General features: G+C 46.8%; 2 protein-coding genes, 2 long non-coding RNA genes and 1 pseudogene across 4 annotated transcripts; 4 read left to right on the forward strand and 1 right to left on the reverse strand.

Moving 5' to 3' along the window:
* Positions 1–1,390: 1,390 nt before the first annotated feature.
* LOC120679639 lies at positions 1,391–6,966 on the forward strand (annotated as a pseudogene).
* Positions 6,967–9,899: 2,933 nt separating this feature from the next.
* LOC120679557 (transcription factor MYB10-like) lies at positions 9,900–12,536 on the reverse strand. Its single transcript, XM_039961165.1, has 3 exons — positions 12,068–12,536; positions 11,806–11,935; positions 9,900–11,043 (listed from the first exon to the last, which is right to left on the reverse strand). The coding sequence occupies exons 1-3, from the start codon at positions 12,198–12,200 to the stop codon at positions 10,296–10,298; spliced, it is 1,011 nt and encodes a 336-aa protein (XP_039817099.1). The 5' UTR covers positions 12,201–12,536; the 3' UTR covers positions 9,900–10,295.
* Positions 12,537–26,910: 14,374 nt separating this feature from the next.
* On the forward strand, positions 26,911–27,419 carry LOC120677514. Its single transcript, XR_005676349.1, has 3 exons — positions 26,911–26,966; positions 27,040–27,213; positions 27,364–27,419. It is a non-coding gene; the product is annotated as an uncharacterized LOC120677514 (long non-coding RNA).
* Positions 27,420–38,247: 10,828 nt separating this feature from the next.
* LOC120680183 lies at positions 38,248–38,905 on the forward strand. The gene is made up of 3 exons (XR_005677503.1): positions 38,248–38,411; positions 38,515–38,560; positions 38,654–38,905. It is a non-coding gene; the product is annotated as an uncharacterized LOC120680183 (long non-coding RNA).
* A 4,815-nt stretch (positions 38,906–43,720) lies between these two features.
* Positions 43,721–47,661, forward strand: LOC120679517 (small nuclear ribonucleoprotein E-like). Its single transcript, XM_039961128.1, has 6 exons — positions 43,721–43,945; positions 44,079–44,105; positions 44,201–44,263; positions 47,075–47,153; positions 47,257–47,302; positions 47,396–47,661. Exons 1-6 carry the CDS (start codon positions 43,904–43,906, stop codon positions 47,403–47,405), a joined length of 267 nt encoding a protein of 88 aa, XP_039817062.1. The 5' UTR covers positions 43,721–43,903; the 3' UTR covers positions 47,406–47,661.
* The last annotated feature ends 24,117 nt before the right edge of the window (positions 47,662–71,778 follow it).

Genomic DNA, 71,778 nt, shown 5'->3' on the forward strand with positions numbered 1-71,778 from the left:
GGACAAGGCAGTAAATTATTGCTAGAATTGCACTTTTCTCTAGGACCTTTTTGAATCATGTAATTGCACTTTTCATGGGTCTATCAAGAACATTCTTTAGAAAACAAACGGTAAAAGCTAAGCTATATTGTATATATACATTAAAAATCATGCTTATGTTTTGTTGCAAAGTGTCTATTTTCATTTGTAGTGAAAAGATAATCAAGCACATTAACTCATCTTAACAACTCTAAATAAAATCATGCTAGTCTATGTTCTTCATTGTTCTAACTTCTAATTAACTACTAATAACATATGATGAAGAAAAACCCACGTGGATTTTTCGAAGTGCTTAAATTTTAGGTAAACTGAGATACTCAACCAAATTAGTCTCTTTACAATATGTAATTCTTAACCAAAGTTAGAGTGATGCCTTGTATAGAGTGTAATGCGTAAAAGAATGCACAAGTAAGGATTTCTTTGCAGAAGTCCATTGTAAAAAATAAAATAAAATAATGTGTCAAGATTTGTCAAGTTTTATGATTACTAAGACCATCAAGAACATTCTTTAGACAATAGACCGTAAAACACTAAGCTACATTGTCTATTCATTAAAGATCATATTTTTATTTAAAGTGAAAAGACAACCAAGCACATTAATCTGTTGTAACGGCTCTAAATTAAATTCATGCTAACCTATATCCTTGTTGATTCCAGTGGACTGATAACGTATCCTGAGAAAAATTTGCATCAATTCTTAGTAGCACGTAATTTTTAGATGATGAGATACTCATACCAAATTAGACTCATTGCGGTATGTAATTGTTAAAACAAAGTTAGAATAATGCCTTACTCCGAATGTGATGCCTAAAACGAATACAAAGTAAGGATTTCCTTGCATAAGTCCATTCTAGTTATAAAAAAAAATACACTGCCAAGATGTGTCAAAATGTTGTTATCTTCTTAAGACCGTCCAGGCAACAAAAGTTGTATATTCTCTAAGAAAGGTATTCATTTGAACTTAAATGTTAAATCATCTTGTATCCGTCTGATGTACTGCTCGAAAATTAAATTGGTAAATCTTGATTCTCCTAGTTCTCGTATACATCCGATGTAAGACTCAAAAATTAAACTTGTGGTAATCTTGTTCCTTACTATTTTGGGTAGAGTGGCAACATATTTCAAGGCACATATTTGCAAAATAAATTTACGAAATAAACATGTAGAGATTGAAATTTTGGAACTGGAAATGAAAACCTGATAAGTGAAGGGCTATTATGCTAAAATTAAGGAGGAGAGAGAGAGAGGACAGACAGAAGAAAAACCGTGTCCGATAAATAACCAGAGCTGTCTCTATTCACCCTCTCCGTCGCCTCCCAATAAAACCCACGCCACCGCCCACTCACCGGAGCCCGGCCGCCGGGATGCCTCAAGATTCGCGCCCAGCGGGGATGCGCCTCTTCGGCGTCACCATCGCGCCGGGTACCACCGCCGGCGCCCGAGGCGGATCCGCCGGACCGGGATCCGAGCCCCAACCCGCCCGTGGCGGTCAGGAGGACGTGATGCGCAAGTGCAAGAGCATGGGCAACCTCGCCGCCCTTGGCGCTGCCGCGACGGCGGAGGAGCTGGCGCTGACGGTGGAGGTGCCGGCGACGGGTACCTCTCCGATGGCGGGCTGATGCAGTCGTCCGGGAAGCGGCGGAGGGCGCAGGAGAGGAAGAAAGGTGCCGCCTTTTGCTCTTTTCTTCTGTCTATACAAAATCTTCCTTTTGATGCTGAAATGTGTACAAATACGCAAAGATCTGATGAGGCAATAGTCCCATTTCCGCGGTAGGAATGTTTATTTTGGTCCTAGAGTGTTTGGAAGTAGGGAGGTGCCGCACTTGTGAGTTTTTTATACGCAGAAATGCTATCCTATGCATTGCTTTAGAGGTAGTATTTTCGAGTATTGGTTTATTTTTCTTGTACAAGTGATTGGTTTATCTGGATGGAGCTCTAGATTTATTAAAAGCATGAATCTTTTTTCCTTTCCTAGTATTGTACCCTAGCCTGTATGTTGCATCCATTTATTGCGATTGGCGTATGGATTCATTTAATGTGCAAAACATCCTTTATTTGTGTTAAATTATGAGTATATCTTGATGTACTTTCCATGTCACAGTTATTTGTGTAGCTGTTCATGCATATCTGATCCAAATGATGTAGACTAGCGAGTTTGTTTTGTTCATATTCACTCTGGTGGACGATTGGGAAATACAGAAGTGACCAGGAGATATAAGTTTGTAATTTGTCCTTCTAGACTAGGAAACGGATACGTGTCAATGTCGGACACCCAATGTCGGACACCGAGACACAACCTCAGGGACATGTCCATGCATCATAGCTTCTAGTGACATTGGGTGATGTAGACTAATTTAATAACATAAGGATCAGTTATGAGTTTGTACTTTTGTCGGTCACCAGACATGTTCCTTATTTGGTGGCATGATGGGTGGCCAGTGTTCTAAAAAACGTTTTTAAACGTCGTTTAATCTTGATTAAATGCTGAACGGTGGCCAAGCGTTGCATTTAATCACAGTGTCGTTTAATCACAACACACGTTTAATCATGTTCAATCTACGTTTAATCACAAAAAACTCTAAACCATAGGCAAGCGTTCGCCTAGCGTCTAGCGTTTTTTAGAACCTTGTGGGTGGCTATGCTGGACTGTATGGTGCTTATACATTTCTTTTTGCATCATCACAGGCATAAGAAAGAAAATTTTGATTCTTATATTCTGGTGATTTGTGGAATTGGAGATTGGATTTATTCAAGCTATATTGTGGTTAGAAAATTAAGCTTTGTCTTCTATGGGGAAGTACCGACATGTGATGCTGAATGCTGCTATTTACAGTGCCTAGTTGGCTTATATACTGTCAGCTAACTGAATGATTGTATTAATTGAAAACTCTTTTCGTGCGTTACCCTGATGTATGCAGCCCTGTTTGATGCCATCATCTGTCCTTTCCGATAATGCATGACTTATGCAGTTGTAGTCTTGTAGGTGACTTTAGGAATCCATTTCTCTAGTGACTGATGCTGTATGGTGAAATTCAAGCTGAAAGTTGTTGACTGGCTGCAGTTATTATTGTATTTGATTTTGATGAGTTACTGTGTTAGTTTGTTAGTATGATTTCTCTTATTTTATTAGATATATATGGGGCTATCATTTTGCAATCATGCCCCAAGCTTCCAGTGAGTTGTTGTTGGTTATAAAATTGAAAATGTACCCAGTGGCGGAGCTTGACCTTGAATTTCAAACAAATGAGGGGGGGCCGCTCTTTTGCTACAGTAATGAACAGTAGCCATTTTACTATTCACGTAGTGGGAATTTCATTGGCCAGGGGGGGCCAAGGCCCCCCTTGGCCCCAATAAAGCTCCACCAGTGAATGTACCAGTTCTTGTTTAGGCCTTTGTTGTTGTTGGTTATCACCAGTTTAGACTCTAGAAGTGTATCCAGTTGTTTTGCTGGCAAAGCAGTGGCCATGCTTGGGGCTCTGGAGTGATGATGAAGTATCATATGGACTTACACTAAATACACTTGAATAAATGATGAATAATATATATTTTTTTACTCTATATTACATTTTAAATTGCTCTGGAGGTTTTATCAGAGCTATTAAATATGACAGTTGTTTTGACGATCCCTATGTAGAATGAGTAGATAATGCACATTTGAGAACTGAGGCTTATCCCTGCAGTGAAACCAATTTCATAAACTGATGGTGATGGTAAACTTTTGAAAACTGAAATATTTTGAGGCTTATCCAGTTGTTTTTTATTTGCAAAATTATTTACTGCATTTTTAGGCTTTTTGGCCTGTTGTGCAAATTATCCTCTTATTTAGACAAACACCAACTTATATCAAATGCAGCAGAATTAGATTTTTCTTAGATGATGGAGGTGTCTCCCACCTACGCATCAACCTGAATCAGATAACATTTTATAAATCTTTTTGACAATTCTATTAGGGAGAGCCAATTCAAGAAGTTTTACATTATCGAGTTAAAGATGAGATATGTATTCATCTCCATTTTTCAGCTAGAATTTGCAAATGCATAACATCTTTCTATATCTAGTTCAATTCATTAACAATATTATTGCCACGTTGCAGCTGTTCCTTGGACTGAAGAAGAGCATAGGACATTTCTTGCTGGTCTTGAAAAGCTAGGGAAGGGAGACTGGAGGGGTATAGCGAAAAATTTCGTTACCAGCAGAACACCAACTCAAGTAGCAAGTCATGCTCAGAAATATTTTTCTTAGACAGACTAATCCAAACAAGAAGAAGCGCAGATCAAGTCTTTTTGACATGATGCCAGGCGAGCTGGTACTTCCTACCAACCTATGGAGTACTACACTGACATCCCAAACATATTCTAACCCATGCTTAAAACTTGTGAACTGCAGTCACCAGCACCCAATTGCCCCATCTTACCACCATCAATGGCAAAAGTACATGATGTGGTAGCTATGACGAGACAACTCCAAAATAGCAACTTGGTATGCTCCTGATCCTCACAGTTTAATATTGATACCATTCTTTCATAACTGAACTGGAATTACCAATCTCACTTTCAGGAAGGAGGCTCATCTTCAAACACAGCCAATATAGCACCTCAAGTTGGAAGAGATCTTCCCCCAGTTCCATCTTTTTGGGCAACAAATATGGACTCAAGCTTCAGCAAACTGAACCGCATGGTAAAGCTGATATGATACCACTTCTGTCACTGATGTATTTTGTTTTAATCCACTCACAACAAAGTTCCTAAAAGATTTCTAGGATAGATTATATTATCTGTTTCCTTTGATTGCTTATGGTTAGCAACTTTTTTTTTTCATCTTTCATCTATAGCATGGGGCATAATTAGCTCACCACAGTGCCACAGGCCACAGGCCACAGTATCAGTTATGAGATGAACCTTTGGATGTGGTACAGAAGAACAGTAGTACACTATGTTTCTGTTAAAGTAGCAAAAAGGGAAACCAAAAGCCTGTGTATATTTACCGAGAAGATAGGTTACGGGGAAAGTGAAGCTGCCTTAGTTATTTACTAGGTGCGCACAGTTTCTCCCCATTTGAGGACCATCCAAATGGTCACTAAAAAATTGAACTGGAAATGCAGATACAAAAATGGCGATCATCATTCAAAATTCATGTTCGGTAATAGATAAGAAAAAAGGCATTCAGTTGCAAAAAAAATAGTAAAGAAAAGCTATACTGTTTAGTGAACTTTGTCTTTGTTTCTCATGTGTAAACCGACCTGGAATTCTTCCATCAAATTGAGTACCGCCCTTTTGGCATGTACCTTTGTCGGACTGTAGACCACCCTAACCCTTAATTTTAAACCTTTTAGATCTCATTGTGATTTGTATGGTTGCTTGTCAGATATTGTTGAGCATGGAATAGGTCGGCTGCACAATGGATATCTTCCATGGTGTTGCATACCGATTGGCCATTGCATTTTAGTGTGCATTATTAGCCTTATGTATCAATCCAACAACTAGCAACGTTTCCCCCTTTTCCTAAGATATTTTTAGTTAACAGTTGTTGCTTTTCATATTGAAATACGCAACTTGCGAAATATGAAAAATCTTTAAACATGTACCTTTTAAACCAAGGTTATTTGGCACCTTAGCGTCTACAGGGGGACTACATGGTTTCAGAAACTTTTCCTATTAAAAAGCATGTAGCATTTCTTCTTTACTATTATGCAGTGTTCAATGTTGATCTTTTATGAGCTAGATTTAAAATTTTCATTGCTTATTGATCAACTCATGATTTTATCCTTTGTTAGGAGCCCTTATGGAGAACACCCTATCCATTCAGACCAATTCCAAGGTCCCCTGACGGGACATCTCCATCACTCCTGTTGTTGCCAATATAGCTTCTCGGGTTTCCAAAGCTAACCCAACTGCATGTACTAGCACATCCTTGAGCCCGCGAAGTGATACATCATCATTGCCTCCGAAGGCAGATCCTCCAGCAGAGATGAAGGATTTGGAACTGACTGTTGCCCCACCCTCCCAACAAAACATGACCAATATGTCTTCCCAGAATGCGGTAGGCGTGATTCAAGTCATCTAAACTAATATTTTTTTTTGGAAGTTACATGTTTATTGACTGTTGATCAAATAATCATTAACATTCTATTAGCAATACATCAATTAAAAGCATGGGTTATAAGATAACCATTGTCTGTAATTTTTCTATGCTCCGATCATTTCATACCTGCTGCCTCTGTTTACCCACTGAAGTTGTGTGCATTGGTGCCGTGTGGATGCTGGACCTGTTTTTTATTCCCCCTTTTTACTCATGTTACTTCTATATATGTTTTAGGAATTGGCGCAAGCTTAACTGATCATTTTCGCTGCGTATGTATGCTGGTTGGAATCGAATGCAGTTCATGTGCATGCATGGTTCTCCACATTAGGCCCAGACAGAAGGTATATTATATTATTCAATGGAGAAAGTGACTGAAAAAAGTTAGGAAAACAGAATGCTGTCTGGTACTAGCATCATTATTGGCTTTACACCTGACCCTAATGTTTGGTACTTGGTGCTATGGTACAAGAAAAGCTTGGTGTATGTCTGTTACTCTAGTGTATCTGAAAGTGTTGGTTTAGGCACCTGCATGCATGTCTCCCTAAGTTTCTGGAGAAGTAATACTTGGTGCAGATTGCAGAACTGAAAGCTATGAAGAAGGGAAAATCTTTGAACAAATTATATGTAAGTCTGAGCATCACAGGTTTATAGGAAAGTCTAAGGCCTGGATGGATGCTAGTAATTCAGCATAGGAAGTTAGAAACTAGTCTCTAGTGTAGTGCAATACTCTGACGCTCTGCAATCTCACATGTACCCTAACACTCCAGTCTCCCCTTGGAACATTGGAATTGAAGTTACTAATACCTGCAGGAATTGAATTTACCCTATTATACTCTTGGTGCACAATTTTTCAGAAAGTTGACATTGTTCCATGTACTGCTGATCCTTATTCTGTTTCATATTTGGTGTTCACAACTTCTGAAAATCATATGAAAATTTAATGCTTGCAGCGATCACAAGACTTCCTTTTCTCCACAAATTGACAACTCATCCAAATTAAACTTGCACACAAAAGTAAATTAATCAAAAGTGAAACAAAACCGAGGAGTGTCACTCACACCTCTGGGCATGCATCAAGCTGTCGGTTGTCGCCAAGGCCTAGAACAAAAAACAGAGAGGAATAATCTGGACAGTTAAGTTAGAGGAAAACTAAATTAAGAAAAGCCAAAGGGAGTAGGATAACAGTAAATTGTCGGCCTGCAATGCCATGGCCACTACTGCATTTCAAACCCTAACAAACTCTGATGTTGGAAGGATCCAAAACGAAGTATCGAGCGACGATCGGTCGATCTTTCATACATGTCAAAGTGAGCAAGGTGATGGAGGAGCGGGAGTGATGCCTCATCCAATTTTGTGCTTAGCTGCATTCTTACGGAAACCACACACCACAGTCCACATAGACGACAGAATCATGACCCTACTACTTCATGCTCTAGGATAGGAAGATCACAATGCAAGGCTCATCTGACCACCGCACTGCAAAAATTTTATTCATGCTATTTTTTTAAAAAAAACACACGCCCTTTCATGGAAGAAATTGAATTAATAATACACATGTGAAGAGGAAACTAACATATAAAATCAGCGAGAAAAGTGTGATTTAATCCGTCGGTCCACAGTGACATGCGATGGATCGTATCGATCATCTGCCTGTGACGTTCCAGCTAATTCCTTGCTTTGCAGAAGTCCAACCCCACCTAATGACCCCATACAAGGGATGCAAAAAGTTCCCGTTTCACCGACGGAATTCAGTTATGTTTATTCACTCATGGACGCATAAATTAAATTTTGGGTTGTCGGACTAATGAAACATTGCTCATTTGTGTATTTTCTTCGGCGAAATTAAGCAGACAGCAGTCCACATTCAGGGACTTGTTAGGTGCATTTTTGATAATAAGTTATGAAAAAGTGATGAAAGAACACTTTATTATGAATTACTTTATTTACAGCAGTAGTACACCAACACTAGTTGCTTGGAATCTTAAATGATTTTTTTTCCTCATTCAACAACTGTGACAAGAATACAATAGTATGTACCACGGCTGACACAAATAATTATGTACTGTCTGATTATTTTTAGGCTACCAAAAAAAAAGTCATATGTACGTACGGAGCATGTAATTAAATTAATCCTGAATGCGACATAGAAAGAGAAGATGCATATATGTGTATATAACTATAAGCACCACTGCATGGGTTTCTTTCATGTCGTTATCTCTCTTGGACGAACATAGCTGTCAACATGGGCCTATGCCTGCTGCCTAAGCTTTGTTTCAGCAAGAAGCTGCTGCTGTCCATTATTCTTATTCAAACTTGTTGCTCTCAGTGTTCAGCTAGGATTTGCACTGATCGAGCTAGCAACTAGCTAGCAATATTGTAGATAGAATTAGACCTCATTGTGCCCTGCTGGCTAACGTTGCACCTAACAATAATACTGATTCATCGAAGAATGCAGAATAATGTGTTGGCAAATTAATAATATATAGTGTTATTATTGTTCATGGAGAACAATGCCATCCATCTCTTGCGCGCGCGCACACTGGTCATCAGTGTGTGGGTGTGTGTTGGCGATGATGTGACATGCAGGGCACACTCTTGGGTGGCCATTATGCAACAAGTCTCGCCACTTGATCTCCAGGTCCAGGATCCATTGACAAATTAATTTCATGCTTGGGTTCTAAGGAACCAATGCAATGCATGGACAGATGCTTATATGCATGTTGTACTAGCTCGTGTAACGGCTGGAGGTTCAGTTCTGGGGGCACCAGGCATCAAATTGCATTGATTAATATTGTAGTACTCTTGATTAGAGTTTAAGCAAGAGTTAACGGCACTAAGCAAGCTATATTCAACTACTATATGTGTTGCCTTTTTGTTAAGCCATCTCCCTTAGTGTTAATCAAAGTGTATATTATATAGCTTCGATTCTCTAATAAGTTGTCAACAATGCATGCACCATACTATGTATTGGAGGGTTGTGTGATAATAGATGCTTTAATTTGTGAAGTTATACCATGAGTGTTTATTGTGCGACTGTTAATTCTTTTTCAAGTAATGAATCCATTTTCTAAAATCACATGAATGTAATACCGCGGCTAATTAACGTGGGGCGGATTAGTTTTTTTTTGGGTGGGGGGGGGGGGGGAGGGGGGGGTAGGGGAGGAAAGGTGGAAAAGAGAGAGTTGGACGACGAGGAAGAATTGAAGGAGCTCAGTGCCTCAGCCCTTTCTCCAATCGTGTGCTGTATCTACCACTATGGCTGACTGACAATGAGATCAAAGACTCTAATTTCGCATTATCACTTTTCTCTCCCCTATGTTTTTAGATGATTATTGTCGTCTAGCTATGTTTATATATGTGATGACAAGGCACACACACGTGCACCTCATTGATCTCAACTCTTACGCAAGTATGCGCAAGCTCTTTTATAGCTCACTTTACGAAGCAGTCACTATAAGTATGGAACTTCAGATTTTAATTTAGACAATACAATACAATACATCCATGCTTGACACCATTTACTATTTAAGTTTTCAGTTTTATATGCAAAATCAAAGTCATGCTAAACATTCAATATATAGCATATATAAATAATGTCAAGTATCACCAGAGTTTAATTATTATCTGTTCTTACATGAAGAAAACAAAAACTAACAAATTACGATCGAGCAACAGAAACTAACAAAAAAGCAGTTGATAACTAGATGTCTAGATACATCCATCCACATCAACATCATCCACATGCTGCAATCTATAGCGCAAACAAACACAAGAATCCAAAGGGGGAAAGAGCATGGCTCCTTTTTGCTTCTCTTTTGTCATCTTGCTTATTATTTTAAATTCATTTAGATACATCAATCAAATTACACTCCAAGCGCAATGCCATGCATGAACATATGCATGCATGCATCCATGCAATTTATCTTTACAAAAAAAACCAATTAACACACACACACACTCTCTCTTAGTATGCACTCCAAACAAAAAAAAACATGTTAAATCAAAATGTAAAAGAAAAAAATCCAACAAAATAAATTATGCGCCTTGGAAAACCTCATTATTTCACGTATAGACAGATCAGATCAGGTGAGAGCTAGAAATGGATCAGAGGTAGATCATCAGATCAAGAAAGATATCAAGGAGAGAGATGCATATGCACACACACCAGCTTAATATCATGCATGGTCATTTGGTCCCATAAAAAGTAGGGAGTGAGCACCGCTTTCCATGGCTTCCAGGTTGGACGGTGTTAGTTCTTGGTCATCGTCCCACATCAGCAGGTGCTGCGCCGACTCATCGTCCCATTGATCCTGCCCTAGCTGCTCCTCCTCCTGCTGCTTCTGCTGCTGCCCGTAGAAGCAGCCGCCGCCGTTCGCCATGCCAGCCGCTTGGCCATTGTTGCCTCCCTCATGATCATCATGGCCTCTTTCCTCACCTAAGCCGCAGTCCATGGTTGCCATGCCCATGTCGATGCCGTCGACCAGGGGAGGCAGCTGAAAGCCCGGCGCGTCCATCGCCGCCGCCGTGAAGGTGAGGAACGGGAGCTGCAGCTGTGCCGCCGGCGACGTCAGCGACGGCGGCGGGCTGACGCTCACGCTGGTGTCGAACATGAAGAAGGGGCAGTGCGGAGGCAGCAGCGCCGGCGGGGAGTCTGCTTGGCCGGCGCCCAGCTTCGGCGGCAGCGCTAGGCTCTGGCTGATGATGGCGTCGAGCTGGTGCTCCGCCGCGCCGAACGGCGTCTGCAGGTGGCCAAGCGCCGCTGCATCCGATGCCGCTGTGCTGCGTGGAGGGCTCGACGTCGTCACCGACGAGCTCGTCGTGCTCACTGCTGGCTTTCGGATCTTCTTCTTGATCCATGAATTCCAGTAGTTCTTGATCTCGTTGTCCGTCCGGCCAGGCAAGTGGCTGGCAATGTGGGCCCACCTGCACAATGGGGTTAATTCCTTCGGATTAGGCCTTCGTTTTCAAGTAATGCAATCTTAATATCTTTATCATCATATATATACACCTCGATTTGTTCTAGTCGTGTTCAAGTTAAACTAGTCGAAAACGACTTGTGAAAAAAATGGCACGAGTACTGCTATACATGTATGATGATGTCAAGCTGATGTATGTACAGATCATAAATAATATTAATTTGTTTGGAAGGACAAATGAAAACCTTGGAAAAATGTGTGATAGCTAGATAATAAAGACAAACAGCATCCTAAGACACTTCAAATCACAATTGATGTTGTAGAAATTTCATATCAGCTTTTGTTGTCTGATGCTGCCTACAAGACTGCCAAGTCAATGTCGGAAGAGACGCGAATGAACCAAGGAGAAAATTCTGTCGAAGGCGATGAAGCATCTAGTAGCAACTTGCAGCCAAGTCAGCATTGCCAAACTAAGAACACAATAATTGAGCATGGAAACTCATAGAGTCTTTTTTTTTTTCTCGAACGCGTAGGAGAACTGCGCATCAATATAAAGAAGATGGAAACTCATCGAGTCACAACGAAAAAATACCAATGTGGGGGGTGGCCAAATAGCAGTTGACAGAAAAATCATTTTGCTAGCAATTGGCGTGCAAGTACTTAATTTGCAGGACTGAGTGATTGAGTGGTTTGGGGAGAACTTTCTTAAGAAGCAAAGAAGAAAGCTCCATTTTGTACTAACAGAAAGCATAGCACACTTGCGGCATACCTGTTGCCAACAATGGCGTGGAGGCTGATGATCAGCTTCTCCTCCTCCGCGGTGAACCGCCCTCGCCTGATGTCCGGTCTGAGGTAGTTGATCCATCGCAACCGGCAGCTCTTCCCGCACCGCTGCAGACCTACAGAGCCATCACATTGCAGAAACTTAATCGACCAAAAATCACCCAACTCTCAACTATCCAAGAACAAGGACCCAAATGTTCACCATCGTCAATCAAGTGATGGGGAGTAGTAGTCAAGAGAGGACCTACCGGCTTTCTCCGGGACCTCGCTCCAGCACCCGTAGCCATGCGTGGTGATGTATCTGATGAGCTTCTCATCCTCCTCAGGAGACCAGAGCCCCCTCTTCACCTTCTGCTGGTTGCAGCAGGAATGATGCCCCATGCACACACAACACAAACTTGAAAATTCACTAGTTATAGCTATATCTAGCTTAACAATACTATAGCTGCTGGCTATGCACACGAACACAAAAGTTAAATGCTGATGCAAGTTGTGTTATAACTATCAAGCTAGCAGTATATGCATATGACATCTCATGGGTGCAAATGGTTGGTTGGTGTTTAGCAGCCCTTTTAACATGAGCTCTCTTGGCTTGGCCCCTTCCTCTTCTAGCTCTAGCTTCTGCCTCCATCACTCTTCTTTGCCGATTATTATTTAATCGAATCATAGATTATATTTTTCTCTGATTGCTTCCTGAGGGATCCTCCTGATTAAGCAAGCATGCAAGGCCTCACCATGACTCTTCCCTTTCATATTGCGCGTTTCCATGGTGAGGGCCCTACCCTGGTTCCACTTTAATTGGTGCTTTCTATCTAACACTACAGCGACATGGCATCAAACGTATATATAGCTAGGAGAAGAATGGTTGCTTCACTTTTATTCGTAACAACCTTCACAACTAGCTACACATACACTTGCATGGGCACTTGTGCAGGGATGAAAACGGTCGGAAACGGTAATTATTCGGTAATTAGTTTTTTTGTCGTTTTTCTTTGATTGTGAATAAATAGGATATAGAATCTTGTATACAAATTTGTATTCTTGTTTTGAGCATTGAGCTTGTAAAGATTCATAAAAGGTAAACCTTAAATTCATCCTATATTTTCTCAAATGATAGATATAAAATTCGGTATGGATTCGGAAACAAATTCGGTATTTTTTTTCACTTTTTTTGTTGTAGGGAGCAAATAATGCATAAAATAATTTATGCAAAATTTTATTTTTATTTGTAATAATATGCTTGATAATATAAGAAATGATCACCATTAAATTTTATACATATCTATTTTAAAATATTAAATTTATTCTAACAGTTCAGATTACCACTTTCATCTTGTGCTATACATGGCATCAGTATGAAGCATGATGGAACCATAACTAACCAGAAGATATCTACATGACAGATACTGTTGTGGGGTATTATATGTGTATTATACAGCATGTGTGGCATGAAAGCCGTTGTTGTTGTCAAGAGAAAAGTGCACAGCTCTATGTGCCTTTGGGTGCTCCTGTTGGTAGTTAGTAAGCAAATGTGGAGTTTGGTATGTAATCGACGCAATATTGTGCGTGATCTTGATGTCAACCTACCTTTTCATGTCCTCAGAAATGAACCTTGATGAGGTACATCTTGACTGGGATTCGAATTTGTACGTATGTTCGCATGATCTCAGTAGCCATCATTGCTAATAATTTTGCTTGGTTATTCCTCAATTTAAGTGGGATATGCACCTTCGTCCATTCTAACCAAATGAAGTAATATAGAAAACTACTGAGTTTACCTGCAAAAAAAATCACATAGTTTTAATTAACTGGAACTATCTCCATTAGGGAAACAAAAAAACCTTAAAACACAATAGATCACAAAAAAATTAATTTATTGTGATCCATTTTTAACGGTACATAAATACCATATGAACACGTTATCTCACTGATACAATCATTTATTATTATATAACAAAGGAAAAAGTCTAGTTTACAACCTCAAACTATCACAAAAGTTTAATTTTCGACCTTCAACTGTGAAACCGGATAATAGAGGCTATCAAACTGTTGAAACCAGGAAAATTTGGCCTCTTAGGTGGTTTCGAAGGTTGTTTTCCATTTTGTGAGAATTAAAATATTCAAATTTAAAAAAAATCATAAGTAATTCATTTTAAATAAAAAAATGAAATGGGTATCAAAAGTTTTTAAAAAATGTAACTTGTCTATTGATCCATTTTTTATGTTTATAAAATTTGGTTGCATGTAGTTATGCCTATTATTTTTTAATAATTATGATTCAAATAGAGCAATAATAGGTTACTTTTTAAGAAAAATTTTGGTACTAGTTTCATATTGATTTTTTAGATGTAACTAGAATTTTTTTTAAAAAGTATAAAACCAGCTTCGAAACCACCCTAAGGGCCAAATTTGCCCAGATTCGATAGTTGGATGGCCTCTATTATCCTGTTTTGTAGTTGGAGATTGAAAATCGGACTTTTGCGATAGTTTGGGGGTGTAAATTGTAATTTTCTCTACAACAAAATATCCAATTATGTGAGCTTAAAACTAATTTAGTAAAAAAAGATAATATAAATACAATGTGCTATAGTTCCTGCAAGAAGGAAAAGCATCCAGCCTGAATAATTTGAACTAATAACACTGTAAATGAATTTAAACAACGATATATGAGAAATAGTCTATGAGAAACAACATCCTCGTCATAGTACATACCCTAACTCAGATTTGAGATTTCTATTTGAGCCCAAGGATCATGTATATTCTAGGCACTGTTCGTCTATATGGCCGTTTAGCCTATTTACACGCCATGTAAACGCTGCACAATGGCTAGCTATGTACATTTAATTATATATTTACCTTGTTTAACTTGTTTAAATGGCTGTTTAGTCCGAATAAAGAGCTAAATGGTAGGCAACTGACTGTTTAGCATTTTACCGTTTAGGCTAACACTGATTCTAGGTTGTTTCTGCAACTTCGAAATAAAGAGCTTTTGTTTGTTACAGACAATTGCAGAAAATGCTAGTTCATGAGGGTCATTTTATTAGATTTGTTGAGAATATGATGTCGATGAGAAAAGCTGAGTTATAGATTGTGCTATGATTAGCTATATATAGTCATTTTACAGTATGTTCTAGAATCATGATTCATTAAGTGATTTCTTTGTTATGGATTTATTTTCATTGGACCAATCAATTCCAAACATACAGGATAACAATTGGATTTTCAAAAAAAATATTTTGCATTGCAGTAGAATGTATACACAACATTTATTTGGAGAAGTCATACATATATTGGCAGCCTTGCAAGGTATGGCCAGTTTCTCTGAATAAATATATTGTTCATACATATAAAAGATGAACTATTATTTTCTTTTCCAAGGTACTAGGCGTATAGCCCGTGAATTTGCGCGGCTAGTATTGAAAATTCAAAGATTTGTATGTCTTTGTATCCTTACTTAAATATCATACTATATTTTATCATATATCACCCTATTCATTATCATAAATTATGTCTTATTGTTGGTTAAAACAATTCAAATATGATCTACCTATAATAACAATTTAATTTGTTGAGCTTTAATAATATTATGCATATAATTATTCTTATTTTTATTTTATTTTTATTGATTGTTGTTAGCTTTAGTTTTTATTAATAGTATATGTTTGTAATTGATACATAGGTAAATGATATTTTATATTTAATTTTTCATAATGGCATTGGTGGATGATTTTTAATTAGGTACAAGGATATTTTAGGCTAATTTTTATTATAATGGCAGTGGTGGGTGATTTTTATTTTTCTATTTTTTTCGATTAACGTGGGAATTTCTAAGTCTTGAGAGCGAATGTGGAGGCTCCGTTTGTTGGCCAAATAATAAGATAATAGATATTTCCAAGACTTATAATATTTTCATCATTTAAAATAGTATTATTTTTTTTGTAAAAACTGAAGTCAAAGTACCATATTGGAGGCTATGTCGTCGTCCCAAACGACTACTTCTGTTTGGAATCAGATGTACTGTTCGATTTCTTCTTGTTTTTGATCTTGGTATATGCTTGTAAATTTGAGGCAAAGGTTTAGGTGAAGGCACACAGTAAGTTTGATCTTTTTTTTTTCAAATACGCAAATTAACCTTTGCATTTTGAACTAGCATTCAGCCTTTACTAGTATCGAAGTCGATTCTTAATTACAATGGAATCGAGTCGACCTACCAGGCAGAGATTCATAGAATATATGTCGATGTTATCCTCTATGACTTTTTTGTTTTTCATCTACACTGAACCCACCAGATAGAGATTGACATGTGCGCAGCAGTGTCGTATATATATTCTTTCTAGATGACAATAATGATCAATACAGGCCATGTATGACCTAGCTAGATTATATTCTAGCTAGGGTCCATGGCGGCTGAATCAATGTAGAAGCCTAGAAGGTCCCCTGTTTTGCAAGTAAGGCCCCGTTTAGTTGCGCGATGTAAAAATTTTGAAAAGACATCTTTCTACATTTGAAGTACTAAATATAGACTAATTACAAAAATAATTACAGAATTCGTCTGTAAATCGCGAGACGAATCTAATGAGCCTAATTAATCCGTCATTAGAGGTTATTTACTGTAGCATTACTGTAGCAATTTAGCATCTAATTACAGCCTAATTAGGTTCATTAGATTCGTCTCGCTATTTACAGACAGCAGTCGCAATGTGTTTTTTATTTTGTCTAGATTTAAGTCTCCATGCAGGTGCCGGAAATTTTTTTGGAATTTTGGTTTTTGCATCTAAACACGGGCTAAGAATGTTGGGTATTATCAGTAGACCTGGGCAAACGTCGGGTCGGGTCAAGGCCGGGTCACGGGTCGCATAGGACGGCCCGCGCCCGACCCGTACCTATCACCGGGTCGGGTCGGGTTGGCCCGTGCACCCTGCGCGGGCGTGTCGGGTCGGGTTTTTTTCGGGTTGGGTCGGGTTTTTTGGCCTTTGGGTCGGGTTTTTCGGGTTGGGTCGGGTTTTGGGTCAAAAATCACGGCCCGTGCCCGGCCCGTTGATTGTTGCGGGTCAAAAAAATACGGCCCGCGCCCACCCGCCATGTAGGTCGGGTCGGGTCGGGTCGGGTTTTTTTCAGGCGGGTTGGGTCGGGTTGTTCGGGTCGGGTGACCCATGCCCAGGTCTAATTATCAGCAAGCTGTTCCTCTACACACTGTTGGAGAAACGCACATTGGTACCAGCACGTTAGTGCCGGTCAAAACGGAGCCGGCACTAACGTGCATGAACCGTACAAAGCGGGTACGTTAGTGCCGGCTAGAAACTCCAGCCGGCACTAACGTGCCATCCCCCAACGGTCAGCCCGTCTGCCACAACGGTCAAAAGACACGTTAGTGCCGGCTGGTGATTCTAGCCGGCACTAACTTGGTCAATTGCATGTTAGTGCCGGCTGGTAAATCTAGCCGGCACTAAACGTCCACACTTAGTGCCGGCTAAATCCACTAGCCGGCACTAACTTGCCCCGTATAAGCCAGGCACTCCTTCTTCCCCAGCCCGACCATTTCATTTGGCCGAGCTCCTCCTCTCTCTCATGGCGTGTTAGAGGGGAGGTGCTGCCCATTTTCCCCCAAATTTGTGAGGATTTCACCCATCCAAGTGCACCAAAGGTTAGTAGCTTCTTCCACTCTTCTTTCACGGTATTTATTCTTTGTTTCATGCTTTCTAGATAAAGAAAATAGTGATATTAAGGTTGAGGAAAAATGAGCATAATTTTCCAATTTATTCATTAATTTGAGTAAAATAGAATCGATTTGTTACTTTTTAGAGAAGGTTTTCTAGATAGTTTGACTATGACACATTTAGAGTAATTTTTTTGAATTATTTCACGGGGACATGTGTATATGTTATTATGCAAAATTTTAAGGATTTTAAGGATGAGGAAAAATGAGCATGATTTATTAATTTGTTCATTAATTTGAGCAAGGTAGAATTGATTTGTTGCTTTTTAGAGAATGATTACTATATAGTTTGACTATCACACATTTAGAATGAGTTTTTTTGAATTATTTCATGGTGACATGTCTATATGTTATTGTGCCAAGTTATTTTGTTATTTAGTTTAAATTTACTAGATAGGTGGTCTATGACACATTTACATTTTTTTTAATTACTTCATAGTAACCTGTTTTTAGGGATAATGAGCATGATTTTTTTTAATTTGTACAGATGGACCGGCAATGGATGCACGGAAGCCGGAGCACCTCGGCGTGGATTCAGGGTTTAGATTCTTTTCTCAAAGCGGCAATGGCAAATAGGTCGCCAAAGGGTTTAATGTGTTGTCCATGCAGTGTTTGCGAAAATAAAAAGGAATTCCGAAAAAGAGATACTCTATGGAATCACCTGGCCTTGAATGGTTTCATGAGTAACTATAGTCTTTGGACTAAGCACGGCGAAGTTGGAGTTATGATGGAAGATAATGAAGAAGATGACGATGGTGATAACAATCTTCCAGATTGGGCATGGGTTCATGAAGCAGGTGGCTTTCAAGATGAACCAATGGACGAGGGTGAAGCAAATGTTGCACAAGAGGAGCCACCTGACGAGCTAGGTCAGGCGTTACTTGATGCACAGAAAGACAGTGAGACTGTGAAGGAGGCATTAAAGTTCGAGAAGATGTTGGAGGATCACAAAAGGCCGTTGTTCCCTAATTGCAAACCGGAGCAAAAGAAGTTGGGTACCACGCTGGAGATGCTGAAATGGAAGGCAACTGATGGTGTAACCGATAAGGGATTTGGTGAGCTATTAAAGATTGTAAAGAACATACTTCCTGAGAGTAATGAACTGCCGTCAACAACATACGAAGCTAAAAAGATGGTTTGCCCTCTTGGATTGGACGTGCAGAAGATTCACGCATGTCCTAACGACTGCATCCTGTATCGCGGTGAATACGAGAACTTGGAAGCTTGTCCTGTTTGCAACGCATTGCTGTATAAGATTAGGCGAGATGATCCAGGTGATGTTGATGGGCAGCCGGTAAAGAAGAGAGTTCCCGCAAAGTTGGTGTGGTACTTCCCTATAATACCACGTCTGAAGCGCTTTTTCAAAAACAAGGATAACGCTAAGTTGATGCGGTGGCACAAAGAAGACCGTAAGGAGGATCACATGATCAGACACCCAGCAGATGGGTCCCAGTGGAGAAATCTTAACCGAGAGTATCCTCAATTTGACAACGACCCAAGAAATATAAGATTTGCTCTAAGTACTGATGGAATGAATCCGTACGGTGAGTTTGGCAGCGCTCATAGTACATGGCCTGTGACCCTATGTATGTTCAACCTTCCTCCTTGGTTGTGCCTGAAGCGTAAGTTCATCATGATGCCGGTGCTTATAGAAGGGCCAAAAGAACCTGGCAACGACATTGATGTGTTCCTACAACCCTTGATGGATGATCTATTACTACTCTGGAAAGAAGAAGGTGTACGTGTGTGGGATGAGTATAAACAGGAGTCCTTCAACCTCCGAGCTTTGCTTTTTGTATGCATCAATGATTGGCCTGCACTTGCAAAACTTTCGGGACAGTCGAACATGGGATACATGGCCTGCACCCACTGTTATGATGAGACCGATAGCATTTATTTGAAACACTGTAAGAAGTGCGTATACATGGGCCATCGTCGATTTCTTCCAACCGATCACCCCCTAAGAACCGAAGGGAAGCATTTCAAAGGAGAGCCCGAAACTCGTCCTAAGCCTCTATTTCGTAATGGAAAGCGTGTGTTCTCGATGATCAAGGATGTGAAGGTAGTATTTGGAAAGGGTCCCGGTAGGCAACCTGTTCCCAAGGATGACCAGGGACATGTTCCAATGTGGAAGAAGAAGTCTATATTGTGGAACCTACCTTATTGGCAAGTCTTACAGGTTCGCAACGCAATTGATGTGATGCATCTGTCGAAGAATCTTTGCGTAAACCTACTAGGATTCCTGGGAGTGTATGGTAAGTCAAAAGACACATTGGAAGCAAGGCGCGACATGCAACAGCTAGCTGGACGAAAAGGCTTGCAACCCGAAAAGAGAGACAAAGGATGCCACTATTTAAAACCTGCCAGCTATAATCTGAGCAAAGAGGAGAAGGAAAGTATGTTCGATTGCTTGAACAGTATCAAGGTCCCGTCTGGGTACTCCTCAAATATACAGGGCATAATAAATGTGAAAGAGAAGAAAATCCAAAACTTGAAGTCACATGACTGCCACGTCCTGATGACACAACTACTTCCGGTTATACTGAGGGGTGTTCTACCGGAAAATGTGAGATTGGCAGTTGTAAAGCTTTGTGCGTTCATGAATGAAATTTCGCAAAAAGCAATTAATCCAAATAATCTAATAAAGCTGCAGAAAGACATTGTCGAATGTCTTGTCAGCTTCGAGATGGTCTTCCCACCTTCCTTCTTCAATATTATGACACACCTTCTAGTTCATATTGTGACAGAAATAACAATCCTGGGTCCTGTTTTTCTACACAATATGTTCCCTTTCGAGAGGTTCATGGCCGTATTGAAGAAGTACGTGCGCAAACGTTCTCGCCCAGAAGGATGCATTGCTAAGGGCTATGGAACAGAGGAGGTCATTGAGTTTTGCGTTGACTATCTTCCTGATCTCAATCCGATTGGGCTCCCCGTGTCACACCATGAGGGGCGACTAAAGGGAAAAGGCACACTAGGAAAGAAATGTAATATGAACATCTCTTGTAGTGAATTCAGCCAAGCAAACTTCACGGTTCTTCAGAATTCATCCAAGGTGGCTCCCTATATTGATGAGCACATGAATATTATACGGTCCGAAAATCCACAGAAGAATTTTGCTTGGATTACACGCCAACATATAAAAATTTTTGACGGCTGGTTCAGACGAAAATTATTGGGCAACAACACAGTTGATCAAGAACTTCAATGGCTGGCCAGGGGACCATCAATAACCGTCCAGCAATACCAAGGGTACGAAATCAATGGGTATACATTTTACACGAGAGCTCAAGATAAAAAAAGCACCAACCAAAACAGTGGTGTCCGTATGTGTATAGTAAACAGTAATGGAGAAAAAAACAACTACTATGGTGTCATAGAGGAGATATGGGAACTTGAATATGGACCCATAGTTGTCCCTCTGTTTCGTTGCGAATGGGTGGCTGGAGGAGGCGTAACGAAGGACCAGTATGAGATGACCATAGTCGATTTTAAAAAGATTGGATATAAAGATGAGCCATTCGTTCTAGCCAAGGATGTGACACAAGTGTTCTATGTGAAGGACATGTCGAGCAAACCGAAGAAAAAGTCGGATAAGACGTCTCAAGCAGACAAGGCTGGAAATGAGCCGAAACGGCACATAGTTCTTCCAGGTAAAAGAAAAGTTGTTGGAGTCGAGAATATTTCGGACAATTCGGAAGATTATGACCAGATTGATGACCTTCCTCCATTCTCAGTTGACGTTGACCCCAGCATCCTCTTATCCAAAGAGGACACGCCTTACTTACGCCGTGATCACGTCCAAGGCACTTTCATCAAAAGGAAGATTATCAATGTTCCAGTAGATAATGATGATGAGTAGTACTTTTATATAAATTATATATTATATTTTCTCATTTAGTGATGTAATGTAACGCACCGCGCCGTATTTGTCTCAATTCTCGATACTATTCATCCAATTAGGACACAATATCATCTTCAAATAATATTATATTTTTGCATGGTATAACTATTATTTACTTTCACTAATTTTGCATTACTAGGAGTGTTGAAACATTAAATTACAAACAAATAATCAAGTAATTTGCGAATTGATTACATCATTGTATTGGCTATTACTGAAAAGACTTTTGAATATTTTTGCATGGATCAATCTGAAATTTTTTCGATTTATTACAAATAATAGAAGTATACTAACATATAAACCCTATAAGCTACACATAATTGATAATAGTAGCATATTTGTTAATTTACTTCAATTGCTATTGTTATTTTGTAGATATAATTACTATAATTATTGTGTAGCTAAAAAACTTAAGATATAAATTTTTGTTTTATTATTTTAATTATTAAGCCTATTATGAATAAATTTATGAATATTAAAAATTTATTGTAAATGGTAACCGGCGTGGCGAATTTACAATTCCCGCCAGATGGGACACGTTAGTGCCGGCTAGTAGTTCTAGCTGGCACTAATGTGAGAACGTTAGTGCCGGCTAGACCTACCAGCCGGCACTAATGTGTCCCATCTGACGTCACGGGGGCACGTTAGTGCCGGCTGGTAATACCAGCCGGCACTAACAGAGCCACGTTAGTGCCGGCTGGTAATACCAGCCGGCACTAACCGAGCCCCCGTGACGTCACTAACCTACCAGCCGGCACTAATGTGTCCCATCTGACGTCACGGGGGCACGTTAGTGCCGGCTGGTAATACCAGCCGGCACTAACCGAGCCACCCCCAACAAATTACTCCCTTCGCCGCCCAATTCCGATCGACGTTGCCCGCCGCCCCGACTTCTTCTTGCCGCCCCTGGCTCGCTCGCCCGCGTGCGCCGCCGCGTTCTTCCCCGGCCGTGTGTGGGTCCCCGGCCGGCGCTCGACCGTGGCCGCCCTCGAGGTCCTCCCCAGCCCGCCGTCCCTCCTCATCGTCCCTAGGCCGGCCGCCCCCACGCCTCGTCGTCTCGTCCTCGCCGGCCCGGCCCGCGCCGCCGCGTACCTCGGCGTCCTCGCCCGGCCCGCGCCGCCGCGCACCTCGGCGTCCTCGCCCGGTCCGTGGAGCCGCCCGTCGACTCATCAGCGCCATCGCGGCCGCCCGGCTGCCCCCACGCCGCCCCGGCCCCGACCACGCCGCCCCTACTTCCACCGAGGTAATGTGTTCTATCTCCTTTTCTGTGAAAGATCATTATAAGCAATTTCTTGCATGAGGTCGCTAGCTGGGGCAAATACATTATGCACAAGTATGATCAGAAGCTAGAAAAGCACCATGTCTTTCTTCAGGGCAAGGCATATAAGCAATTTCTTGCATGAGGTCGCTAGCTGGATTCCTATGTTAATATTTTGGCTAACACATCTGAGATAAACTAGGCTATTAAAGTTTTCTAGCTACCATAGTACTGCTATATGACGTTTCGGCTTAACGAGCGGCCTGTCTATTGCTATTAGCTGCATCGACAATTCGAAGTCCTACAATATTGGCAAAGTTCATACACGCTGTTGGACAAGTTGAACTGATTGACTAAGTATCCTACTGGTGATCCATGTCAATAACTTACACAAGTAATTGTTTACTTGCTCTTTAACCGGCTAGTCATGTTGTAATCTCCCTTCTTTATAAATGAAATAGGTCCAATCTCATGCCCCTTCGTGAAAAAAAAACTTACACAAGGAGAAATCCCCTAAGGTCCTGTTTTTTTTTTGACATTTTGGATACTTTTTAAGCAATAGCTTCGTGATGTTCAAAAGTTAAATGCCTCGAGTGTGCAAATTGTGCAACTGCAAAGTATATTGCGAATTGCATATATGAATGCTGACTGAATCTTTGAATGAATTACCCCTTACCTTGATTATTAGATCATACAAGCCTTATATTTGATAGTACCAATACAATGGTTTTCTATTCTATGTTTCTTCTGTAAAAATATCAGATGGTTTTGTAGTCGTTAAGTATGAGTACTTAAGTACGAGTACTGTGCCAAGTCTCTGGAGCATAATTTTGAAGCAGGAACAGGTTATGCTAGCATAAGTGTATATCTATGACCTTCATAATGAAACATGATTGCTACTATATATGACAGTCTCAAATAATTAGATTTTGCCACTTATGATGATGTTCCTTTTTTCTAGAAAGATCTTGTTATACTTAACAGTCGCTAAATCCAAATGAATTTTTCAGTATTTTTAAAAAAATATGCTGCTATATTTCAATCACATTGTAGATTTAAGAAATGTGAAGTTACTGATAACTGGATTCAGTGCTTTAGTTTTTTAACCTGATAGAGAATGTTGTGAGGCAAACAGGGGAACCACCCCTAATGTTTCTTCAGTTCGATGTACAGATCAGAAGAACATATGCATTTTGTCTCTCGGAATAATTTATTAGCAAGAAGAACATATGCATTTTGTCTCTCGGAATAGAAATAGCAATGTTAGGATACCCATGCTATGCAACCTATCTACTGCCAATTTCTCCCATGCTGCTTGGTCATGCACTCCAATGGAGCTTTTCTTTATCTTGCGGCATTATCACAGTATATATGCTTATCTCATTTAGTATTTCACAATCTGGATGTTGCTATTGCATACAAAATAATCTAAAGGCCTTAGCAACTGGGCTCATGCACTCTCTTTGTTTTTTATTGTTTCAGGTAGTGGAAATGGATCCTACGGACAACCAAGACGAGTTAATGCACGAGCTCATTCGTGGTAGTTCTGGGCACATAGCTCCAGAGTTTGATGAGGACGAGAACGATGGCAGCCAATTTTTAAACTTGCATTATCATGGCGACGAGGAGCAAGATATTAGTGGGGAGGAAGAAGGAAATGTCGAGGAAGCCGAGGTATAAAAGTTTAGTGATTCTTTCAGGCATCAGGATAAATGTTTTGTCAATATATATGTTAGGAGCAAGATATTGTTTGTGACACATGCGGCCCAGCTGCGAACTATTTGTGTTATGTTGCTAGCTTTGTTGATGATTTCAGTCCTTGTGTAAGGAGTCGTGCTCCAGCTAAAAATTCTTATGAATGTTTCAGTCAATAAGTTACCTAATATCATGATAATTTTCGATCTGGAACCCTTGCTTGCGGGTTATGAAGGTTACGCATACCTGCCGCGACGTCCACTAGTTGCTAGCAACCCGCTTGATAAATTTGCGATTCTTTCAGGCATCAGGATCGACGAAGCCTAAACGGAAACGTGGCTCCAAGAGGAAGATGGTAGGATGTACAACCATCACGGAGATCAACGAAGCAACCGGCGAGCCACTAGCTCCTGGTCAAATTAAGACAACATTTGTAAATCAATTGGGATATCTTGTTAGGGAATCCGTCCCCATAAAGTATAAGCTTTGGAAGAGAAATAAAGTCTCTGATCGACCTGAAGATATCGTGCCAGATTCAGAGAAAGATTTGTTATGGAAAGAGGTGTCGTTGCACTTCAACTTTCCCCCAGGCAAAGCTGACAAAATAAAGGGATGGGCATTTAAGAAGATGGCAATTCAGTTCGCCTCATTCAAGAAAAAATTGGTGGCAAACTTTGTCAACAAGGGCCTCACTCCAGATTTTGATAAAGTCTGGAAGAAGCAACGAGAGTGGTGGAATGAATTCGTGAATTACAAGCACAGTGCTGACAGCATGGCAGCCTCGATTCAAGGCAAAATGAATGCTAGCAAAAAGAAAAACTTCCATAGACTTGGGCCCGGAGGTTATAAGGTTGCCATTCCGAAATGGGAAAAGATGGAAAATAATTTAATTGTAAAAGGAATCGTACCACAAACCTTGAGTTGGCCCAAACGAGCAAGGTATTACTTCTATGCTCATGGAGGCACACTAGACCCCGACACTGGAATATTTGTGACTAGCGACGTACTAAGAGAGGCTGCCCAAAGACTCGAGGACGCAATGAGGCGTACCGAAGAAGGAACCTTCCAGCCCAACAGAGAGAATGACGAGCTGACTTACGCTCTTGGGAATGCGGAACACACTGGACGGACCCGAGGTGTGGGCGTAGTTCCATGGAAATATGGCTTTTCCGGAGATCTCGAAACCTACCGAAGCCGATGCAGAAGCAAGGCAGTAGTGGCTGAGAAGATTCATAGCCTAGAAAACCGGATAATGTCACTTGAGGCAGCAGTTGGGCAACGCTCGGACCAACCAGCTGCCAATGTGGAGATCAGCCCCTCTTCTCAGCATCGTAGCAGTGTTGCTTCCACGGAGCACCCTAATTTGGGTGCCGACAGGCCGAGGGACCCCATTGACGACATCACCGTTAGGACCCAATGTGAGCTTCTGGTTCTTTATGGGAAAAAGCTTAAAGTTTGTGCTGAGGGTTATGCGGAAGTCCAAGAACAGGGCGGGACAATACATTGCCAGCCGATTCCTGAAGGATTCGCCAGAGTCTTTGTTGACCGAATTACTGAAGAACGCTGGGAAGACATGGACCTCCCGATCCCTATAAGTCCTGAAGAAACAGAACTACAACATGCCGTACACACATGGATCGCGTGGCCAAAGCGCGACATAAGATTGGTGCAAGCAGACACAGATTCCGCTCGGTGCTCAAGGCAAAGATCACCAACGCCAGCTGATAGGAATCCTAGTGTTGGCCCACCTTCTCCACCGCCTGCACGGGACCCCAGCATGGATCCGCCATCACCAGCCGCACAAAGCGAGCCAATTCTGGCATCATCACCAGCCGCACAACAGAATCAGAGTCAGCGACAGAAGTCATACACGTCCCCTTCGGTCCAGCCATCTCATAAGCAGCAAAGAAAGAAGAAAAAGAAGGTGCCAGAAGAGGAAGAGGCAGAAGAATCGTTTCAAACCTTCTTGCTGAAGCGCAAGCTACTGAGGGAGGCTGCGAACAAGAAGCCAGAAATAGATCCGGTTGCAAAGGCACACTTTGTGAAACACTTCATTAAAGATCCCACCAAGGAGAAAGAAAGAGAGTCGGATTATGATCGGCAGATCAGAAAGTGCTACAGCAACCCCAAGAATCGCCTGATTAATGCAAAGACCGTTCCCCAGCTCGGAGAGCAGTCCAAACAATCGATCCCTCCGTTGATAGTGTCGCATGAAGACTGTCCCGATGAATCAAGAGATCCGTTGACCATGGCTGGGATGATATTGCAAACTGATCTAACAAGGGCTCAATTGCTTGGGGAGGCCCTACAGAATGCCCGCGGCAGGAAAAAGTTTGTACTTGGTGAACCTTTGATATGGCCAGAGTTGCTACCATTCCTACCAACGAGAATGGCCGAGTTACACAAATGGTATGCCGTGCAATCTAAAGCTAGTAAATTAGAGATGTTCCCAGCTCGGATTAAAGATGAGCATTTCTGGCGGGGGGCAGATGATGTATATATCGAGTTTGCATCACTCTACGATTTATACCATCAAGATGCCCTTCACAAGTCACTCGTCAGTGTATGGTGCATGTAAGTATTGTCTCTCATTTCATTATTTTAGCCTTGAGTGTTGATTGATCCCCGTTTTTCTTGTGTCCCGTAGGTCAAAAATTCAAATTTGCCGAAAGAAGAACTTTCATAACGTCGGGTTCTTCGACCCCGATATTATACACGAGAAATCGCTAGCGCTAAATCCTGGAGACATAGTCAATGTTATATACAGGGGGTTGCGTAAAAATAGCATGTGTCCCTTCATTCTCTTGCCATACAACCATCAGTGAGTCGTTCTTTGTTAGACTTTTTTTTCAATCCCTTCGTATTAATAATACCATTTAATAACTATTATAATCAACATTAATTGGTTATGCGTATGTATATGCACAGCTTTCATTGGATATTGCTTTGTATTCGGATTGAGGAGCACAAGGTCTTGGTGTACGACTCGTTAAGGCAAGATAAATCAAAGTACCAAGATATCATCGAGGTGGTAAATACTGCATGGAGTCGCTACCTCCACAAACACATAGGCTTGCCCATAGGTGAAATCGAGCCTCTTCATTGGGTGACTGATTTTCCGGTATGAATATACTCTCGCTACTAATGTCATTCGCAATAAACATCAAAAAAATTCTATATCGTAACCCACATTTGTCCATAGTGTTGGAGACAGGGCCAAGGAAACAACTTATGTGGATACTACGTATGCGAGTGGATCAACTCTTTTGCAAGTGAAAAAGGGCAAATGACAGTGGATGCATTCAATGTACGTGAGCACAATCACATCTGCTCATTATTTTATTTCATTATTTTTTATTCTCATGTTTTTATCGAAAAATGTGACAGCGTTGGCGGATGAAAGAAGAACTCATTGAAATCGCTCGGATCAGGGCAATTCAAGAAGCTATATGCGGATTTCTACTCGATGAAGTCATAAATCCTAAGGGCGAATTTCATGGCGATCTCCGTCTAAGCGTCGCCCAAGAAGATCCGACGACGAGGAAGCTGATACGTTATTATAGTTGATGTAATATCTCATGTACTTTTGAACTCCTAAGTGTTCCATACATGACATATAATATATATATATAAATATATAATGTTAGTGTAATATGCTGTTCTAATAATACTGTGCAATGCAAAGAGTACGACTATGTAGTCACATACGCTAGAAATACGCATAGCCATACGTATAAAAACGAAAAGAAAAGAAACATAAAGAAGAAAAAACATTTAGTGCCGGCTAGTTATATCAGCCGGCACTAACCTTGCTGTCAGAACTCGGGCGGGGGCGGGCACGTTAGTGCCGGCTGGTATTACGGACCGGCACTAACATACGCACGTTAGTGCCGGTCAGAATAGCCGGCACTAACGTCTGTCACGTTAGTGCCGGCCATTTAGTGCCGGCCACAGGGACCGGCACTAAGCCGTCCTGTGACCGGCACTAATGTGCCTTTCTCCAACAGTGACACTACAGGGCTCCCTTGTACGAGTGCCCTGATCACTCGCGCTCATCAGTTTGTCCCCGGCCCGGCCATAGCAGCAACAGTGCAGCGTGGGGCATCATATCCATGCAAGCGCAGGATCACCAGCGAATTAATAATGCATCGCCCCTCATCAGACACGAGCTAGAATTGGACCGGAGGAGCACAGGTTGGTCCATAGATCGATGGAGCAGTAGCACCATGGCTACCTGCTTGTTCATTGAATTTAACAATGTCATCGTCAACAAGAAAAAAAAACTATACAATGATGAACTGAAACTGAGTTACTCGAGGCATCTGGTTCTGGACCTAGCTAATAATAAGGGACACCATGCATTGGCCTAACTCCTAAGGGGATTTTCCCGGTCGTTGCTACTCTATAATACACTTTCTTTAAAAGCTGGGTTAATCCTGTTTCGAAAAAAAACTCTAAGGGGATGCTCATAGGACAGCCCTTACATCCCCCCCCCCACACACACACAGAGAGAGAGGATCAGCAAGCTAATTTGAGGACTGCATGCACTACAAGAAAGGGCGACGTCTTAACCATCTCGGACTGGCTTAGCTTAACCAACTTGATCGATCGATCTAGAGATCTAGAGAGAGAGAGATAGTCAGAAAGAGAGTGAGGGTAAGCATGTGTTTCACTCAAATTCAGGAACACAAAGGCTCTACATAAATTGATTCGCTACAGTGTTAGGGTGACCAGTGTAGGGCCTTGTGCTGCCTCTGCTGCCTGACGAGATGCTGATCCTTCCTCAAGCTGCCCATCTCTCTCTCTCTGAGCTAGCTCATCATGCAGGTCGCCATCCCTGCTTTGACAAAAAGGCCCCTCCCTGATTGCTACAGTGGCCCCCTAGCTAGCTAGCTCAAACAATTAAGCTACTCCCGGTAAAGGAAGTCGTTTTGGACAAAATTTTAGTCAAACATTGGAAATATAAATCATCAATAACTTTTAAGTTATTGAGTTTACAAATGTGAAAATTATATGAATATATTTGTCTTGAAAAATACTTTCATAAAAATTTATGTATATTATTTTTCTATAAATATTTTAAAAAAAATAAGAGGTCAAAGTTGTATTTTGGAAACCGTGTCACTGTCCTAAACATCTTTCTTCTACCAATACGGAGGGAGTACTGCTGATGGGCCTCATTAAATTTAGATTTACACTGCATGCGCGCGTTGCTTGATCGATTTGTTTTTCCCTTTGAGGTCAAGGCAGCTTCAGCAGCTAGATGACCAATAAGGCATTAAGGCTAACTTCCATTGTTTTCATTTGGAAACGTATCACACCACTACCGCGCACATAACTAAGCATCATCATTTAATTTGGATACGGTGGTGCACATGCACACTCGATCAGTAGTGATAGTTAAGCAAGGAGAAAAAAAAGCGAAAAAATTAAATCAAAAAAGGAAAAAAACAGATACAATAGCTTGATGAACCTCTTTCTCCTTAATAGAAAAATGAGCTCTTTTACAATGATCGTAAAGTACCAACGAGTACTTTTACCTCGAAAATTTTTCTAGCCGTTGATCTATGGAAAGTATTTATAAAAATTAAATTAAATTAGTATTCGGTCTCAATTTTGCTACTTGGTCCCACGTTTTGGAAGTACAAAGTACTTTATCATAGATACTTCCTACCTTCACCAATATAGAATTTTATCAGATGGACGGTTCTTATTTTTTTCAATTATTGTAAAATTTCTCTAGAAAAATATGTAGCTCTCCTGTGTATTCGAGAAAAAAACAATAGCTTGATGGTGCGTGCCGTCGGTGGCGAGGCGCTCGATGTCAAACTCAGTAGTGGATTTGGAGGATGCCAGTAGTAGCGTGGCTCCTCGACCAGTGCTGCTGTTGAAGACGATCGAGCTTAGGGTCAAGAAGGCCGGCAGCAGTGGACCTGGAGAATCCGAATGGATATATAAGTTTCAGTTTCACCATAAGAAATCTAACCGACATAATCATCAAGCAACCATGTGGATATAAATATTAACCTTTGATACAGCAATGCATTGCGCTATATAGTAGGAACTAAAGTTGAGAAATGCTCTTTTGAGATGTGAAAGATCGGATCGGATGCTCTAGTCTAAGAGGGGAGGGGGTGAATTAGGCGAGTTAAAACTTTGACCTATTGCTCCAACTAATTTGCACAAATTAAACTAAAACATACTATCTATATGTGTAACTACAGTTTTTCTAGTGTGAAACTCCTATTCCAAAAGAGTTTAGCAACCTATAGCCTTTCCTATCAAGATACTACTCTATAAAAGTAAATGCACACAAGAAAGCTAGTATAAAGAGTAGAAACGTAAAGAGCGGGATAGGAGGAAGCAAACTCTTGACGCGGGTGTTTATCCTGTAGTTCGGTTAGCCACAAAGGCACACCTACATCCACGTTATTGAAGCACTCACTAAGAGTATCGCTTGCCGGCAATAAGTCTCTTCTGTGGACACAATCACGGTCACCTTGATCCCGATTTCCACTAAAGAGCTTCTCCACAAAGGATGGGGTCTTCACGTCCCCCGCACAAGGTCATCAACGCCGCTCCACACCAAGTCGGAGGGTTGTTGACGTTGCCGGTGAGCTTCAAAGCTCCAAGGGGCCGACGCACCAAGATATCTTGTTGGTTCATTGAAGAACCACAGCACAAGGGCACAAAGCCTTGCTCTCTCACTCTCTAAAGAGCTAATCTAGCACTAATACTCTCAAAGATGTATTAAGGACTAAGGATATGATCACTAAGCTCTTGGATGGCTTGGAGGTGTTCTTGGATGTGGGTGTGATGTCTCTGAACTCCAGCAACCTTGAAAAGTCCGGGGAAACCCATATATATAGGCCACCAAGTCGAGAGAGCCGTTACTAGCCGTTATCCACTTTCTGCGAAGGGCACCGGTGTAACCGGTCACTCATGGCTCTGCACTAGCCATTGTCCTTCTGACACTGCCACCGATTAGACCAGTGCGTTGCACCGACGCCACATTGGTTCAACCGGTGCTGAAGAGTTGGCTTCTGCGCGTTTGACATGCTCTCTGGTCAATAGTATGGTGCTTGCACCGGTGCCTTAATTCTTGACCATCGGTTCAACTGGTGCTACTGAGGTTTTTTGACTTGGCCTTCAAGTGCTCTGTCCAATGCACCGGTGCCTGTGCGTCGGTTTATCCGGAGACCTCCGGTTAGACCGGTGCTTGGTCACCGGTTAAACTGGTGCAACTGATTTTTGCAAGCTGTTGTCCAATTTATCGCGGCGTTCATGGACACCTCAAAAATATACTATCTCTACTTTTTCACTACGGTTGAGTGTCTTAGCGGTGAATTGGACGCATCTATGCGGTGAATTGGACACATTGAATTTTATCCATGGGACCTAAAAATCCTACAAATGTGATCTCACAAACTTGTTAGTCCCATTGATTTTGTTGTCACACAATCACCAAAATCACAAACAATGGCCTAATGGGGCCATGTTCCTTACAAGATGACATTGTTACAGTATACTACAGTTAATTAGGAAAACACACACACATATTCAAAGAAGTCTCTCTCCACCACATTGTCATTCCTGATCTTAATTTGTTTATTCACCCATGGGCGTGGATTGCTTGCTACCCATCTAAGCAAAAATAGAAGAGGAATTTCCTTCAAAAAAAAGAAGAGGAAAGGGGTACGGAAAGTTAGCTTGAGATGCTCACATCACAGATGGTGAGTCATATGCCTCAATCTCAATCAGTCACAAATCACTCTGCTGCTGCCGGTCCTGCTGTGCCGTAGAAAAACGTTATTGCCACACCACAACCATAACTAACACTAAGCAATAATAATTAAACGTACGCCAGTACTTTGTGACAGTGACCCATGAACACACATTTCCATGAGCATTTGTGCCCCTAATGCCACTGCATCTTTTCCTTGCTTTATACTAATATAGAGTCATTGAACCACTAGCTATAGGCAGACAAATGGCATGCCTATAGCATCTGAAGAAATACATTGTTGGGAACAATCTAAATTTTAACTTAATCTAGCAAAAGAAGAACAGTTTCTTAAATTACTAATGCAAGAGCACCCTAAGCTAATTAAATTGAACTCAACAGGGTTAGTTACATGCTTGCATTTCCAGCTTTTTTAGGTTGCCCTCAAGGTCCAGACTTCTAGACAACCTCAACAAGCAGCAACTTGTGTAGCCTACCTGTCATGCGTGCAAACTGCAAACACACATGCAGTTTCAAAATGTTTTTGACCACATGCTTTGCTTCAGCTGTTAGAGGGCACTTCTCACACATTTCTGGCATCCCAAATTGCCCATCCCATCCCTTTTAATCACCGTTGGAGTCCAAGATTTACATATGGACATGAAGAATCGCTTTGTTTGTACTTCATCTACATCTCGCTTGATTTTTTTTCTTTTCAATATGTTAGTGAACAACCTAGTAAAACTAACATGATTCCTGGCACCGATGCTTCACCAAACCGAGGAAACTCTTTGTCAGTTATTGGGAAAAATTTCAGAAAGATGGTCCGTCTTTTCAAATCCACCCAAGAATAACTAACAAATAACAGTGTAGCAAAAAAAAAAACTTTTGTTTCGGCTCTGCAAAATTTTGCTTTGTTTCTACTTCAGCACTCACTCTTCAATTTGTTAGGGAACAACCTAGTAAACCAACACATTTCTTGGTAATGATGCTTCACCCAACCATGGGAACCTGTCGGTTATTGGCAAAGTATTTATAAAATTATTCAACTCCGTCATAGATCAAGTAATTTAATTGGAGAAATAACGATCAAGAAAACAACCTTTTCTTTGCTGGAAATTACAGTAACTTCCAATAATAATCACCATAAAAGTAAGAGCTCTTTTACTATGATAGTAACGTACCAATGGGTACTTTCAGGTACTTTTACCTTAAAATTTTTTCTAGCCGTTGATCTATGAAAAATATTTATAAAAATTAGATTAAATTAGTATTCGGTCCCACATTTTGATACTTGTCCCACTTTTTTGTACTTGGTCTCATATTTTGGAAGTACCAGGTACTTTATCCTAGGTACTTCCTATTTTTACCACCGTAGGATTTTTATCAGATGAACGGCTCCTACTTTTTTCAATCATTGTAAAATTTCTCTAAAATTAATCAGATCGAGTCCATCCAAGAGACAAGAGTGGGTAAACATAACCTTTTAAAACACTTGTTCGTCTCTTCATTTTTACAGGAAAAACAGAACCAGACCTTCCAACAAGACAACAGTACAAACTTACATGGATTCAAAGGCACACCATGGGCACGGCAAGTCAAGAACATGTAAGGCTCCTGTACTTATCGTTCAGTTAGTCAAAAGGCCTATAGATGCACGTATGATGTCTCTACCTGCATTTTTTTCCCATCAGTGCAATAAATTTGCTCGAGTACTCTCTGTCTCTCTCTCTCTTCCTCTCATTGGCTCCTGATTAGTTATGGATATCTGCATCAGTCTCTACGTTCAGCATCACATGAATGATGAATCTCCCAGCAGAGGAATAACCAAGCATGGAAATGAATACTACCATCTCTTTCTCCCAAGTGTGTTCTGCAATGTGCAGCAAGTCGCAGACAGCAAGAAGACTGACAATTCAGTATGTGCGTACAATTGAGCTCCAATACATCAGCGTCACTGCTGAACTAACATGCACAGTAACCATCAAGGAACCGGCCGGCCGGGTCGCCCGGTCGACGGATCGCGTGACCAAGAGGCGTGGCGCGTGCGCTAACCGATCGACCGGCGCCGACGGCGAGACGGCGACCGGCGCATCTGCGTCAGGCCGACGGTGGCGACGTTGGAGGGGATCGGAGTACATGATTGAGGGGGAAAGGGCGAGCGAAGGGGACCGATAGATGTTGCTTTTGCTGGCCCCCTACATATCATGTTGTGGTTGGTGATCATTGCACGCTGCTAATATCAAGATCAAGATCCCCTAACAATAATCATGCCAAGCTTGCAACAAAAGTGCTGGAATTGCCTGGATCATTTCTTGGGCATTTGTGCATGAAGCAGGCAAGGCAAATGTGGCAAATTACTGGAGTAATCTGAGTTACTGTGAACTTAATCCATGGTGCTACTCTTAGTCACTGGGAACGTGGAACGAGGGTATGTTCCACGTTCCCGGAACGGGGAACATTTTTATTCCTGTAATGTAAAAATTCATCCCAAATGTCGTTCCCCGTTCCTCGTTCCTCGTTCCTCAATCCATCATTTCAGGAACTTCGGTGACTATGGTGCTACTTAATTGCAAGGTAAGATTAAGATATTAGAGAATATTGGAAGGTGACCAGTGTTGTCTAGCTTGAAAGTTATTAAAATCTGTTTGTTGGGTTTGTTCAGAGAACATGTCATGGTTGTTTTGCTTTGAGCAATGGCAATTGGGAGATGTCCTCTGCTTCTTGTCAGACAGAGATAGACAAGTTAATCGGAGTTGCTTAGAACTGGGTCTGGGTGCAGTTTTTTCTTTTTAGTTAGCTCGTGGATAGATTTCTGATTTGAACAAAGCTGTTCCTGCCAAATTCAGGCTGAAGCCTTGCAACCAATTGATGCTCTCCGTTTTTTTCTTTATTATTTTTTTTAACAAGGAACTATGAACAATGCTACTACTATGTACCAATCGCGCACTGGAATGTCTGCATGTTCAACCTCACATTCTGCTGTCTATTAGCTACAGGATCATCACCCACAGTAAGCATGATGCATGAAGTGAGCTACATGCTCTGAAAGTCTGGACAGTACCAGCAGTTGCCGTATTGGAACTCTCACACCTAGCAGAAAAAGAAAATTCATGGACACCGATTGGATGAGCTTGTAAGATCACTGTGACTTTGTATTCAGTGAGGTCATCAGAGAATCTTGCTTTTGTCTAGCTGCGACTTCGATCAGGAGGTCCCTGCAATCCTGCTCAAATCCCAATCCATCGTACTAATGAGATGATGCGAAGCTTATGGTTGCCGAGATGTGAAGGGGACGTCTCCTGCGTACTACACTTTCTGCCTTGTTCTGCACCATCACCACCTACGCGTTTCATGGTCTGGTTCATTCTTTTTTGAGGGGTTTCACTCTCAACATCTATCCATCGTCGACATCATTTCGGGAAAAAAATTCATCATCTTTTTTCTCGAGGAAAAGACCTTTCCAGTAATTTATTGGCTCAGCAATATCACTGGCCACCAAGTCCTCAACACAACTAGGACAGCCGCTCCATGCAAAGTCGACTTGCTAAGGACACATACGCCCCAAAGCGGCAAGAGCATGGGCCACTTTGTTACAGATTTAGAAAAAACTCCATCGTCAACATGCCATTTCCCAGGAGCAACCACTGGATCTGTTCAAGGGGCCAATGCAGTAGACTTATAAATCACCTGGTCACTGACGTGTGGGTTTTAGTGTCATGTATTATATAATAGGTTGACTACTTTACCTCTCCTTTTTCTAAGGAGTACTTTTTTTCCTTTTTGCAAATTATCTTTAAACTCTCTTTACGGGATCAACAACATTCTCACATAGGAGTTTTTTTTTGTGGTTGATGCCTCTAATGTGCCTCTAATGCAAACTAATTGTAAAAGCAACTACCACAAAAGCATAAATAACTACCATGGCAATATCTTTCAAGGCTGCCAATATATGGTTACCTAAATAAATGTTTGGTCTACATTAAAAGACAATGCAAAAGAAGATCCTTAAAGAATCACGATTCTACAACATACCGTACTATAAAGAGGAACTTAGATACTAGTAGTAACTATCTACTTGTTCAAAATACAAAGGTTTTGCATATTTGGAGAAAAGAAGGAGGGACACTAATAAGACCAATCAAATTACTTCCGCAACCGCTACAGCCGCCCACCGGCGGATCCAGAATAATTATTAGGAGGGACTTTCTTTTACCTCTAAACAACTTTAACATCTCCTCACAGTGTATTCATGGAAAAAAATTATTGGGGGGGGGGGGTAGGAGGGGCTCCATGGATCCAGTGACGGTAGGAGGGGTTGGAGCCCCTCCAGACCCACCTCTAGATCCGCCCTTGCAGCCGCCGCCGCTAGGCCCTCTGTTGGCCACCTCTTGGTCCCCCTCCTCTGTCCCTGGCCTCACCGATAGATGGAATAGGGACTCATCCTTTGCATAGATCTAGCCTTTTAGTTTTCTTCAAGATTTGGTTCTCCAATGACATCGGCAAGGTGGTGGCTATGATGACGCTATGGAATAAGGTCTTTACGGCCTTCCCCTATCTTGACGACATCCGATTCGGCATTGATAAAAGGCTAATAAGAGTTGGTTCTGTTAGATTTGAAGGTTTCATCGAGATCTTTGTAGTTGATGTGTCAATCAGGAGATGCAATTGTCTATCTTTTGTTGTGGCGATTTCGACCTCTTCTTTTGATTTGTTCAGCGACAAGATTCGGTTTCTTCAATCCTCTGTTTTGGTGGTGAAGGATTGCAAGCCTGTGTTGCTTGGGGTGTTCCCTCAACCGATTGCGGTTGCCAGATCTCGTCGTAAGTAACAAGTGGTTTATCTCACCAGTGGTTTTTTAACTAATTGGAGGTCTAGGCTTGTAAAAATGTTTATTTCATTTAAAAAACACGGGCCAGGTCTTGGTTGCGGCATAATGTTCAGCTGTTAACATTGTGTCTGTATGTTTGCTCATGGAATTCATGGTTTTTAAGGCATCGACTAGGCGTCGCCTAGTCGTCCAGGCGGGGAAAAAATCGCGGCGTACAGGGCGCCATGAATCTTGTGCGTATGGCGTCCAGAGTCGTCGCCTAGGCGGGCATGGCGTCGATTTTCAGCAAGTCGGGCGCCGCGCGGCGATTTGACGAGGGACACGCGCGGGTGAAAACGAGTGGGCGCGCGAGAGAGATGCGCGCGCGGGGAATCGGGAGAGTCGGCGCGTGCGGGTGAAATCCGCGCGCCTAACTTCCCGCCAGCAGGATTAAGAACGAGAGAGGGGAAGAAGAGGGCGCAGGCCCGCCGGCACCTGGAAGACAGAGGGAGGGCGGATTCAGAGAGAGGGAAGGAGAAACAGAAGGAGAAAGGGCTGCCGCACCTGGAATCCTCACTGGCGGCGCGTGGCCTCAGGCCCAGGTGCGCCCGCACCTTGGTCTGGCGGCTCCCATCCCTTCTGCTGCAACCAATCCAGTCCGCCCACATCTAGATCCAAGTGCTCGTCGACTCGTTCCCCTTCTGCTCTGTCTTCCGCTCCGCCTCCGTGTCCTCCCGGTCTGCTCACAGTGCACATACCTCTGCTCTATTGCTCTGTTCTGCTCTGCTTTCTGCTTGGACATACTCTGCTCTGCTCTATTCTGCTGTGCTTCTTGCGTTAGGAGGCAAACAACATTGGCTGCTCTGCTCCACTACATCTATTATGATTGATTCATGTGATTGCATCTTACTGCATTTTGCTTAGTTTTGCTATTTGCTACTCTCGGTTTCAGAATTGACAGCAACAAGGTAGGTTTATGCGCTTCATCCTAGATTATGATATATAGTATGGCGTCGCCTCGCCGCGCGCCTTACTCGCCTAGGCGTCCGGAAGGGGGTGGGACGCCACGCTTCGCCTTACCGCCTTAAAAACCATGATGGAATTATTGACCGCTAAAGGCCATGTGGGTATTATAATTGAGGAGCCGGCCATCCATACTGTCATGTTATTCATGTGCTCCCTCTGGCCATCTATACAAGCAAATTAGTTCGTTTTTGAACTGAATGGCTTTCCCTAACGTCGTAGTATATCAGTTAGGGAAGATGTCATTTTATTCTCTCATACCATTCTATTGGACCACCTAAGCCTCTAATTGTGTCACTTAACCCCCAAATTATTACTACTGTTTGTGTGCATTTCTACTTAGTAATAACCTGATGTTCTTACACTTGTTTTTGTACACATCAGGGATTCGATGAGTACATGAACTTGGTCCTTGATGATGCTGAAGAAATCAATGTTAAGAAGAACACTAGGAAATCATTGGGTTAGTAAATTTTCAATTGAAAATCGTTTCTTTTCTGTCGTACGAATGCATGGCATTATTTCATTGATATGCTCTAATATGTTTGGCTGGAAATGATTTGCAGGTCGGATACTTCTGAAAGGTGACAACATAACTTTGATGATGAACACGTAAGTGAACAAAACCAACCTTAGTATTCCGTTCTGAATGCTGTAATTTCGGGCGACAAGTCTCCTAAACTATTCCATTTACAAATTTTGCAGTGGCAAGTGAAGGTCGTTGGTGTTTGGCGCCAAGTTTTTCCGTGAGGCATTTGTAATCCATCCAGACTGAAATGTAGAACGTCATTGTGTGCGAGATATGTACTCCATCCAGACTGAGAATGTAGTATGAGAGTGAGATTGGTATCGCTGTTGACTAAATGGGTTTAACTCTGTGAGCTACTGCTAGATGTGATAATGAGCTGCTCACTTGTGTTCTGAAGATCAACTTGACTCGTGTGTGCTTTGTTGACATCTTTTTTGGTTCCCATGGTCAGGTTTAGCTATTTTTTATCTTGCCCAGCTTAGCGTGCAGGACGATAAAACCCACGCAGTTCATGACTGGTTCTTCAAGTTAATCGTTAGAAGATTACAGTGGAAATAAACATGTGGTTTCATTGATTGTTCACTTGAATTTTTGAAAGCGTCGACGCGTCGTGTATGTTCATCAGGATTAGGGTTGGCAACAGGTACCCGAAACCCGATGAATTTTTATTCCATTAGGGCACGGGTCTGGGTCACTTTCTCGACTTATGGGTCTACTAATGGGTAAAAACTCAGACCCATCGGGTTTACGGGTTCAGGTCTGGGAATGGAGAACCCGAACTCGAAAATCCGTGTGTTTTTTAAACCCGAACCAATAAGTCATATTGGGCTGTATTATAGACTTCTAGCCCATGATTTAGCCCAACAGCCTGGCCCAATATAAAGTGTATATAAGAGACAACAACCATCCAAACCCTAAACCTAATCATTTTCTCCTCCCCACCCCTAGCAAACGCGCATTGCGGCGGCCGGCTCCATGCGTCGCGCTGTAACATCCCGAAAAATTCACCAAAATAAATTACTCACTAAGAATATTTTTTTCAAAATATTTTCATCGCCGAGCTCGAATCTTTTCCGGCAATTCGTCGCCCGGACACCAAAAATCTAATCTCCGTCCTGACACCAGTACCAATCACCGTTCCATCTCCCTCTTCTCCTCGTTTCGCGTGCGTCGCTGTCCGACCGGACGCCGCAGCGCGCGCGTGACCGACCGCCGCCGCGAATCCCGCCGGCGCCTCCTTTTCTTTTTCTCCTCTTTCTTTTTTTCCTTTTCTCCTTCTCTTTTTCTCCCTTTTTCCTTTTTCTCTTTTCCCTTTTTCTTTTCTCTTTTTTTTTCTCTTCCCTTCTCCTTCCTTCCTTCTCCTCCTTCCTGCTGCTCACGCACGGCGCCCCCCCCCACGCGCGGCACGCGCGTGCGCCTGTGCGCCCACGCGCAGCACGCGACCGGGATGCCTAGCGCGCCGCCCGGCCCTGCCCGAGCCGTCTCGTCGTCCTGTACACCACCGCGAATCGCGCCGCCGCTCCGCGACACCCCGACGAGGCCAAACCGCAATTAATGGCCGCCGAGCTCGGCCACCGGCGCCCCCCCTCTCCACCGCCTCTCCCCGCCTATAAATAGGCCCTGCGCGTCGTCCCCGAGCTCCACAACTCACCTGCCACCTCCAACCCTCTACTCCTACGCCCCAACGCCGCCGCCACAAGCTCCACTGCCGCCTCCCGCCGGCCCCCGTGGCCAGCACTCCTTGCTCCACCGTAGCCCAAGGTGAGGAGGGGAATGGAATCCCCTCGTCCTCGTCATTTTCCCCTCCTCCCAGCCGCCGCCGTGCCATGAGCCGCTCCACACCCCCTGGCGCCTCCCCTCCTGCGCCTCCCTATCCCGTGCCTGGGTCTGACCGGTCCAGGTAGAGTCCGAGTACAACTAGGGTTTTTCATAGATTTAGATCTATAAATAGGATTTCTTGCGGGATAAGTCCACCCCACCCTATAAATATAAAGGGTCACGGCCGATTAGAGAATCCAATCGAACAAAATCAATACAAACTCTACTTTTTATCCTCTTCTCCAAACCCTAGCTTTTCCAACCCCCTCCGATGTTCTTCCTTCGTCTCCGCGACGTTTGAAGGCGTTCTAGGTGGCCTGCCGATCCTAGAACAACCCTACGTGCGCCTACCCTGACGGGGTCCCTCCCGGGTTTGCGTTCGTCGGCCGTCGCCGATTCTCACCGGCGACCGGTCTGACCGGTCCCTTAGACCGGTCTGATCGCTCCACGCAGGAAGAGCTGCATCGAGCTCTTTCTCACGCCGCACGATCTAGTGCGTTTGTGTGTTGACCGAGATTTGCGTCAACAGTGTAAAAATCCATCCCAAATGTCGTTCACTGTTCCTCATTTCTCGGTTCATCGTTTCGGGAACTTCGGTGACTATGGTGCTACTTAATTGCAAGCTAAGATTAAGATATTAGAGAATATTGGAAGGTGACCAGTGTTGTCTAGTTTGAAAGTTATTAGAATCTGTTTGTGCGTTTGGGTTTGTTCAGAGAACATGTGGTTGTTTTGCTTTGAGCAATGGCAATTAGGAGATGTCCTCTGTTTCTCGTCGGACAGAGATAGACAAGTTAATCGGAGTTGCTTAGAACTGGGTGCAGTTTTTTCTTTTTAGTTAGCTCGTGGATAGATTTCTGATTTGAACAAAGCTGTTCCTGCCAAATTCAGGCTGAAGCCTTGAAACCAATTGGTGCTCTCCGTTTTTTTTCTTTATTATTTTTTGGTCAGCAACTATGAACAATGCTACTACTATGTACCAATCGCGCACTGGAATGTCTGCATGTTCAACCTCACATTCTGCTGTCTATTAGCTACAGGATCATCATACACAGTAAGCATGATGCATGAAGTGAGCTACATGCTCTGAAAGTCTGGACAGTACCAGCAGTTGCCGTATTGGAACTCTCACACCTAGCAGAAAAAGAAAATTCATGGACACCGATTGGATGAGCTTGTAAGATCACTGTGACTTTGTATTCAGTGAGGTCATCAGAGAATCTTGCTTTTGTCTAGCTGCGACTTCGATCAGGAGGTCCCTGCAATCCTGCTCAAATCCCAATCCATCGTACTAATGAGATGATGCGAAGCTTATGGTTGCCGAGATGTGAAGGGGACGTCTCCTGCGTACTACACTTTCTGCCTTGTTCTGCACCATCACCACCTACGCGTTTCATGGTCTGGTTCATTCTTTTTTGAGGGGTTTCACTCTCAACATCTATCCATCGTCGACATCATTTCGGAAAAAAAATCCATCATCTTTTTTTTCGAGGAAAAGACCTTTCCAGTAATATATTGGCTCAGCAATATCACTGGCCACCAAGTCCTCAACACAACTAGGACAGCCGCTCCATGCAAAGTCGACTTGCTAAGGACACATACGCCCCAAAGCGGCAAGAGCATGGGCCACTTTGTTACAGATTTAGAAAAAACTCCATCGTCAACATGCCATTTCCCAGGAGCAACCACTGGATCTGTTCAAGGGGCCAATGCAGTAGACTTATAAATCACCTGGTCACTGACGTGTGGGTTTTAGTGACATGTATTATATAATAGGTTGACTACTTTACCTCTCCTTTTTCTAAGGAGTACCTTTTTCCTTTTTGTCAATTATCTTTAAACTCTCTTTACGGGATCAACAACATTCTCACATAGGAGTTTTTTTTGGTTGATGCGTCTAATGTGCCTCTAATGCAAACTAATTGTAAAAGCAACTACCACAAAAGCATAAATAACTACAATGGCAATATCTTTCAAGGCTGCCAATATATGGTTACCTAAATAAATGTTTGGTCTACATTAAAATACAATGCAAAAGAAGATCCTTAAAGAATCACGATTCTACAACATACCGTACTATAAAGAGGAACTTAGATACTAGTAGTAACTAACTACTTGTTGAAAATACAAAGGTTTTGCATATTTGGAGAAAAGAAGGAGGGACACTAATAAGACCAATCAAATTACTTCCGCAACCGCTACAGCCGCCCACTGGCGGATCCAGAATAATTATTAAGAGGGGCTTTCTTCTACCTCTAAACAACTTTAACATATCCTCACAGTGTATTCATGTCAAAAAATTGGGGGGGGGGTTAGGAGGGGCTCCATGGATCTAGCGACGGTAAGAGGGGTTGGAGCCCCTCCAGACCCACCGCTAGATCCGCCCTTGCAGCCGCTGCCGCTAGGCCCTCTGTTGGCCACCTCTTGGCCCCCCTCCTCTGTCCCTGGCCTCGCCGATAGATGGAATAGGGACCCATCCTTTGCATAGATCTCGCCTTTTAGTTTTCTTCAAGATTTGGTTCTCCACTGACATCGGCAAGTTGGTGGCTATGATGACGCTATGGAATAAGGTCTTTACGGCCTTCCCCTACCTTGACGACATCCGATTCGACATTGATAAAGGGCTAATAAGAGTTGGTTTTGTTAGATTTGAAGGTTTTATCGAGATCTTTGTAGTTGATGTGTCAATCAGGAGATGCAATTGTCTATCTTTTGTTGTGGCGATTTCGACCTCTTCTTTTGATTTGTCCAGCGACAAGATTCAGTTTCTTCAATCCTCTATTTTCGTGGTGAAGGATTTGCAAGCCTGTGTTGCTTGGGGTGTTCCCTCAACCGATTGCGGTTGCCAGATCTCGTCGTAAGTAACAATCGGTTTTTGTGGTCTTCAATGCCTTGTGTGACAATGGCGTTTGTAGGTGTCTCTTTCCTACTGCCTTTCCAGTATTTTTTTCAGGCTTTGGTGGACGACAAACAATCGGTGTAATTTTATTTTCTTTATGTTGTTTTGTATCAAGCTGTTCTTCTCTACCACCAATTATTTTTCTCCATGTGAATAGATACATGACACCTTTATATGTCTTTCTAAACAATTACTTTATTAGCTTGCTTAGCTCACTTACTATGCGGAATTTTTTTGAGAGCGGGGAGAAACAGAATAGAAAATGTCAAGGATACTACTCTTTTTTTTTTTGGTGGATGTCAAGGATACTACTCAACTCAACATCGGCCCATGTTTCGCAAAAGAAAGCTCAATCCCCCATTAGTTTCCGTATCTGGAGCCCACCACTTGAAGGCCCTTCCAGTTTCCCAGCCTGTCCAGGCCCACTTGCACAGCCCAAATCAGGCACGACGTCGGCACCGTTCGATCCTGTGACACGAATCTTGATGCAAGCGCCCCATCCCCGCCCACCCGCCTGCCGCCGTCGCGTCGAAGAGGAGGATAGAGGGAGAGACAGAAGTCACAAAACCCTCCTCCCTTCCTCGCCGCCTCGCCCGCTCGCAGTCGCAGGTCCAGCTAGGGTTTGCTCTCCCCGCCCCGCCGCCGCGCGCGCGCTCTGCCTCCAGAGGCTCCGAGGAGGGGAAGGGAAGCTCCCGCCGCCGCATCAGCCATGGCGTCCACCAAGGTCCAGCGTATCATGACCCAGCCCATCGTAAGCCGCCTCCCTCTACCCTCCCCTCTGCTCCTGCTTGCTCTTCTGGTAACTTGCCGTTCCTGATGGTTTTTGCTTTCTCTTGGCTGTGGTGGCTGGTGGATCCCTCGTTCGCGCGCGTGTGTGGTGGTAGAACCTCATCTTCCGGTTCCTCCAGAGCGTAAGTCGATTGGAAAATTTCTTTTCTGATTCCGACCGTATTTGTGTTTAGGTGGCCTGAGAATTTAAGTTGATTCGGTTGCGCTTTCCTTGCAGAAAGCGCGCATCCAGATCTGGTTGTTCGAGCAGAAGGATCTCCGGATTGAGGGTCGCATCATTGTGAGTTCCTTGATTGGTTCCTTCCTTTTGCAATTGCTAAATTAAGCATTAATGACCCTTTGCTTGCATAGATATCTTGTAGTTGTAGTGGTGGTATAATTGCACTGATGATTATGGATTATATATTCAGTGGTTGTAGTGGGAGAGTCGTTCATGTCTGGCCCTTAAATAACGCAATTAGCAATGTTCTTACGGCGTTAAGGCGAGTTGTGGCGAGTCACCACCGCCTAGCCGCCTAGGCGGGCTAAGGCGACACCTAGGCGGGCTAAAACGCCTAGACGGGCCAAAATAGGGGAGCGCCTTGTCGCCTAGGCGACGCCATAAGAACATTGGCAATTAGAACAATCAACTATTTGCTTATATCCCAATGAATTTAGCATTGAGCAATTGGTAGAGCTTTTAAAAGTTTGTGTAACCTTACTACCTTAGTGAAATGCTCTTTCGTTGCCATATACTCATATACTACATCTGTTCTCTATCTAATATCAAAGGATTGAAGTTCAAAAAATATTAAAGGATATAGTGGTTCTCTAGCTTCTAAGCATGAGCAGACTCTTGAAGGGTTTCAGCTACACAGTCAAGTTAATGGCAGTTCTCGACTAAGATTTCTTTTATCTACTTCTAGGTAGAATGATTAGGTTTTAATAGTGAATTGTATCAGTAAGAACATGGAACAGCAACCTTGGTTTGTGTACATGTGATTGTTTTGCCCCAATATTATGCTTGAGAATTTAGGCCTTCCCGACTATACTGGGCAGCTACAATGTGATTCATATATTTATCCTGCTTTGTGCAGTCATAACTGGAATCATTCCAGATCTTGGTTATGGGGACCAATAACAATACTATATGAAATAACTATATCTGTAAATAGCAATTTAGTTCTGTTGCTTTCTGATGAATGCATTACCTATTGCCCAGTTAGAACATTACAATGTGTAATCAGATAATGAGCTAAAGATACCTTTTAGAATGTGTTCAATGAGGCATTGCTGGCTTCGTTTTCTTGAAGAGTATTTCTGAAACATGCTTTACAGAATGCCTTCATTTAGGAATTGCTGGATTCACTTTTCTTAGTATGGAACACTGTAAAATAAACTGTGTATACATTTGTTTTTGATTTGCTTGTATTGACTCATGAGACTGGAGAATAAAGGATGTGTGACGAGTGACAATAAAAAATAACTTACGTACTTGGTTAATCTTTTGGGGTTCGTAGAGAAATTTTGCATAGCAATGGGTGATGGGTCAATCCCCTTAGGTAGCATGCTTTTTTTAGTTTATCGTGATTTCAACAATCATTAATATACTCGTTTACTTATGCTGGCAAGAATTTTCTCCAGGCATATGACCTTTCCTTTTCATGTAACAACTTTTCTTGCTTAATATTTGTTAACTCAGATGTGTTTATCTCACCAGTGGTGCTTTAACTAATTGGAGGTCTAGGCTTGTAAAAATGTTTATTTCATTTAAAAAACACGGGCCAGGTCTTGGTTGCGGCATAATGTTCAGCTGTTAACATTGTGTCTGTATGTTTGCTCATGGAATTCATGGTTTTTAAGGCGTCGACTAGTCGTCGCCTAGTCGTCGCCTAGTCGTCTAGGCGGAAAAAAAATCGCGGCGTCCAGGGCGCCATGAATCTTGTGCGTATGGCGTCCGGAGTCGTCGCCTAGGCGGGCATGGCGTCGATTTTCAGCAAGTCGGGCGCCGCGTGGCGAATTGACGAGGGACGCGCGCGGGTGAAAACGAGTGGGCGCGCGAGAGAGATGCGCGCGCGGGGAATCGGGAGAGTCGGCGCGTGCAGGTGAAATCCGCGCGCCTAACTTCCCGCCAGCAGGATTAAGAACGAGAGAGGGGAAGAAGAGGCCGCAGGCCCACCGGCACCTGGAAGACAGAGGGAGGGCGGATTCAGAGAGAGGGAAGGAGAAACGGAAGGAGAAAGGGCTGCCGCACCTGGAATCCTCACCGGCGGCGCGTGGCCTCAGCCCAGGTGCGCCCGCACCTTGGTCTGGCGGCTCCCATCCCTTCTGCTGTAACCAATCCAGTCCGCCCACATCTAGATCCAGGTGCTCGTCGACTCGTTCCCCTTCTGCTCTGTCTTCCGCTCCGCCTCCTTGTCCTCCCGGTCTGCTCACAGTGCACATACCTCTTCCTCTCCATTCCTCTGCTCTATTGCTCTGTTCTGCTCTGCTTTCTGCTTGGACATACTCTGCTCTGCTCTGTTCTGCTGTGCTTCTTGCGTTAGGAGGCAAACAACATTGGCTGCTCTGCTCCACTGCATCTATTATGATTGATTCATGTGATTGCATCTTACTGCATTTTGCTTAGTTTTGCTACTTGCTACTCTCGGTTTCAGAATTGACAGCAACAAGGTAGGTTTATGCGCTTCATCCTAGATTATGATATATAGTATGGCGTCGCCTCGCCGCGCGCCTTACTCGCCTAGGCGTCCGGAAGGGGGTGGGTCGCCACGCTTCGCCTTACTGCCTTAAAAACCATGATGGAATTATTGACCGCTAAAGGCCATGTGGGTATTATAATTGAGGAGCTGGCCATCCATACTGTCATGTTATTCATGTGCTCCCTCTGGCCATCCATACAAGCAAATTAGTTCGTTTTTGAACTGAATGGCTTTCCCTAACGTCGTAGTATATCAGTTAGGGAAGAGGTCATTTTATTCTCTCATACCATTCTATTGGACCACCTAAGCCTCTAATTGTGTCACTTAACCCCCAAATTATTACTACTGTTTGTGTGCATTTCTACTTAGTAATAACCTGATGTTCTTACACTTGTTTTTGTACACATCAGGGATTCGATGAGTACATGAACTTGGTCCTTGATGATGCTGAAGAAATCAATGTTAAGAAGAACACTAGGAAATCATTGGGTTAGTAAATTTTCAATTGAAAATCGTTTCTTTTCTGTCGTACGAATGCATGGCATTATTTCATTGATATGCTCTAATATGTTTGGCTGGAAATGATTTGCAGGTCGGATACTTCTGAAAGGTGACAACATAACCTTGATGATGAACTCGTAAGTGAACAAAACCAACCTTAGTATTCCGTTCTGAATGCTGTAATTTCGGGCGACAAGTCTCCTAAACTATTCCATTTACAAATTTTGCAGTGGCAAATAAAGGTCGTTGGTGTTTGGCGCCAAGTTTTTCCGTGAGGCATTTGTAATCCATCCAGACTGAAATGTAGAACGTCATTGTGTGCGAGATATGTACTCCATCCAGACTGAGAATGTAGTATGAGAGTGAGATTGGTATCGCTATTGACTAAATGGGTTTAACTCTGTGAGCTACTGCTAGATGTGATAATGAGCTGCTCACTTGTGTTCTGAAGATCAACTTGACTCGTGTGTGCTTTGTTGACATCTTTTTTGGTTCTCATGGTCAGGTTTAGCTATTTTTATCTTGCTCAGCTTAACGTGCAGGACGATAAACCCACGCAGTTCATGATTGGTTCTTCAAGTTAATCGTTAGAAGATTACAGTGGAAATAAACATGTGGTTTCATTGATTGTTCACTTGAATTTTTGAAAGCGTCGACGCGTCGTGTATGTTCATCAGGATTAGGGTTGACAACAGTATCCAAAACCCGATGGATTTTTATTCCATTAGGGCACGGGTTTGGGTCACTTTCTCGACTCATAGGTCCACTAATGGGTAAAAACTCAGACCCATCGGGTTTACGGGTTCAGGTCTGGGAATGGAGAATCCGAACTTGAAAACCCGTGGAGTTTTTTAAACCCGAACCAATAAGCCATACTGGGCTGTATTATAGACTTCTAGCCCATGATTCAGCCCAACAGTTTGGCCCAATATAAAGTGTATATAAGAGACAACAACCATCCAAACCCTAAACCTAATCATTTTCTCCTCCCCACCCTCAGCAAACGCGCATTGCGGCGGCCGGCTCCATGTGTCGCGCGGCGCGCTGTAACATCCCGAAAAATTCACCAAAATAAATTACTCGCTAAGAATATTTTTTTCAAAATATTTTCATCGCCGAGCTCGAATCTTTTTCGGCAATTCGTCGCCCGGACACCAAAAATCTAATCTCCGTCCTAACACCAGTACCAATCACCGTTCCATCCCCCTCTTCACCTCGTTCTGCATGCGTCGCTGTTCGACCGGACGCCGCAGCGCGCGCGTGACTGACCGCCGCCTCCTTTTCTTTTTCTCCTCTTTCTTTTTTTCCTTTTCTCCTTCTCTTTTTCTCCCTTTTTCCTTTTCCTTTTTCTCTTTCCCCTTTTTCTTTTTTCTTTTTTTGTCTTCCCTTCTCCTTCCTTCCTTCTCCTCCTTCCTGCTGCTCACGCACGGCGCCCACCCCCCCACAAGCGGCACACGCGTGCGCCTGTGCGCCCACGCGCAGCACGCGGCCTCGATGCCCGGCGCGCCGCCCGGCCCTGCCCGAGCCGTCTCGTCGTCCTGTACACCGCCGCGAATCGCGCCGCCGCTCCGCGACACCCCGACGAGGCCAAACCGCCATTAATGGCCGCCGAGCTCGGCCACCGGCGCCCCCTCTCTCCGCCACCTCTCCCCGCCTATAAATAGGCCCTGCGCGTCGCCCCCGAGCTCCACAACTCGCGTGCCACCTCCAGCCCACCACTCCTACGCCCCAGCACCGCCGCCACAAGCTCCACTGCCGCCTCCCGCCGGCCCCCGTGGCCAGCACTCCTCGCTCCACCGCAACCCAAGGTGAGGAGGGGAATGGAATCCCCTCGTCCTCCTCCTCGTTTTCCCCTCCTCCCGGCCGCCGCCGTGCCATGAGCCGCTGGCGCCACACCCCCTGGCGCCCCCCTCCTGCGCCTCCCCTGTCCCGTGCCTGGGTCGCAAGGAAGAAGAAGGGCAGATTTGCCCAGAGGCCCCCTCCCTTTCTTTCTATTCTATTAAGAGCCCTCCCACCTCTCTAGTTCTTTCCCAAAGAAGCCCCTCTCTTTTATTTCTTTAGAAAATTAGTCCCTCCACTATACAAAGATATTCATGATTAAACCCCTGCCTTTTTTAGTGTAACCCAGATATTCCTAGAAATTCCAAACAAGCCCTTGCCTTTCCGCAGATGATTATAAATAGGTTCCCAAACCCCGGTTTAGCCCCTAACCACTCCTTTAACCCATCATTTCATGCGCCAAACATCCTCCAATTCTCCCAAAATTCGACCACGCCATTTCCAATATAATTTCAGCCATGCCATTAGAAAATCTCCCAAAAATATTATTCCTATCTCCATATCTTAAGATTTCCTGATTCGAGCTCAACGATAAAAACTTTATTTCTGTTTCTTTATTGTGTGCTTGTTTGTGTGTGCCATAGATCACGGTGTGAACGTGGGAGAACCCGTCGACGAGCAGTACCGCGAGCAAGTTTGCGAGGACCAGACCACGACCCCAAACCCGAAGGACAGTACCTCGATCAGGACTTCCCGGAAGGCTTTGCGAACGGCAAGTTCAATCTCATCCTTTGATGCATATTTTGTCCCAGTTTTATAAACACAACCTGTTGGCCTATTTTACAAAACTGCATATGCTTTGATTGCTGAAAACATGGTTGGATAGCCACCCCTTGAATGCTTGACCATTCCTTGATAACCTAGGTTTATCTCTGAATATGATTTACTCTGTTTGGATGATAAACCCTGCTAGAGCGCTTAGGACCCGGTTATTCTTTGCACTTCAAATATTATAAAATGGTTTCAAAGCAAAGAAAAGTGTTATTATCAAAAGGGAAAAAATGGGATTTTTGGAAAACAAACGAAAGACATGTGTAGATGAGATGGATGGTGATTCCTGTGTGGGACTCCAAATGGTGTGCTCGTACCTGCGTGGTTGAGCAAGGTGGGGAGATATCCATCTTGTCACAATTAAGGACCGAGTTGATGCGTCATCTTGCCTAACTCAACTATTGTGCAAACCACTCGACCATTGTATGTGGCAACAGCTTAGCGTAAACCCCACTAGTTAGTCTGATAGCCATCAGGAGAGCTGAGAGCAACGAGTGATCAAGGAGAAGGGATAAGCTCTGTGTGACTTGTGCCCTGGTTAAACCTCGATGATAGGTCGATGACCCCTTGGTGGATCCCGTGATGGCTAGTCAGGTCTAGCTAAGGTGGGTAATGGCTTTGTTGGGATCTACACCGACACTAAGGTGCTCGTGCTGTGGTACCCCGCTTGTGGATAAAGTTGCACACCTCTGCAGAGTATAAAAATCTATTCGAATAGTCGTGCCCACAGTACTGGGCGAGTAACGGTTTGGTCACACAACTAGCGTTTCTTCTGGGAATGGATGGGTTGGCGTGAGTTGTTTTGAAAAAGAGTCCGGCGGCTGTGCCATGTGCTACGGCGGATGGGGAGTCCGGTAACAGTCTAAAACTTGGATCCTTGGTATAGGATCAACTCCACTCAGTTGCTAAAGATTCGCTTTAAGAAAAACATGGTTTCAAAATGAACCCCTGCATAAAAAGTTAGCTTTCCGCAAATTAAACCCTAGCCTTATCCTTGATTTATCCTGTGCATTATATTCTGTTTATACCCCCTCCGTGGGTGTGGTTGGACTTGCTGAGTACGTTTGTACTCACCCTTGCTTAATTTTTACAGAAGAAGATCCAGACTTTGTTCCCGAGGACGTTGAGTAGGGGTTCCGTTCTGCACCCAACCTTGCCTGTGGATAGAGTCACCCGCAGGGAGCTTCGTATGGCACAAGACTCTGATGACCTCTTCGTGCTTCACGTTCTTGTTTGGGTTGTAGTTGTTGTCCTCGCGATAGTGGCGCTTCACTACCCATTACCGCGTAGAGTTGTACGGTGATGTACCATCTGATGCAATAAATGTGTATCATCCTCCTGGGACTGATATTTGTATCATATTTAAGTCACCTCTTATGAGGGGACTCTTCAGGTGGTATCAGAGCCGTAGGTTGGCCGTAGGACGTGACCCCTAGGATCGAGACCCTTTTTCAAGCCTTTCCACATTAGGACTTTCCTTGTTTAACCCTTTTTCCCCCACACACACACACACTCACCATTGACTCTTTCCCTGTTCCAGATGGCTGACAATGGATGGAGTGGCAGAATTGCCCCGCAGAGCCTGGCCTCCCTAAGTTATTGCTACTCAGCCTGGAACGCATCGGAGTTGTGGACCCACCGGAGTACATCTACCGGGAGTACGACTCCAGGGGCACCCTTCGGTGTGACATGATGATCTTCATGGGAAAGAGCACCCGCTATCCTGACGTGGAACCCTGGTTCATCTCCACCACTGGCTTTTGCTTCCCAGACACCTATCGAAAGGCCGCCCGAAAAGCCCTGCGACATCTGCGTGTGGTTTACAAACATCATTTTCATCGGACTCCTATGGGATTTTTCCTGCCTACTGGAGGAAGAGGACGCTCATGGATTGCCCGGATGAGAGGACTTGGGAGAGAAGAAGAAGAACTAGAAGACACAATCTCCCACCTGTCCATCTACCTCACCGGCTTGGACCAACTCTACCGCGAACAGGCGGCACAACTGAAATACCAAATCCGCAGGGCAGAAAAGACAATCCAAGAGATGAAGGAACAACAGATAAGAGCCATACGAGCCGAGAATTCCCTAGCCACTCTCCAAACCCATTGGCAAAACCACGAGGCTCACAGAGGAGAAGGTGGATGGTTAGAAGAAGAACCCGAAGAAACCCATTGGGATAAAGGTACTCAGACCGAGGATGAGGTGTTGGAGCAGTGTCTTCCACCAAAGAAACGCCCTATCCAGATCGAGGAAGAGTCCCTATGATAGGAGAGTAGCACACCTAAGCGAGAGCCCCTATCCTAATAATCGTGTATCCATGGAAAATGTACCCCACCCTGTTGTAATAATAAGGACCATCTATCCCTTTTTGTACCCAAATATTTGTGCAAAGCTTGTTCACCCTATCTTTGTTTTCAGATGGCTAAAGAAGGATGGACCCAGGGCCTTTGCCAAGCTGCGTTTGGCTTCCCCAGCCTTTTAATCAATGCCCTGGAGAGCCTTGGCATTACGTAGCGCCCAAGGTACTACAGCAGGGAGTACGAGCACCATGGTACCCTCTGCTGCAGGGTGATCCTGGTCATCGCCAAAAGTGACCGCTACCCCGACATCCAGCCATGGCGAGTGACCGCCACGGGGCTTAGGTACCAAGACACCTATCCCTTGGTCATCAGGAAGGCGCTTCGCTATCTGTGCCGGATTTTTGAGGGACACCTCGCCCCCACACCAATGTGGTTCTTCCCTCCGGCCATCAGAACCCCAGTTTGGGAAGTTCGCATGAGAAACCTGGAACGGCGCCGCCATGATGAGGACCCCCTGTACCAAGTGGCTACTTACCTAGCCTCCTTGTATCAGCTCTTTGACGAGCAAGCCAGCATCCTGAGGGAACAGACCCATCGGGCCGAGCAAGCAGAACTCGTGGTAAGAATGCATCAGATCCGGGTGGCTCAAGCCGAGGAAAGAGCCATAGCCATGGTCAGTAGTGAAGCGGTTGCCCAGGAAAGCCTCAGGTAGGCCCGAGACCGGCGTATGCAAGAATGGACCAGAAGTGGAACGCCAGTCCCGGCAATTGGGGAAAACCATGTCCTACTTAGGACGCCCATCATAGGATGGGGACCACTTTTGGGAACCCCACAAGTCCCACCCGAGAACCCTGAAGGGTCTACTGCCGCCGTTGAAGGAGAAGCTGCTGAGCAACCCCTGGAAAACAGAAACCTAGAGAATGGCGAGCAAGGACTGCTCATTCCCCTGGAGGCACACTCCGAAGAAGGCTTGCCCCGCGAGTAGCAAGTCCCGAAGCCACCCTAGAAGAAGCCCTCTCAGCCCCTTTTGGCTGAAGTTGTACCCTTAATTGTGGCATTTGTACCCGGACGTGTAGTACGCGTTTTGGCCTTGCCCTAGAGTTGTACCCCCCTTGCAGTAATAAAGTTGCTTGTGCTTGTTATTTGCTAGTCGGTGTGCTTGTTAATGTGTGTGCTTATCGACAGGAGGTGGATTTTGCCTTTTCAAACATACGAACTAAATAACTTAAACATCACTTAATCCTAATCCAAGTCTTACAAAGACTCTACCCAATCTACAGATGGCTTCCCGACGTGGTTCAAGAGCCTCCCACAGTTGGACCCCTGCAGCCTCTGACGCGGGAGTACCGCCTAACGGACAGGACCCTCTCAGGGAACAGGAAGTGAACCAGAATAGAGGAGGAAGCTAAGGAGAAGTGCCACTGCCACTTCCTCCACCTTTCGGGGACCTGGCATAGGCGATAAGCAATCAGACTCTCATACTGGAAGCCCTGGCCAACGCCCTCATCAACAAGCGGCCACGAGAGCAGACCATGAATGACAAGCTGACAGCTTTTCTGAGGACCAAGCCACCCACCTTTGTCGGATCCAGCAACTCCTTTGAGGCAGATGACTGGCTGCGTGTGATCGAAAGGAAGCTCGTGCCATTCGAATGCCAAGACCGAGACAAGGTTCTCCTGGCAGCTCACCAACTCACTGGAACTGCCTTAGCGTGGTGGGAGAATTACTATGCTGCTGCCGTAGATGCCTCCACCATCACTTGGGATGAATTTGTGAAGGAGTTTCGCCACTACTATATCCCCACAGCCACCATGAAGCGTAAGACGAATGAGTTCCGCAAACTACAGCAAGGGAGCATGTCTGTGGAACAGTACACCTACCAGTTCATGGAGCTTGCCCGCTATGCACCAGAGGAAGTGGATGAGGATGAAAAGAAACAGGACATGTTCAAGAAGGGATTGAACCCAGAACTCCGGACCTTGCTTACGCCTCAGATCTACCCGGACTTCAATACGCTGATGAACATGACCATTCTCACAGAAAGGGCCAAAGCTGAGGAAAGAAAGGAAAACAAGCACAAGTTCCTGGAAAGCAAGGCCCGCCAGCAGGACCGCTTCCAGAAACCAAGAAGCTCCAGGTATACTGCACCAAGATCTCAGACCCCAATGCAGTATAGGACCCAGTCTCAAGTGACAGACTTCCAGGCCTCTAACACACAGTTCAGGAGCCAGATCACCATGAAAGCCCCACAGAGCAATGCCAGCCTAGTCACCACCACCAACAACAATGCTAGGACCTGTTTCAACTGCCGTGAGACAGGGCATTACATTGCCAACTGCCCATATGCCAAGAACAAGCCTGCTGCATCAGCCTTCTCCAACTCGGTGAATGGGCCTAGGCCACCTGTATCCGGAGCCAACCGTGTCTCCGTCGGCAGCAACAACAAGGGCAACAACAACAACAACAACCAGCAGCCCTATGGACGAGCCCGCGTCAACCACATCAACGCGCAGGAGGCTCAGGGTGCACAAGGAGTGGTACTTGGTGAGTTCCTAGTCAGCTCAACTCTGGCAACAATATTATTTGATTCTGGAGCATCACACTCATTCATATCGTCAAGCTTTGTGGATAAGCATAAAATACCTACGGTACTACAAAAATACCCCTATTAACTCGGACGCCTGTGGGTGACATCAAGTGTCAACTAGGTTGTTTACGGGTAAGGATCAATTTAAGTGGGGTAGAATTCCTAGCAGACCTAGTAGTACTTAGGTCTAAGGGAATAGACGTGATCCTTGGAATGGACTGGTTAAGCCTACACAATGGTCTCATAGGCTGTGCCGACAAGGTAGTACACCTATCCAACTCAGATGGGAAGCAAGTGACCTGGCATACTCGGGGAAGTGGACCAGACCCAATGGTTTTTAGCATAGAAACTAAGCCCTTAGAAGAAGTTCCAGTAGTAAATGAGTACCCAGATGTTTTCCCTGAAGAACTTCCTGGAATGCCACCAGATAGGGATATAGAGTTTGTCATCGACCTTATCCCTGGAACTTCTCCTATAGCTAAGAGACCCTATAGGATGGCAGCCTCTGAGTTGGCGGAATTGAAGAAGCAACTGAAAGAATTACAACAAAGTGGCTTCATCAGACCAAGCTCATCGCCTTCGGGAGCCCCAGTCCTATTTGTCAAGAAGAAGGATGGGAGTATGAGGTTGTGTGTAGATTACCGTGCACTGAATGAGGTTACCATCAAGAATAAGTACCCCCTCCGTAGGATTGATGATCTTTTTGACCAGCTAAAAGGAGCCAAGTACTTCTCCAAGATTGATCTGAGGTCAGGATATTATCAACTCAAGATTAAGGAAAGTGACATCCCAAAGACAGCTTTTGTCACCCGTTACGGGCAGTTTGAGTTTATGGTGATGTCTTTTGGACTCACCAATGCACCTGCTTATTTCATGAATCTCTTGAACAAGGTGTTTATGGATGAGTTAGATAAGTTTGTCGTAGTCTTTATTGACGACATACTCATCTACTCCAAAAGTGCTCAAGAGCATGAACAACACCTTAGAGTGGTTCTGGAAAAGCTAAGAGCACATAAGCTATATGCCAAATTCAGCAAGTGTGAATTTTGGCTTGAGAAAGTAGCTTTTCTTGATCATATTTTGACTACAGAAGGAGTAGCAGTGGACTCCGAGAAAGTTGAGGCGGTTTCCAACTGGCAGCAACCGACCAATGTTAGTGAAATTAGAAGCTTTCTTGGATTAGCTGGGTATTATCTTAGATTCATTGAAGGATTTTCCAAGATAACCCGGCCCATGATAGAATTACTCAGAAAGGACAAGAAATTCACCTGGACCGAGTCATGTGAAAGGAGTTTCCAAGAATTGAAGAAAAGATTGACGACCGCCCCTGTGCTAACCCTACCGGACATTCATCGGGACTTTTTCGTCTATTGTGATGCATCACGACAAGGGTTAGGATGTGTCCTTATGCAAGATGGGAAAGTAGTGGCATATGCTTCTCGTCAGCTCAAGCCTTATGAGCAGAATTACCCAACACATGATTTGGAGTTGGCAGCCGTAGTACATGCCCTCAAAATCTGGAGGCACTACCTGATTGGAAACAAGTGTGAGATATACACGGACCATAAGAGCCTGAAGTATATCTTCACCCAACCAGATCTGAACCTCCAGCAGAGAAGATGGTTAGAACTGGTCAAGTATTATAATGTGAAAATTTATTACTACCTTGGTAAAGCTAACATGGTAGCAGATGCATTAAGCCGGAAACCTTATAGACCCAAGGATGCCCATCTGCGAGAGGAAATGGCACGATTGAATGTGCACATTGTCCCTCGAGGCTCCAGCCACACACTGAACATCCAGCCCACACTAGAGGATAGAATCAGAAAAGCCCAAGGTTCGGATAAGGATTTAATAAAAATCCGCAAAAATACCGGAGAAAATAAAGCACCGGATTTCCGAGTAGATGATAAGGGAATCTTGTGGTATAAGGATAGGATTTGTGTGCCCAAAGAAGGGGACTTCCGGCAAGTGATCATGGACGAGGCTCATAACTCTGCATATTCCATCCACCCAGGGTCCACCAAAATGTATTTGGATTTAAAAAAAAAGTACTGGTGGAATGGAATAAAGTCGGACATTGCCCTGTTCGTTGCCCATTGCGATACATGCCAAAGGATCAAGGCTGAGCACCAGAAGCCAGCAGGATTACTACAACCCCTATCTATACAAGTCTGGAAATGGGACGAGATGGGAATGGATTTTGTGATAGGATTGCCCAAGACCAAGAAAGGTTATGACTCCATTTGGGTAATAGTGGATCGGCTCACAAAAGTCACTCACTTCCTACCCGTACGGACCAACTATGGAGGAGAAAAGCTAGCCCAGCTCTATGTGGATAACATAGTAAAGCTGCATGGTGTACCTAGTAGAATCATTTCAGATCGAGGAACCCAGTTCACCTCCAAGTTTTGGAAAAGTCTGCATAAGGCCATGGGGACCAAATTGGATTTTAGTTCGGCCTATCACCCGCAGACTGATGGACAAACTGAGAGGGTAAACCAAATTATGGAGGATATATTAAGGGCATATGTCCTTACCTATGGTAAAGATTGGGAACAGAGTTTGCCCTATGCAGAATTCTCATACAACAACAGTTATCAGGCAAGCTTAGGCATGTCGCCATTTGAGGCTCTCTACGGGAGAAAGTGCAGGACCCCTCTGATGTGGTCAGAAGTAGGAGAGCGTTCATTAGATGGACCAGCCCTTATAAAGGAAGTAGAAGAAAGAGTAGCGGAAATCCGCGAAAAGTTGAAAGCAGCCCAGTCCAGACAGAAGAGCTACGCGGACAAGAAAAGATGAAAAATAAGTTTCCATCCAGGAGACTTCGTCTATCTCAAGGTTTCACCTATTCGAGGGACCCGTAGGTTTCAAGTACACAGAAAGTTAGCCCCTCGGTACATTGGACCATATCAAGTGATAAAGAAAGTCGGAAAAGTAGCCTACCGACTCCAACTACTAGAGGGAATGTCAGACATACACCCGGTGTTCCATGTCTCGCAACTGTTGACATTTCTTAGCGCAATCACTAGGAATGGTTAATCCTTAACAACAGCGCCAGAAATGCCTGTTGGCAGTCCTTAGTGCAATCACTAGAAATGAGGGCGCCGAACCCATCCTAGTAACTGCACCCAAGGGGTGCCACTCTCGTGGTATAATCAATACGATTACAGATGGATCCGCAAGCGCACGGATATACCGTTGTAGCTTTTCACCCGAAGAGTAAAGGTATCGTTATTTATTTGTGTACCAAAGGATGGTAGCGGCAAAGGTATTGGACTCAACATTAACCATGACATTGTGCTTCAAGTAATAGGCAATGCCCTAACAGTGGTAAGTCCAAGTAAAGAATAAGCAAGGGTAATGCGACACATCACACATCCACACTCCAAGAGAAAGGAATAAAGGAGAGAAACTATAAAACAAAGAACTACTTTATCCTACGTCAAGTCAGCTGGAGCTTAGGCTAGGTTAGGTGTCCTAGTGCTTCTATCCAAAGCTGGGGTCATGTTAGATCATGGTTAGGACTGCAGGTGCCAGGAAAATGGGATAGTGGGGAGAAGGTCCCGCACCGGAGTACATCCAGTCCCATTACCTCTTTGCATGAACTCCTACACCGAACCCGAACGTCAGGAAGTACGCTAAACACAACACCGTTGTTACGCCGGACGGACAGGGCTGTCACCACCTGCCGTCTACCCCAGTCACACCGTGGAGCACGGTCATATCCAAAGGATCCCGCATACCCGAGCACCACACTCGTGTATGAAGTCACTACTCTAGTGCCCCCAGGTCTCCCACCCTTCGGATGGGAAACACTAGAGCAAGCCCGAAAGCACAACGAACCTCTTTCCTTACCCGGATCATCTGGCCTAACCAAGACCGTAGCATAACTTATGAATGATCTAAGCATGGATTGATAAACTACCAAGATAGTAAAGCAACCACGGCAGAACTCTATATTATGAATAGAAGTCTGACAAGTCGGATACAAAGCCATACCAGGAGCCGAGGATTGCTTAACGCCCCCGAGGACGACTTGCTCTCTAAAGAGAACTAGCCTAGCTCCATTACCTAGCTAAGAGAGCAAGAGAGAGGAGAGACTTCTCGGAGAGAATGGAATGAAGTGTCTGTGTGTGTGTGTTGAGGGGGGGGGGGGTGGAGAGAGGCCCTATTTATAGCTCTAGAGGTCGGTTTCCCGCCAACGCACAAATGGAAGGTGATCAGGTGCCTTGGCAGCTACTCCTCCTTGAAGTGCACCTGGACGGGAACCAGGCCAGGTTCGAGGTACTAAGATCGCTTTAAAAATGCAAACACCTGTTAAGGCAGTTGGGCCCACGAAGGCCCACGGCCTCCTTCTAGCCTGGAAAAAAGCAAAGGACTCAAAGAAGACCAGCGTGCGGCCCATTCGCATCCCCCTCGAACCCGCGGAACGATCTCCGCCTCGCTCGAGGGTCCCTCTCGGGCCCGCTGGACAATCTCCGCTTCGCTCGAGGGTGGCGAATCTACCCTCGAGCGGGTGACTCATCTCCGCCTCGCTCGAGGGCTCCCCTCGGGACCCTCGACCGCGCAACACATCTCCGCCTCGCTCGAGGCCACCCCTCGGCACAAAGGACGAACAACCCCGCCGCCCAATTGCTCGCCGTACGAAGGCATTAAAAGCCAGCCACTCCGCCACGGCACCCAGGACAGGCGGCGTCAGGCCGCCATTCCCACAGTGGATGTGACCGGGGTCCCATCAGCTGACTCCGGTCACCGCTCCGCCATCCCAGATGCTGTAGCAGGGCTTTGGAACCAGCGACGCGGGACAAGACAGGCCCGGCACTGCTCCTGTCACTATGCTGCCGACACCGACCATCCAGACCCGCCTCCCGCTGGGGAAGGGGTCCGGCGACGTCACGTGTCCTTCCAAGAGGGGCGCTCAGCATGCATGGACGGAGCCCCGGATCTCCCTCTTGAGGAGTCCGGGACCTCCACGCGTCCCCCGGACCTCCTAGTGTGCACGCCCGCACTCCGACCAGGGGGTCCGGGGCCGCCGCGCACCCCGCTACCACTGGTGCTGGTGCATGCAGGACCCTAATCCGTAGGGCCCACCGAATGCCACCGCGCCGTATATAGAAGACCATACATCAGCGACGACTACGCCGCCTGCAGGGGCTGGCAAGACGACTAGCACGATCTTTGTAGGACCAAGGACGATATCCAGGATGACTGCGACGCACGCCGCCTTCCCACAGTATACTTCCTACAGTATCCGGCCACTGTACCCCGCGATTCAGGGGAAAACGACGACTTCCATGCCCCCACTCATGTACACCGCCCCTCCTTGTGACTATAAAAGGAGGAGGCGGGCTTCCTTTAGCCGGTCCGGTCTCTCTCTGGCTTCTCTTTTCCAAGAGGACGTTCAGGGACTACTGAGGACTCATCTCAACCGACTCCACTTCTAGCAGAGACTTGGGAGCCTTCTTCCCTCTCTCGCCTCGCTTGTATCCCCTACTACAAGCACTCCGGGTGCAAGATAATACAGTGCCCTCGCACACCCCCTTTGCTGGACGTATGGCCCCGCGGCCGGAACCAGGATAAACCATGCGTTACTGTGTTGCCTCTTGCATCATCATCTGGGACGAGGAAACACACATCATTTACTAGTTGGGATCCGGGCCCCCGGGTCGGGACACCGACAGTTGGCGCGCTAGGTAGGGGAGCGCTGCGTGACATTTCTCTCTCTTTTCCCCATTTGATCTCCAGGGATGGCGGGCAGATCCAACCCATACCCCATGGGTGTTTCGGATCCGCTTCCAGCAAGACGCGTGATCTCGTTCGCGAGTCTCGAGTTCAGAGCAACCGGCAACGGTTACCTCATGCAGCTCCTCTCGCCCGGACGCAACCCCGTCACCCCGACTTCACCAGCCCGGCGCAATAGGCGCTCGGGCCAACGTTCGCGACAGGCACGGGCGGAGCGGCGTCGTGCGGCACGCCACAACTCCCCCACGTGGGTCGAGGCTGGCATGTCGCTGCTCAGCATCATGACTTGCGGGGCCACCGCCTCATCATCACGTGCCTCGGCGTCATCTGCGCCGGCATCGTCACCTGCTGCAGCACTAGTGCCTCCCAGGGGGGGCTTGACTTCGGCGTCGCCTTTCCCCTTTGGGATGCGCAACGCTACTGCCCATGCCTCATCAACCAGCGCTAACTTCATCGAGCATGAGGATCTGCCGGGTCATCATCTTCTGTCGATCCACAGCCTCATCGCGTCGTCTCACGACGAATCCTACCCCGAGACGGCGGGCTCGATCGCCGACGATGTCAACTTCTTCATAAACAACTTCACGGCCGAGGAGGCCGAGGACTACTCCGGGGTTCGCGACCCCGACGTACTTCGCTCATTCCAGCTGGCGACGGCTTACTGCCTCACCTGCTCCGAAGACTCCAGCGAGGGGGATTTCGATCCTTCCCGGGAGTGCTTCATGGCGGACCTTGCGGACGAGCAAAACGACAACGCCCCGAGCAACGACGGGGACGGCGGGGCGGACGCGCAGGCAAACCCACCGGTGGTGCCGCTTGCAGCCCCTTCTTCGTCAAGCTCGGCGGCGCGACAGTCTCAGATGGCGCAGCTCAATGAGCTTCAAGCCAAGCTCGACGAGCAGCGTCAAGAAACCCAGGAACTGCGCGCCGCACTCGAGCAGCAGCGTACCGCGCATGGTGCACACGCCCAGGCGGCGGGACGTGTTGCCTGGGAGCGCATCCTGGCCGACGACAACGTCGACAAATCTCCGGAACTGAAGACAGCTGGCGAAAAGCTCGTCGCTGCGGCCTATCTACTTCAAGCCATGCCCGAGCCATCGACGCCTTCGGGTCGCAACCTGCGCCGCGAGGCACAGGAGCTCATCGAGCAAGCTGCCGTGCAGCAGGCCGAGAGTTCTGCATCTCGTATGCGCTCGAGAGCACCGGAGCAGCCTGGTGGGACTGCGCACCAGGACCGCGAGGTATCTGTGCACACACCACCAGTAGGGAAGGGCAAGCCAGCCGTATCGCCCGGAGCGAAGGCACCCTCGTTGCACGAGCGCGTCGGCAGAGTTCCCGTCAGGGAGCGAATCCGTGACACTCGCGGGCACACTGGCAACGGCGACGCCCGCAACGTCATCGACGACAGGAGGTACACCCCTCGACGGGGTGGACGCTTCGACCCCGAGCACGACAGGGGTGAGTCACCGGAGCCTCCGGGCACCCGGGTGTTCAGCTGGGAGATTCGAACTGCATCTTCCCCCCCGCGCTTTCGACAACCCAACACCCTCGTCAAATACTCGGGCGAGACTGATCATGCAGTCTGGCTCAATGACTACCGCCTAGCGTGCCAGCTAGGCGGCGCGACGGAGGATGCGGTCATCATTCACAACCTTCCTCTTCATCTTGCTGACGCCACACGAACGTGGCTCGAGCACCTGCCTGCGGATCAGATCCACAACTGGGCCGACTTGGTCCATATCTTCCTGGGCAACTTCCAGGGCACGTACGTGCGCCCTGGGAACTCCTGGGACCTCAAAGGGTGTCTCCAGAAGCCCCGCGAGTCCCTGCGTGACTACATGTGACGCTTCTCCAAGCAGTGCACCAAGCTCCCCAACGTCACCCACGTCGAGGTCATCAACGCTTTCCTCGAAGGAACGACGTGACGGAACCTAGTGCATGAGCTCGCGCGAAGTCGACCCATCAACACCAATGAATTGTTTGACGCTGCCACCAACTACGCCGCCGGCGAGGAGGCTGTTGGTGCCATCTTCGACGACAAATCGAGCAAGCGCAAGGTTGATGCGCCCGCGGAGGGCAGCAACGTCAAGCCCAACGCCCCCGCCAAGAAACTGAAGCGGGGGAGGAAGGGAAAGAAGCCGGTCCCACCGAACCAGCGCGGGTCGGGGCAGGCAGAGGACTCCGAGGAGGCCTTCGCTGCCGCCCCAGACCGCAAAGGACCTCGAGGCCCCCCTCGAGGTGGTGGTGGCCAATTCGACGACATGCTTAAGAAGCCGTGCCCTTACCACAAGGGCACGGTCAATCATACCCTCGAGCAGTGCGAAATGCTCAAGAAATACTACAACCGCATCGCGCATCGCGACGAAGACAAGAAGAAGGATGCTGGCGACAAAGGTGGAGATGACGAGTTCCTCCCAGTGGAGAACGCCTTCTTCATCTTTGGAGGAGCAACAACGAACATGACTTCTCGGCAGCGCAAGCGTGAGCGCCGGGAAGTTTTCTCCGTTACCCAAGCCACGCCATCCTACCTCGATTGGTCGAAGGATACCATCACCTTTGGACGCGAGGACCACCCTGACTATGTCCCACACCCGGGGCGGTATCCGCTCGTTGTCGACCCCATCGTCGGCAACACCCGCTTCTCCAAGGTGCTCATGGACGGAGGCAGCAGCCTCAACATCATGTACGCCCACACCTTGGAGCTCATGGGGATCGGACTGGACAAGCTTCGCCCCAGCAAGTCGCCATTCCATGGCATTGCGCCGGGGAAGCGAGTCCAACCCCTCGGCCAGATTGATCTGCCTGTGTGCTTCGGCACAGCAGCCAACTTCCGCAAGGAGGTACTCACTTTCGCGGTGGTGGGGTTTCGAGGATCCTATCATGCCATCCTTGGTCGTCCTTGCTACGCCAAGTTCATGGCCGTCCCCAACTACACCTACCTCAAGCTCAAGATGCTGGGTCCAAAGGGCGTCATCACCATCGGCACTTCGTTCGAGCACGCCTACGAGTGCGACGTTGAGTGCGTTGAGCGTGCGGAAGCTCAAGCGGAGGATGAGGCCCTCGCGGCCACCCTCGACAAAATGGCAAATGAGGCCTTGGACTCCACGCACCGACACATCGGGAGCTTCGAACCCGCCGAGGGTATCAAGAAGGTGCCCCTCGATCCGAGCCACTCCGACGACAAGGCGTTGCAGATCAGCGCCACCCTCGACGGCAAATAGGAAGTAGTGCTCGTCGATTTCCTCCGCGCCAACGCAAACATCTTTGCGTGGAGCCCCTCGGACATGCCTGGCATACCGAGGGAGGTCGCCGAGCACTCCCTTGATGTCCGGCCCAACTCCAAGCCGGTGAAGCAGCGCCTACGACGCTTCGACGAGCTCAAGCACTGGGCGATTGGCGAGGAGCTGCAGAAACTTCTGGCGGCCGGATTCATGAAAGAGGTATTCCATCCCGAGTGGCTAGCTAATCCAGTATTAGTGAAGAAAAAGAGTGGAAACTGGAGGATGTGCGTAGATTACACTAGTTTAAATAAGACATGTCCGAAGGTTCCCTTTCCATTGCCACGAATTGATCAGATTGTAGATTCTACTGCGGGGTGTGAACTTTTATCCTTTATTGATGCTTACTCCGGTTACCACCAAATCAAGATGAAAGAGTCCGACCAGCTCGCGACTTCTTTTATCACGCCTTTCGGCATGTACTGCTACGTTACGATGCCCTTCGGCCTCAGAAACGCTGGAGCTACCTATCAACGGTGTATGCTCCATGTTTTCGGAGACCATCCAGGAAGGCGGACGACCTGGTTGCTGATCTCAGGATCGCATTCGATTGCCTACGGGCCAAAGGGGTGAAACTCAACCCCGAGAAGTGCGTGTTCGGGGTGCCTCGAGGCATGCTCTTGGGCTTCATTGTCTCCCAGTGGGGCATCGAACCCAACCCTGAAAAAGTCTCGGCCATCACTCGGATGGGACCGATCCGAGACCTAAAGGGGGTACAGAGGATCATGGGATGCCTAGCGTCCCTTAGCCGGTTCATCTCGCGTCTCGGCGAGAAAGGCTTACCCCTGTATCGACTCTTGAGGAAAACCGAACGCTTCACATGGACCCCCGAAGCCCAAGAAGCCCTCGAAAGGCTGAAGGCGTCGCTCACTCGCGCTCCCATTCTCACGCCACCCACGGACGGCGAGCCCCTCTATCTGTACGTAGCCGCAACGACCCAAGTGGTCAGCGTGGTGATCGTGGTCGAAAGACAAGAGGAGGGCCATGCCCTGCCCGTCCAACGGCCGGTGTACTACATCAGCGAGGTGCTGTCTGAAACTAAGACACGTTATCCGCAGATTCAGAAGCTGCTCTACGCAGTGGTTTTGGCTCGGCGCAAGCTGCGCCACTACTTCGAGGCCCACCCCGTCACCGTGGTCTCGTCCTTCCCTTTGGGAGAGATAGCCCGCAACCGGGAAGCTGAGGGTAGAATTGCCAAATGGTCTGTGGAGCTGATGGGAGAGACCCTCACCTACGCCCCCCGCAAGGCGATCAAGTCCCAAATCTTGGCTGACTTCGTGGCTGAGTGGACGGACACTCAGCTACCCCCATCGCAAATCCAGGGCGAATGCTGGACTATGTACTTCGACGGGTCGGTGATGAAAACTGGCGCCGGAGCCGGCCTCCTCTTCATCTCACCCCTCGGAGAACACATGCGGCACGTGATACGCTTGCATTTCCCTGCTTCGAACAACATGGCGGAGTACGAGGCCCTCCTCGGCGGCCTCCGCATCGCCATTGAGCTCGGCGTCAAGCGCCTCAACGTATGCGGGGACTCTCAACTCGTCGTCGATCAAGTCATGAAGGAGTCTAGCTGTCATGACCCGAAGATGGAGGCGTACTGCAATGCAGTGCGCCGCCTCGAAGACAAATTCGACGGCCTTGAGCTTAATCATGTCCCGCGCAAGTACAACGAGGACGCCGACGAACTGGCCAAGATAGCCTCGGGGCGGACCACCGTCCCCCCAAACATCTTCGCCCGCGACATCACCAAGCCTTCCGCCAAATTCAAGGATCCGGTGGAGCCAAGCCTCTCGTCTACCGGGTCCCCCGGCGGGAACCCTCCGGCGGATGGGGTCGAGCCCATGGACATTGGCTTCGGGACCACCTCCGCGGACGAGGCCGAAGCAATGGAAGTCGACGAGGCCCCCACTTCGCGAGACTGGCGCGTCCAGTACCTCGACTGGATGATTCGAGGGGCCCTGCCCTCGAACCGCGCTCAGGCGCGGCGCCTCGCTAGGCGGGCCAAGTCCTTCGTTCTAATCGACGACGTGCTATACAAGCGCGGTCCCTCGGGCGTCATGCAGCGATGCATCCCCGTCCCCGAGGGCAAGGAGCTGATCCGCGACATCCACACCGGCATATGTGGCCATCACGCTGCGCCGTGCACCCTCGTGGGTAATGCGTTTCGGCAAGGTTTTTACTGGCCCCCCGCGGTCGCCGACGCCACCGACGTTGTGCGGACCTGCGAGGGTTGCCAGTTCTATGCGCGAAAAACACACCTCCCGGCCCATGCCCTACAGACCATCCCCATCACGTGGTCGTTTGCCATGTGGGGACTGGACCTCGTCGGTCCGCTGAAGAAGGCGCCCGGGGGCTTCACCCACTTGTTGGTGGCGGTCGACAAATTCTCCAAGTGGATCGAGGCTCGGCCCATCGGCAAGATCAAATCCAAGCAAGCAGTTCTATTCTTCACCGACATCGTCTTCAGGTTCGGGGTCCTGAATTCGATCATCACCGACAACGGCACCCAGTTCACAGGCAAGAAGTTCATGGCGTTCTGCGACAGATTCCACATACGTGTGGACTGGTCGGCGGTGGCACACCCACAGACGAACGGGCAAGTGGAGCGTGTCAATGGCATGATCCTACGAGGGCTGAAGCCGAGAATCTTCAACAAGCTGAACAAGTTTGGCCGGAGATGGCTCATGGAGCTACCCTCGGTCATCTGGAGCCTAAGGATGACCCCAAGCAGAGCCACGGGCTTTTCCCCGTTCTTCCTCATCTATGGCACCGAGGCCATTCTCCCCACTGACTTGGAATACAGATCGCCAAGGCTCAAGGCATACCAAGAGCAATAAAACCAGCGAGCTCGCGAAGACTCGCTAGACCAAGTGGACGAGGCTCGAGATGTGGCGCTCCTCCACTCTGCGCGCTACCAGCAGTCCTTACGAAGGTATCAAGCGCAGAGGGTCCGGCGCCGAGACCTCAACGAAGGGGACTTGGTGCTGAGGCTCCGACAAGACAACAGGGGCCGTCACAAGCTCTCACCTCCATGGGAAGGGCCGTACATAATCGCCGAAGTGCTCAAACCCGGCACGTACAAGCTGGCGAACGAAAACGGCGAAGTCCTCACCAACGCTTGGAACATACAACAGCTACGTCGCTTCTATCCTTAGCATTCCAAGCTATTTTTACATTGTTCGTACTCGCATTTTCAATTTCCCGAAATAATAAGGAAGTACGCTTTACTTATTGATTTTTGGGAACCTTCCGGACCCTCGAGGGCTCGGATGCGCACGAACACTGAGGTACGCTTGGCTTTACCCTCGGCAAAGCCAACCCTCCCTCGGGGGCTACTGCGGGGGGAACCCCCGAACGTCCCCAAAAATCGCCAATGTTTTTTTGAAATATTTCCGTCTCGACCCTAAGCTTCTCGTATCCTTGGAAAAATAGACGCGAGGCGTAAGTAACTACGGTACGGGGCCGGCCGAGTCGCGGGGCCGCCTACGCCTCCGGGATACGGCACCCCCCTCACCACCCCACGCCTACGTTGCTTATGAACGCGAAATCCCTCGCAGGCGTTTATCTAAGTCGCATACGAAGAACACAGAAATAAAGTAAAGAAACATAGGCTCGAACGTACAAAGGCCTCGATGGGCCACACAGTCGATTCAACGAAAATAAATCTCTTATATTCATAAGGTACGATTACAAAGTGCGACTACAATAATCACTAATCTATTTACATGGGCTTCGAGGCCCAGTTTTCCTACAGGCTACCATCCCCCCCTTGCGGGTCTTCCGTGGCGGCGAATTCAGCGATGGGAGGGATGTTTGCCTCGAGCTTCTCGACGAGGACGGTGGCGAACTCCTCCGCGGCGGCTGCGGCTTCATCCATGATGACCGACACTGCGTCCGCATCAGCATCATCGGGAACGACGTACCCCGACGACACCCTCTGGAGATCCATGAGGTAATGCGTCGAGGCCACGGCGAGAGCCCGCAGGACACCAAGGCGGAAGGTGCTCTTGGCGTGTTCGGCAATCCGACCGCCTAGCGCGCGCAGGCGGCTGATCACCGAACTGCCCGAGATGGCACCCTCCCCCTCGAGCTCTTGACACACGCTCACGGCGGTCTGCTCCAGCTCAGCAAACTCCATCTGTGCCGCCGTGAGCGCGGTGTGGACCGCTTCCTTAGCCGCGGTCTCGTCCGCCACCTTTTGCCTCAGCTCTGAGCAAAGGAAATCAACGTCAGCTACGAAAAGAAATAAATCGACGAAAAACTCGAAGGTACTCACCCATGACGTTCCTTTGCGCCTCCTCCCTCTGGGCTCGAGCGGCCACTTCAAGCGAGGACAAGGAGGCTTCCTTCTCCTTAAGGGTAGCCCCCATGTTCTGGAGGGCCACCTCCTCCTCGAGGGCCTCGCCCTGTTCCTGGAGGGTCCCGGTGAGCGCAACCACGGCCACCACCTTGTGGAGGAACTCGGCCTTCTGCTGCTCGAGTGTTATGCTGAGGCGCTGCAGCTCGGCGCTCTGCGCCTCAGCCTCCCGAGCCCTTTCCTCGAGCGCCGTCCGAAGGCGCTGTAGCTCGGCAGCCTGCGCCTCGACCTCCCGGGCCTTCTTCTCCGCTGCCGCCCTCTGGACGTTCCGCTCATCGGTAACCCGCGCCAGCTCCTCCTCCATCGCCTGCTGACGCGCCCCCAGATCTGCCATTTTTGTGTTGGCGTCGATATTCTTGAGCACCAGCTCGACGTTGTGTTGCCCGAGCTGGCTCATCTGGGAGTACATCCGGGTCATCTCGGCGCTCTTTTCGCGCGAGATGTCCCTCAGCTGTTGCAAGAGGAAGGACATGGGTAAAGACACATTAAAGTTAAACCGAATCCGAGCAATTTCCGGGGGGAAATATTTACCTAGCTGACCTGGTAATCCGCATTCTGGTGGAGCTGGAAGGCGCGGTCGAGGGCTTGCAAGATCTCGCGACCGACGCTCATCTGCCTGTTCCAGGCCTCCTCCTCCTCTTTCTCCTTGCGGAGGAACTACGAGGGGACCCCGGACGGGACGATCGCCCCGAGATGGCCCCCCTCAGACGTCCCCGCCTCGAGCTTGCCCGCGCCGGCCGACGCGAACTCGGCGATGTGCGCGGCGGCGCTTGCCGCAGCAGCGGGGTCGATATCCATCGAGTCCCCGTACTCCTCGCTGCTGTCCGGCAGCTCCACCACCGCCGCCGCGCTCCCCTGGGCAGTTGGCACGGGCGTTACAGCGACGAGACCCTCGTCCCGGGCCTCAAGGGGCTCCGAGATGGGGGCTCCTTCCGCAACTGGCGCCTCCTGCGCCATCTCCTCCCCTGCGACGCCCTCACCCTCGGCCCTCGAGGGCTCGAAGACGAGGGTCTCCTCCTCTACATGGTCGGCAGGGCGCTCCTGCGCGCCCCCGCCAGTCTCTCCTCCTATGTCCGGTCGGGCGGCGCTAGCCGCATTGCCCTGACCGGCCTCAACTTCAGTAACTGCAAGGGCGGCGCCGTCCATGCCGCCCTGGCCGGTGTCCTCGGCATTGGCACCACTCTGGCCGGCGTCACCCTCCTCCTCCTGTGCCCGAGCTTGCTGTGCCGCCTAGGCACCTCGAGCCATGGCCTCCCGTAGCCTCGCGGCCGCCGCCTCGAGATCCACAGCAGGCAGGGGCTGCGGCGCCGTGTGCGGCGTGCTGCGTGCCCCGGTCTTGAGAGCCTTGGCCAGGGCAAGCTGCACCGCATCTTTGGGAACGGCCCCGGGGCTGGAAATCAAGAGACACGAGTTGAGGACAACAGGATCGGGAAACCCACCAAACACGCAACGAAAACAAAATCCAATTCACTTACCCAGATCGTGGCGCTTCTTCGAGCCCGAGTCATCGAGCCACCCCTCGAAGACTGCCCGAGGGCGCCCCCTCGTGTCGGCCTGGTGACTCAAGGCTGGCTGCGCGGACAACTCCGTGCCCGCCGCAGCCTCGTCGCCACGGATCGGCACCTCGGGCGTGGGCGTCTCCTCACCGGCTGCCGGAGGCGACGCCTCCCGCTCAGCCCCCTCGAGGGATGGGTGCGCCGAGGCCACAGCCCTTGTCTCTTCCGGCGCCGCCGGCTCCCCCTCGTCCTCGTCCCATAGGTAGAACGGTGGGGGGCTCGCGCCCGCACCTTCCCCGTCGCCCTCCCAGCATGGTCCTCGGCATCCGAGGCCTCCTCCTCGTCCTCCTCCGAGGACTCGGGAGTGGCGGGCTGCGGCTTCCCCTCCGCGCGAGCAAGCTTGCACGCCTTGTCGTGCCTCGCCTTCCTCTTCCTCTTCCTCCCGACCTTTGCCTCCACCGCGTCCTTCCGCCTTTTCATCTTCTCCGCTTGGAGGCGATTGATCAGACGTTGTTCCGGGACCGGGGGCTTCGAGATACCGCTCCTCAACCCCTGCAAAGCACGCCTGAGATGGAGTAAGGAAAAGAGGGCTACACAACGCACGCCGGGTTCGAAGCCAAAACTTACCAGAGAAATGTACCCCGGCTCGGGGCGCACCTTGATCCTCCAAAGATCCTCGGGATTTTGTGGGAACTCCTCCACCGCGTACTTTGTCCTCCGGGCGGCAGTGGTGCGGGGGGGGGGCAGCTTGTTCGATGTCCTCGAGCCCTCCACCTGGCTCCCGGGGTGAGCTCGAAAATCGGCAGAGCCCTTTCCACGAGAGGAATAACCCTCTGCCGGTGGAAGTTTGCGATGACGGCCGCTGCCATCACCCCCTTCTTCGCAAGACGCACCAGCGCGTCGGTGAGGCCCTCGAGCTTGGCTTGTTGCGATGGGGGCGACACCCCCCAATCCCACTTCGCCGGTCGCTCCTGGAGCACCCTGTTGGTGAACACCGGGAGCGCGCCCCTGTAGTTCCGAATGTAGAACCACCCTCGACTCCACCCGGCGTTGTTCGTCGTCATCTTGCTCGAGATGTAGAGGTTCCTCCGGGTCGGGCGGACGTGGAGCGTCAGGCCGCCGGCGCACGCGAACCGCCTCGGTTGGCCCCGCGCGTTCTCGACGAAGAGTTCGCCACGGAACAGATGGATCCAGAGGTCCTAGTGGGCTTCGATGCCGAGGTACCCCTCGCAGACGGCGACGAAGACCGCCGCCTGCGAGATGGAGTTGGTGCTGAAGTTGTGCAGCTCCACCCCGTAGTACTCGCACAAAGCCCTCATGAACCTGCTGATGGGGATGCCGAAGCCTCGCTCGTGGAGGCGCACAAAGCTCACAACGTAGCCTTGCGGGGGCTTCGGCTCGGTCTCGTCCGGACGCGGGGAAATCCACGCCGGCGCCCCCCGAGTCGGTGATCCGCGGCAGCAGCCGGTCGGCGACCAACTGCTCCAGGACCGCCACGGTGGCGGAGGACTTCCCCCACGGCAAAGGCTCCTGGATGTCCGACATGTCTTCGATCCGAGGGGGAATGTGGGAGCGAAGGCTCTGGGATGGCTAAGATGCTCTTTCTCCCTTTTTTTCTCACTCTCTCGTTTCTCTTCCTCCTTCCGCTCTTGGCTGCGGGCTCAGGATGCAGGGGAGGCGGAGAAGGCGAAGCAGGATGGAAGCAAATGGCCAGGTGAACCCAAAACATCCCCTTTCTCTTCATTTTTATTCACCATGACGGGCGCAGCCGCAGCCACGGACCAAATCTACCGCATTGAATGCGGTAGATTTTGCTATCGCTGACGGATGGGCCCCACGACCGCGGAGTCTCCCACGCACACACGCAGCAATAAATGCGGCACGGTAACCGGCGGGCGCAGCGCGACTGTTGCGCTATCCCATCCGTCAGCCGCCGCCCACGCCGCTTCGTCCGCCCGAGGCTGTCGCCTGAAAAGGCGCGCCCACACCGCACCGCACGAATCGGGCCACGTCGCCCACCACCAGCGGAAGACCCGCGCGCGTGACTCGCGACCTTGCGACGTTTCCAAATCAAGACGGAATATTCCTTCAGGTGTCCCCTACCCTCGAAGGGATCATATTTCGAGGCCTTACTGATCGGGGGTTCGAAGCCTGGCCCTTCGGGGGGTTCGACAGGCGCCCCAGATCGCCAGAGTCATGGACTGCAGGGATGTGCCATACAAGCTACCCTCGAA

The sequence above is a fragment of the Panicum virgatum genome, chromosome 6N (assembly GCF_016808335.1).
Source record: "Panicum virgatum strain AP13 chromosome 6N, P.virgatum_v5, whole genome shotgun sequence".
Taxonomy (NCBI): Eukaryota; Viridiplantae; Streptophyta; class Magnoliopsida; order Poales; family Poaceae; genus Panicum; species Panicum virgatum.

Excerpts from the sequence above, each read along its gene's own strand:
- LOC120679557 (XM_039961165.1), bottom strand. The coding sequence starts at position 12,200 with ATGGGGCATCATTCCTGCTGCAACCAGCAGAAGGTGAAGAGGGGGCTC. Across the intron at positions 11,936-12,067 it reads CGAGGTCCCGGAGAAAGCCG|GTCTGCAGCGGTGCGGGAAG; the intron begins GTAGGTCCTCTC and ends ATGGCTCTGTAG. Across the intron at positions 11,044-11,805 it reads CACGCCATTGTTGGCAACAG|GTGGGCCCACATTGCCAGCC; the intron begins GTATGCCGCAAG and ends CCCATTGTGCAG.
- LOC120679517 (XM_039961128.1), top strand. The coding sequence starts at position 43,904 with ATGGCGTCCACCAAGGTCCAGCGTATCATGACCCAGCCCATC. Across the intron at positions 43,946-44,078 it reads GTATCATGACCCAGCCCATC|AACCTCATCTTCCGGTTCCT; the intron begins GTAAGCCGCCTC and ends GTGTGGTGGTAG. Across the intron at positions 44,264-47,074 it reads GGATTGAGGGTCGCATCATT|GGATTCGATGAGTACATGAA; the intron begins GTGAGTTCCTTG and ends TGTACACATCAG.